This window comes from Bos indicus x Bos taurus, chromosome X (assembly GCF_003369695.1).
Source record: "Bos indicus x Bos taurus breed Angus x Brahman F1 hybrid chromosome X, Bos_hybrid_MaternalHap_v2.0, whole genome shotgun sequence".
Lineage (NCBI taxonomy): Eukaryota > Metazoa > Chordata > Mammalia > Artiodactyla > Bovidae > Bos > Bos indicus x Bos taurus.
Window position 1 is genome coordinate 121991860 of NC_040105.1, and position 72089 is coordinate 122063948.

General features: G+C 41.5%; 1 pseudogene; it reads left to right on the plus strand.

The window, feature by feature from the left end:
- The first annotated feature begins 22534 nt into the window (after positions 1–22534).
- Positions 22535–23587, plus strand: LOC113886892 (annotated as a pseudogene).
- Positions 23588–72089: the final 48502 nt, after the last annotated feature.

Sequence of the window (72089 nt, forward strand, 5' to 3'; positions counted from 1 at the left end):
GTTCTGGAATAAACCCCATGTTTTAAGAAATCATAATTAAATTTCAATCCTAAAGGAAATCAGTCCTGAATATTCATTGGAAGGACTGATGTTGAAGCTGAAACTCCAATACTCTGGCCACCTGATGCAAAGAACTGACTCACTGGAAAAGACCCTGATGCTGGGAAAGATTGAAGGCGGGAGAAGAAGGGGACAACAGAGGATGGGATGGTTGGATGGCATCACCGATTCAATGGACATGAGTTTGAGCAAGCTCAGGGAGTTGGTAATGGACAGGGAGGCCTGGTGTGCTGCAGTCCATGGGGTCGCAAAGAGTTGGACATGACTGAGCGACTGAACTGAACTGAATTAAATTTCTGTAAGTCCAAGTAACATGACTTTCACCAACATTAGATGTAACTGCATCAACAAACCACCAGTATCTACTAATGAATCCATGGTTAAGTATAAAACTCTGACGAGGCCACTTTGAAATGAATCTCATGTTGGAAACCAAAGCTCCAAGCCAGCCATTGAGGAAGGTTTCCACCAGTTCTCAAAGGATATTTACCTGTAGCCAGTGGCATTTCTGTCTTCCTAGTTAAGATACAACAAAGAGAAGTGTTCCATTCCAGGTGAGTGGGGAAGTGGGTAAGAAATAAGGAGATAATAGTTGTTTGGATCAGGTGGAAATGTATCAAGCAAACGGTTCACACTGCTACACACTCATTAACTGGCCATAAGGCAACTATTTTTGTTGTTGTTTTTATTCGTAAATCGACAATTTTTTTGTGTCATTCAGTTGCTCAGTTGTGTCTGACTCTCTGCAGCCCCATGGACTACAGCACACCAGGCTCCCCTGTCCCTCACTATCCCCTGGAGTTTGCTCAGATTCATGAGAGTGCAACTATTATCACCCATTAAAATCCAAGTCCTCTTTCACTTGGATTTATAGACAGAAAATTCTGACTGCCAAAGTGCCATAACTTTCTCTTTTCAAAGCATAAGGGGGCTCAGTGAGGTTTTATATTTAATGTTTACATACACTTCAGTTCAACAGTGCATCCTGGCTGTGTCCTCACTTCTGTATTTATAGGAATCTGTAAGGGAGGTGTTAAAACAGCTATGAGACTCACGTCCTCCTGCTCATTGTGGAAAATCACACAAGCAGTAGATTTGCAGCTGCAGCCACACGGCAGAAGGTAAATGAGAAAGTCAAACATGATCTTGTAAGAAAAATATCCTAGAATTATAAGCTGATCCCCCTTTAAGCTATTGCTGCACTTCTGGGAAAAATAAAAAACGGTCAGATTTTTGTCAATCAAATCATTTCAAAATCATGTAATGGAACTCACTTTTTAAAGTGAATCTCCCCAAAGCTAGCTGCCTAGATCTGCTGTCTGGATAAATCTAAATAAAACTGTGTATTTAAAAAAAAATTTTAACCTCTTGACATCCTCCCCATTTTTTCAATGGGGGAGGTAGAAGAAGAAGGTGAGTAAATACTAATAAAGTTGTCCAAACAGCTTATCTGAATAGGCTCTATTTTTTCCGCATGTCTCTCCTTAAAGCTCCAAAGTGTGTTTTTTGACGCAATTGTGGGGAATCTTAACATGTCATTACCTGTGGTCACTCATTTACCAAACATTGGGCTGTGAAGTATCAACTTCCTTATCTGCTCTTGGCACAATTATCCCTACTTCGTTTGTCTAGTTCCCTTGAGACAAGATGCCACAGTATATTTAGCTTGGAAATTTTCTCACAACACATACCCACAAGAGAAGCAGTACATGTATGCTCAGGAAAGAACAGGATTTGGAGCCTCAAACCTAGATTTCAGTCCTGGCTTTGTGCCTAACCAGCTCTGTAACCACAGACATGCTACTTAATCTCTCTTAAATGCAATGGCCTTCCCTGTAAAATGGATGGTTCTAATCCAATGAGAAAATGCATGTGGAAGTGATTTGTAAATATAAGGGAGTGTAAAAATAGTATTGATTGTTCTCATTCTAGAACTCGAAATGGGATTTCCACCTTGTGCTCACTAAGGGTGGGAAGGGGCAAACATGGCCTTTGAAGAGCCTTCTGGTGGTCTGTAGAAGGCCATGGTCTGGAATGTTAAGTGTCATTCTGGCTTTAAGACTGAAGGACTGACCCTGCAACCCTTATTTACATGAATCCTTCAATGACTTTTCATGAGTCTAAACTAGAAAGTCAGCTCCTTTTTGCACAGAGCTCCTTCCTGAGGATTCTGAACCTTTCCCTCTTCTGACAAAAGATGTGTCTTTCCCAAGAGGGGACGAGAAACACAGGAGGAGGTTTAATTTCATGTAGCCTGCATCTTCTGAACCACCAGAACCCACTGGTCAGACATTGGAGGCCATTGATGATTCATGCCAATTTCAAGAACATGTTGTTATAACTGTTTGCATCTTCCTCACTGAGTGAAGGTTTTAAATAGCTGGAAATCACCACCACACCTAGGAAATGAGATTTTTCCCAGTTTGAATAACAGTTATAGGCAAAGTATACAATATTACTTGTGAGGTACAATGACATATTAGCTAATGTTAAAAAATGAAAGACACACATTATGAGAATGCAGTGGATATTTTTAAGGATTATTAGATTCATTCTGAATGTAATTCAGATGTGGAAATCTTATTATTTTTAAAAGCACAATTACTAAAAGGACTAATGCATGTATCACTCCCTGTTCCCCCCTAGTAGCATTAATAGAACACAAAGAGCTAACTCCTGTTGCAGTCTCAAGAACTTGAGTAAGCATAACGTTTATAAGTTTCTTCTCCTATTTAGAAACTTGTAGGTACCTGAAATAAAACTGAAAGAAGTTCCAGCTGACCACGGGAGAGGTTCAGTCAGAATTTTTTTGAGGTGGTGTTGGTGGTAATCCAATTGATGTTGACATGTTTCTATCTAGAATCAAGACAAGGCATTCAACACTATGATACATATGTTATATAATAATTGCCATGATTATACCTGTGAACAAATTGCAGATATTACATTTATATTTGATTTGGTTTCTTGACTTTCATCCCCAAAAGAAGAGTAAGAAACTTGAAGGTGTGGAGAAAAGGGAACCCTTATACACTGTTGGTGGGAATGTAAATTGGCGTAGCCACTATAGAAAATAGTATGGAGGTTCCTTCAAAAATAAAAATAGAGCTACCATGTGATCCAGCAATCCCACTCCTGGATATATATCTGGAAAAGATGAAAACTCTAATTTGAAAAGATACATGCACCCTAAAATTCATTGCAGCACTATTTACAATAGCCAAGACATGGAAGCAACCTAAGTGTCCATCGACAGATGAATGAATAAAGAAGATGTGGTACATATACACAATGGAATATTTGTTGCTATTGTTCAGTCGCTGTCGGACATGTAGCATACCAGGCTCTTTTGTTCTCCACTATCTCCCAGAGTTTGCTCAAATTCATGTCCACTGTGTCGGTGATGCTATCTAACCATCTCATCCTCTGCCACTCCCTTTTCCTTTTGCCTTCAATCTTTCCCAGCATCAGGGTCTTTTCCAATGAGTTGGCTCTTCGAATCAGGTGGCCAAAGTATTGCAGCTTCAGTTTCAGCCATCAGTCCTTCCAATGAATATTCAGGGTTGATTTCCTTCAGAATTGACTGGTTTGATCTCCTTGCTCTCGAAGGGACTCTCAAGAGTCTTCTCCAACACCACAGTTCAAAAGCATCAATTTTTCAGTGCTCAACCTTCCTTATGGTCCAACTCTACCACCTGTACATGACTACTGGAAAAACCATAGCTGTGACTATATGGACCTTTGTCAGCAAAGTAATGTCTCTGCTTTTTAATATGTTGTCTAGGTATGTCATAGCTTTCCTTCCAAAGGGTAAGCATCTTTTAATTTCATGGTTGCTATCACTGTCTAGTGATTTTGGAGCCCAAGAAAAGAAAATCTGTCACTGCTTCCACTTTTTCCCCTTCTATTTGCTATGAAGTGATGGGGCCAGATGCCATGATCTTTGTTTTTTGAATGTTGAGTTTTAAGCCAGCTTTTTCACTCCCCTCAGTCATATTACAATGGAATATTACTCAGCCATAAAAAACAATGAAACAATGCCATTTGCAGAAACATGGGTAGACCTATAGAGCAGCATATTAAGTGAAGTAAGCCAAAGACAAATATCATATGATATCACTTATATGTGGAATCTAAAGTATGATACAAGTGAATTTATATACAAAATAGAAATAGACTCACAGATACAGAAAACAAACTTATGGTTACCAAAGGGGAAAGGGTTGGGCATGAGATAAATTAGGATTTGGGATCAACAGATATATACTATTATATAAGATAGATGAACAGCAAAGACCTGCTGTATAGCACAGGGAAATAAATTCAATATCTTGTAATAACCTATAATGGAAAAGAATATATATACATATATATATATATGTATATATATATTTATATATATATATATATCTGAATCATTTTGCTGTATACCTGGAACACTGTTAAAGTAACCATACTTCAATTTAAAAGAGAAAAATTTTAAAAAAACTTTAATACATGTATTTTAATGTGCTTCTTAGTATTTGTAACCCCTTTCTTAATTGAGTATCTGTTAGATTGTCTTGCTTGGCTCCCCTCTGTCTTCCTTTCCTGGGTCCTGCCCCTCCCTCCTCAGTCCACATGCTTATAGGGGTGGCTACTGGCAGCTGTGTACAGTTTGTACAACGTGACTCTCACTTCCTTGACCACAGGTGACTAGTCCAGGGGTGAGCAACCGTCCATGAATTTGGAATTGAGACTAAGAGAAGATTGGTCTCACTCTGGTTAGCTGAGCCTATAATACAAATGCAGCTGGGAGGAATAGTCATCTACTATCTGCAGACCAGGGAGCAGAGAAAGAAAGATTCATGCTGACATGAAAAGAGAGGCAGAGACAAGAAGGAGTGAAAGAAAATTCCTGACTGCTAACCCAGTGCCTGGTCCCAGGTCATTCCTGAAGTCTGGCTACATTCTTATCCCTGGGTTCCTTGACAACCTCAGGGTCTGTAGAATAAATTCCTCCTTTTTGCCTAAACCAGCTAAAGTAGGTCTCTAGTCCTTACAAGCAAGAGTCCAAATGACTGCACTTTCAAATTTTAATTTTGGCATTCTTCACTTTTGAAAGAAATATACTTACTGTAAAGCAAAAAGAATTTGCACTCAAAGGTCCATCTAGGCAGGAATGATCCTGGCACACCACAGCATCTGGCATATACTTTGTAGTAGGTCCTCATAAAATGTGTGCTAAATGAATGGATAGAGGCATTTGTTCCAAATTACCATGCATGAACTCTAGCTGAGATTCAGATAAGGCTCAGTACCCAAGAATTTATGACTTTCCATTTTCTAAATCTTACTGCTAAAAAATAAAAATATTAAAACAGCTACACTTAACCATTATCCCACTACTTTCAAAGCTAGATGAAAGACAGAATTGCATGGTGCATGCATGCTAAGTTATGTCCAAGTCTTTGCAACCCCATGGACTGCAGCCCGCCAGGCTCCTCTGTCCATAGGGATTTTCCAGGCAAGAATATTAAAGTGGATTGCCATTTCCTTCTCCAAGGAATGTTCCTGACCCACAAATTGAACCTGTGTCTCCTGCATCTCCTGCATTGGCAGGCAGATTCTTTACCACCAAGCCATCTGGGAAGCCCAGAACTGCATGGTAGTTACAAACTATGGCACTGGAATCAGACTGATTATATTTGACACACAGCCCTGCCCTCAGGCCTCTCTAGGTCTCAGTTTCCTCATCTATAAAATGGGAATAAGAGAAGTATATATCAGACATTTGCAGGATTACAGAAGGTTGTCCATGAACTGTGGTATACAGTAAGTGTTCAATAAATGTGAATGACTTACGATGATCTGGGGCCAACTTTTAAAAAATAAGAGCAATCTGTAGGAATTTCACTTAGTATACTCATTTTGATGAGCTGCTGTTCTTATCACTGATCCAACTCTTCTTTATGACTTTCTGCAGGACAGCTTGGTGGTAGGCTTCTTCAGGCATACCCACCTGGGTACCAGCATCTTTGCCTCATCTATTGACAATCCTCTGAGGAATCCCAAACATGCTGTTCTCTTCAGGCCCCTCTAATCAATTTTTCAGGTTTTAAAAGTCTGTGATGTAAAAAATGTGATATTTTCTCCCATCACAGGATTTTCTGCCATTCTCCAAATCTATTTAAAATGTTCTTGAAATCATGTTCCTTATGTGTGTTTTTTAGTCTTTACCTACTAAAGTATGTAGGGATAAAATGAGGTATTGTGGGTTTGCTTTAAAATAATAGTGAAGGAGAGTGAGTTAGGATAGGGATGAACAGGCATAGTCATGAAAACTAGGTGATTGGTACCTGAAGATATTAACCTGCTTTTCACATGTTGGAAATTTTCCAAGATAAAAATGATGCCTAAAAACGTTCTTAATCCTTCCCTCCGACACTTCTTCAGCCTGAGCTGTGTATAACTTTATTCATACAAAATGTAGGGTTTTTTCTCATGTATGTTGCTGCCAGAAATGCCTTGAAATCACAAACTGCCTTCAAAAGAGCAGACACACACAGTGTTTAAGCACAATTTAGATGCAAGTTTCGAAAAGATTTAAACTGGTTTCATTCCCATTTTGATACTAATGAAGGAAATAGGTTAAAAAATGAAAGAGGAACTGCCTCTTTATTGGGGACTTTGGCAGATCATTTTCTGTTTACAAACAAAATGCTAAAATAAAGTATGTGCTGCTCTTAACACGGGTGCAATGGGTTAGTGAAAGTGAAAGTCTCTCAGTCATGTCCAATTCTTTGCAACCCCATGGACTATACAGTCCATGGAATTTTCCAGGCCAGAATACTGGAGTGGGTAGCCCTTCCCTTCTCCAGGGGATCTTCCCAACCCAGGGATCAAACCCAGGTCTTGCAGGCGGATTCTTTACCAGCTGAGCCAGAAAGGAAGCCCAAGAATACTGGAGTGGGTAGCCTATCCCTTCTCCAGGGAATCTTCCTGACCCAGGAATTGAACCAGGGTCTCCTGCATTGCAGGTGGATTCTTTACCAACTGAGCTATCAGGGAAGCCCAATGGGTTAGTGAATACCCATTAAAAGACACACATGCAACATAAGTCAATCAAAAGCCATAGGAAAGACTGTCTCTACCTTCGATCAGGAGGATTTTTCATTTATGCCTTATTGTCATTGCCGGGAGAAGGGAATGGCAACCCACTCCAGTATTCTTGCCTGGAGAATTCCATGGACAGGGGAGCCAAGTAGGCTACAGTCCATGGGGTCACAAAGAGTCTGACACGACTGAGAAACTAACACTACAGTCAATGAGCCAAAGTTATCATAGCAACAGTAATGGGATGTTACTAACAAGAGCCTTCTCCCAATGTTTAACCTTGGTTGCAAGCTTTGCAGAAGGTTCCTGCCATGGCATTGCTGACAATAGCAGGCATCAGTTATGTGGCCTTAAATGACTAAGGACCAAGTTAGAGCATCAGGAAGTGGCTGCCACTCTCTAATGAGGGCATTCAGGAAGAGTGGATAAATTAGAAAGAAAATAATTATAAACTGGACTGTGATCAGCACCTTTATATAGCCATCAGTGCTAATCATCTGTCTTCAGGGCCCAGTGGAATTGGGGACTGGTTTTCATGGGCAGTGCTTTTCATCCAAAGACACAGGCTTTCAGCTATGTTGCTGGTAGTGAGGTTCCACAGCCACCCTCTCCTTCTCACCCACCCCCCAGTCCCTTGGAGCAAACACATGTGGAAAACCAGCTGGTAGGGTTGAAAAAGCAGGGTAGGGCCAAAGAAGGGGGCAAAGCTAACTGCTCCCCATGGGATCCAGCCCTGACCTTGACCTCATTAGCTCCAGGTTCCGACTGAACTAAATCAGCCCAGATGGCTTTAGAAATAAGGTAAAGATCGACTTCAGGAAAAAAATGGAGAAATAAATTAACAGCTTGCTAGCCTTAAAAGGATCAGGAGGTATGGTAAGGAAGACATTCTAGTGGATTTTCATAGTGAAAACTTGCCAGAACATTTCAAGTTCCATATGTTTTACTGTGATTACTATTATTTTCAACTAAAGATGTGAAATTTAACTTATTTTCTCCAAAGAGAAGTACTAAAATTCTAATTTTAGAATTTTAGATTTTTTAAAAAATAAGACCACTGAAGCCTTTCCTTTGAATAAAATGCATTTGTCCTGATACACTTTTCAAGGGAAGAAATAGAACTAATATTCACTGAGTATCAGTTCCCACTATCACCTTTCATTCTCACACTAATGTCTCAACCAGCAAGGTGTTATTATTGTCGACCTTGAAACCTGAGGTCAAGAGAGGTTAACTAATTTGCCCAAGGTCATACATATATATATATTAATAGTTCAGTTCAGTCATTCAGTCGTGTCCGACTCTTTGTGACCCCATAAATCACAGCACGCCAGGCCTCCCTGTCCATCAACAACTCCTGGAGTTCACCCAAACTCATGTCCATTGAGTCCGTGATGCCATCCAGCCATCTCATCCTCCGTCGTCCCCCTCTCCTCCCGCCCCCAATACCACCCAGCATCAGGGTCTTTTCCAATGAGTCAACTCTTCGCTTGAGGTGGCCTAAGTACTGGAGTTTCAGCTTTAGCATCAGTTCTTCCAATGAACACCCAGGACTGATCTCCTTTAGGATGGACTGGTTGGACCTCCTTGCACGCCAAGGGACTCTCAAGAGCCTTCTCCAACACCACAGTTCAAAAGCATCAATTCTTCAGCACTCAGCTTTCTTCACAGTCCAACTCTCACATCAACACATGACCACTGGAAAAACCATAGCCTTGACTAGACGGACTTTTGTTGGCAAAGTAATGTCTCTGCTTTTCAATATGCTATCTAGGTTGGTCATAACTTTCCTTCCAAGGAGGAAGTGTCTTTTAATTTCATGGCTGCAGTCACCATCTGCAGTGATTTTGGAGCCCCCAAAAATAAAGTCAGCCACTGTTTCCACTGTTTCCCCATCTATTTCCCATGAAGTGATGGGACCAGATGCCATGATCTTAGTTTTTTGAGTGCTGAGCTTTAAGCCAACTTTTTCACTCTCCTCTTTCACTTTCATCAAGAGGCTTTTTAGTTCTTCTTCACTTTCTGCCATAAGGGTGGTGTCATTTGCATATCTGAGGTTATTGACATTTCTCCCAGCAGTCTTGATTCCAGCTTGTGCTTCTTCCAACCCAGCGTTTCTCATGATGTACTCTGCATATAAGTTAAATAAGCAGGGTGACATTATACAGCCTTGACGTACTCCTTTTCCTATTTGGAACCAGTGTGTTGTTCCATGTCCAGTTCTAACTGTTGCTTCCTGATCTGCATATAGGTTTCTCAAGAGGCAGGTCAGGTGGTCTGGTATTCCCATCTCTTTCAGAATTGTCCACAGTTTATTGTGATCCACACAGTCAAAGGCTTTGGCATAGTCAATAAAGCAGAAATAGATGTTTTTCTGGAACTCTCTTGCTTTTTCGATGATCCAGCAGATGTTGGCAATTTGATCTCTGGTTCCTCTGCCTTTTCTAAAACCAGCTTGAACATCTGGAAGTTCATGGTTCATGTATTGCTGAAGAGGAATTTGAAATTACTTCTGTCTCCCCTGGAGAAGGCAATGGCACTCCACTCCAGTACTCTTGCCTGGAAAATCCCATGGATGGAGGAGCCTGGTAGGCTGCAGTCAATGGGTTTGCTAAGAGTTGGACACAACTGAGCGACTTCCCTTTCACTTTTCACTTTCATGCATTGGAGAAGGAAATGGCAACCCACTCCAGTGTTCTTGCCTGGAGAATCCCAGGGACGGGGGAGCCTGGTGGGCTGCCGTCTATGGGGTCGCACAGAGTCGGACACGACTGAAGTGACTTAGCAGCTTAGCAGCTGTCTCCCCTTGAAGCCCCCCCAGCTGTCTGCACTACCAAATCATTTACCATTGAGAGTACATAAAATAATTATAGGGAGTGTTTGCTAAGAATGTCTGTGTGGTTCAAAAGTAAGTCAATAGTCCTTATCAAATTATTAACTTATACCAGAAAAGATCGTCTGGAGCACTTGTATGGCAACAACTGGTTTGTGTCTTCCCGCAGCTCCCAAAGTTATATCAGTGAAAATATTGAGCTAAATGGCTCCCAAATTTATTAGAAAAAAACGTGAAACATAGTTTTGATGTTGGAGGAAGGAAAATACATTGTACATGGATAGTTGGAGCATTATGGTACAATGTTTTCTGTGACCCTATGCAAGTGCAGTTCAGTGACCTAATTAATGGCTAGAATATGGCTTGGATGCTGGAGGGCAGGGCAGCATAGTTGTTCCCAGGCTGGGTTTGGCAAAAAGATAGATCAACACCTGGGGCTTCTCTAGTGGCACAGTATCCAGGTGGTAAAGTATCTGCCTGCCAATGCAGAGGACACAGGAGAAGCAAGTTTGATCCCTGAGTCGGATGATCCCCTGAAGAAGAAAATGGCAACCCACTCCAGTATTCTTGCCTGGAGAATTCCATGGACAGGGGAGCCTGGCAAGCTACAGTCCATGGGATCTCAAAGAGTTGGACACAACTGAGCACACATGCATACACACATAGATTAAGACCTGTGTAAGACAACACATGTTTAGCAGCACCCGGATCAGAATACCAGCTTAGTATAGAGTTAGAAGAGGGTGTTTGCTATGACCAGTGCGTTCTCTCAGCAAAACTCTATTAGCCTTTGCCCTGTTTCATTCTGTACTCCAAGGCCAAATGTGCTTGTTACTCCAGGTGTTTCTTGACTTCCTACTTTTGCATTCCAGTCCACTATAATGAAAAGAACATCTTTTTTGGGTGTTAGTTCTAGAAGGTCTTGTAGGTCTTCAGAGAACCATTCAACTTGAGCTTCTTCAGCATTACTGGTCGGGGCATAGACTTGAATTACCATGATATTGAATGGTTTGCCTTGGAAATGAACAGAGATCATTCTATCGTTTTTGAGATTGCATCCAAGTACTGCATTTTGGACTCTTTTGTTGACTATGATGGCTACTCCATTTATTCTAAGGGATTCTTCCCACAGTAGTAGATATAATGGTCATCTGAGTTAAATTCACCCATTCCAGTCCATTTCAGTTCGCTGATTCCTAGAATGTCGACATTCACTCTTGCCATCTCTTATTTGACCACTTCCAATTTGCCTTGATTCATGGACCTAACATTCCAGGTTCCTATGCAATAGTGCTCTTTACAGCATCGAACCTTGCTTCTATCACCAGTCCCATCTACAACTGGGTGTTGTTTTTGCTTTGGCTCCATCCCTTAAATCTTTCTGGAGTTATTTCTCCACTGATCTCCAGTCGCATATTGGGTACCTACTGACACCATCATCTTTCAGTGTCCTATCTTTTTGCCTTTTCATACTGTTCATGGGGTTCTCAAGGCAAGAATGCTGAAGTGGTTTGCCATTCCCTTCTCCAGTGGACCACACTTCATCAGAACTCTCCACCACGACCCGTCCATCTTGGGTGGCCTTACAGGGCATGGCTCATAGTTTCATTGTGTTAGACAAGGCTGTGGTCCATGTGATTAGATTGGTTAATTTTCTGTGATTATGGTTTTCAGTCTGATGGTGATCCCTCTGACAGAGAAGAATAAGAGGCTTATGGAAGCTTCCTGATGGGAGAGACTGACTGAGGGGAAACTGGGTCTTGTTCTAATAGGCAGGGCCATACTCAGTAAATCTTTAATCCAATTTTCTGTTGATGGGTGGAGCTGTGTTCCCTCCCTGATGTTAACCTGGGGCCAAACTATGGTGGAGGTAATGAAGATAATGGTGATCTCCTTCAAAAGATCCCATGCATGTACTACTTCACTCAATGCCCCCAACCCTGCAGCAGCCCACAACCTACCCATGCCTCTGCTGGAGACTCCTGGACACTCACAGGCAAGTCTGGGCAAGTCCCTTGTTGGGTCCCTGCTCCTGTCTCCTGGGTCCCGGTGCACAAGGTTCTGTTTGTGCCCTCCAAGAGTCTATTTCCCAGTCCTGTGTAAATTCTGGCAGCTATATGGTGGGTTTAATGGCCACCTCCTCCAAGAGGGCTTATGCCAAACCCAAGTCTGCTGCACCCAGAGCCCCTGCCCCTGCGGCAGTCCACTGCTGAACCGTACCTCCACAGGAGATGCTCAAACACAGTTCTTTCTCAGTCTTTGTGAGGTCCCTGGGTCCTGGTGTGCACAAGGTTTGTTTGAGCCTTCTGAGTATCTCTGGCAGGAATGGGGTTTGATTCTAAAGGTGAATTCACTCTCCAACCGTCTTGCTGGGGCTTCTCCTTTGCCCTTGAACTGATCATAGCAAACACCCTCTTCCAACAACACAAGAGAAGACTCTACACATGGATATCACCAGATGGTCAACATCAAAATCAGACTGATTATATTCTTTGCAGCCAAAAATGGAGAAGCTCTATACAGTCAGCAAAAACAAGACTGGGAGCTGACTGTGACTCAGACCATGAAATCTTTATTGCAAAATTCAGACTTAAATTGAAAAAAGTAGGGAAAGCCACTAGACAATTAAGGTATGATTTAAATCAAATCCCTTACAATTATACAGTGAAAGTGACAAATATATTTAAGGGACTAGATCTGACAGACAGAGTGCCTGATGAACTATGGATGGAGGTTCAGGAGATTGTACAGGAGACAGGGATAAAGACCACCCCCAAGAAAAAGAAATGCAAAAAAGCAAAATGGTGATCTGAGGAGGCCTTACAAATAGCTGTGAAAAGAAGAAAAGCAAAAAGCAGAGGAGAATAGGAAAGATATACCCATTTGAATTCAGAGTTCCAAAGAATAGCAAGGAGAGATAAGAAAGCCTTCCTCAGCGATCAGTGCAAAGAAATAGAGGAAAACAATAGAATGGGAAAGACTAGAGATCTCTTCAAGAAAATTAGAAATGCCAAGGCAACATATAATGCAAAGATGGGCTCAATAAAGGACAGAAATGGTACAGACCTAACAGAAGCAGAAGACATTAAGGAGAAGTGGCAAGAATACACAGAAGAACTGTACAAAAAAAGATTTTCATGATCGAGATAATCACGATGGTGTGATCACTCACCTAGAGCCAGACATCCTGGAATGTAAAATCAAGTGGACCTTAGGAAGCATGACTACGAACAAAGCTAGTGGAAGTGATGGAATTCCAGTTGAGCTATTTCAAATCCTGAAAGATGATGCTGTGAAAGTGCTGCACTCAATATGCCAGCAAATTTGGAAAATGCAGCAGTGGCCACAGGACTGGAAAAGGTCAGTTTTCATTCCAATACCAAAAAAGGCAATGCCAAAGAATGCTCAAACTACTGCACAATTGCACTCATCTCACACACTAGTAAAGTAATGCTCAAAATTCTCCAAGCCAGGCTTCAGCAATACATGAACCGTGAACTTCCAGATGTTCAAGCTGGTTTTAGAGAAGGCAGAGGAACCAGAGATCAAATTGCCAACATCCGCTGGATCATTGAAAAAGCAAGAGAGTTCCAGAAAAACATCTATTTCTGCTTTATTGACTATCCCAAAGCCTTTGACTGTGTGGATCACAGCAAACTGTGGACAATTCTGAAAGAGATGGGAATACCAGACCACCTGACCTGCCTCTTGAGAAACCTATATGCAGATCAGGAAGCAATGGTTAGAACTGGACATGGAACAACACACTGGTTCCAAATAGGAAAAGGAGTACGTCAAGGCTGTATATTGTCAGCCTGCTTATTTAACTTATATGCAGAGTAGATCATGAGAAACACTGGGCTGGATGAAGCACAAGCTGGAATCAAGATTGCTGGGAGAAATATCAATAACCTCAGATATGCAGATGACATCACCCTCATGGCAGAAAGTGAAGAAGAACTAAAGAGTCTCTTGATGAAAGTGAAAGAGGAGAGTAAAAAAGTTGGCTTAAAGCTCAACATTCAGAAAACTGAGATCATGGCATCTGGTCCCATCACTTCATGGGAAATAGATGGGGAAACAGTGGAAATAGTGGCTGACTTTATTTTTCTGGGCTCCAAAATCACTGCAGATGGTGATTGCAGCCATGAAACTAAAAGATGCTTACTCCTTGGAAGGAAAGTTATGACCAACCTAGACAGCATATTGAAAAGCAGAGACATTACTTTGTCAACAAAGGTCCGTCTAGTCAAGGTTGTGGTTTTTCCAGTGGTCATGTATGGATGTGAGAGTTGGACTGTGAAGAAAGCTGAGTGCCGAAGAATTGATGCTTTTGAACTGTGGTGTTGGAGAAGACTCTTGAGAGTCCCTTGGACTGCAAGGAGATCCAGCCAGTCCATCCTAATGAGATCAGTCCTGGGTGTTCATTGGTAAGATTGATGTTGAAGCTGAAACTCCAATACTTTCATCACCTGATGCGAAGAGCTGACTCATTTGAAAAAACCCTGATGCTGGGAAAGATTGAGGGCAGGAGGAGAAGGGAACGACAGAGGATGAGATGGTTGGATGGCATCACTGACTCAATGGACATGGGTTTGGGTGAACTCCGGGAGTTTTGATGGACTGGGAGGCCTGGTTTGCTGTGGTTCATGGGGTCACAAAGAGTCGGACATGACTGAGTGACTGAACTAAACTGAACTGATGTATGGATGTGAGAGTTGGACCGTAAAGAAAGCTGAGCTCCGAAGAATTAATGCTTTTGAACCGTGGTTTTGGAGAAGACTCTTGAGAGTCCCTTGGACTGCGAGGAGATCGAACAAGTCAATCCTAAAGGAAATCAGTCCTGAATATTCATTGGAAGGACTGATGTTGAAGCCGAAGCTCCAATATTTTGCCCACCTGATGCAAAAAGCAGACTCATTGGAAATGACCCTGAGGCTGGGAAAATTGAAGGCAGGAAGAAAAGGGGACGACAGAGGATGAGATGATTGGATGGCATCACTGACTCGATGGACATGAGTTTGAGCGAGCTCCAGGAGTTGGTGATGGATAGGGAAGTCTGGCATGCTGCAGTCCATGGGTTCACAAAGAATTTCAGACATGACTGAGCGTCTAAAATGAGAACTGAGTGGATATAAGAAAATCTCTCATTGTGGTTTAGATTTGCATTTCCCCTACGACTAATAATGTTGAAAATCTTTTCATATGCTTCTTGGGTATTTGCATATCTTCCTTGGAGAAGTCATGGTTTCATTTTGATTCTCCAAGAGGTGTGGGAAGCATTGTGTGGCAGGTAGGGCCATCTGGAATAGAAATAGTAACGCTGATAATCCATATTAAATATCCACTAAGCCCTTTGACCACATTACAGAATTAAAGAGCTTAATTTATAGGAAAAAGAAAATCCATTTTTCTAATGGCAACAAAAATTGTTCTATTCATGTGGCCTTAGCTGAGAATGAAGAAGAACTGTTTAATGGGGGAAGCTTGTTTAGCAGGAAGAACAACTTACTCATCCCTAAGCCTCAAAATTCCAGAACATCTTATTGGAACCCAGATTCTGCCAGGATCATTCGTGTGCACCCTTGTGTATGTTGGAATAACAGCAAAAGTCTATCATAAATGTGCACCTTATTTCTTTATTTCTCAACTTAATTGGGTGCATTCCACTGTGCTTTAGTTGACCCTAGAGAAACTTTTTCCTCTATGTTTGGGAAAAAACTCACGTATTCCTCTTCACTGAAAATGAACTCTTATCAGAGAATAGTTTGAATATACATTTCTTCTATACTAGATTATTGCATCAGGATTCCCTTAGGAGGATTTGCAGTATTGCTATCAGAGGCCTAAGGTTGAGATGACTACCCATCCCTGGAAGGGCTCTGGATAACCTGATAAATTCAGACATTTGGAAATACTTGGTCAGCAGTCTGTGACAAACAGGGAAGGCAAAGGAAAACAGAACTCCAAAAGTCATCAATCTAAATTAATTAACCCAGTGACATTGTCATAGAATTTTAGCTCCACTGCAGAAACCAAGTGAATTCAGGTAGGTAAGCTTTTTTTGTTGTGGGATGTTTATTTACAATGAACTGCAGAAGAGGGTTAATCTAATGGGATGCAGGACTGCATTGGAGGTGAAATGCTTTGTGACCAACATCCATTTGAGGTATCAATTAACTTTTAATTCTCAGAAGGAAACAAAAGCAGCCCTGCACAAAGACTAAATTGGGGGTGGTATAAGGGGCACAGAGCTCATGGAAACTCGGGCCTGCTACCTTTTTTGTAGCAGGGAAAGGCCTCCTTATCTAACACAAAGGGGCTGAAGAGTAGGGAGGGAGAAGGGTGAATTGGTGTGTGGCCTGTTAACTCAATGATGTTTCTAAAGCCTGAATGGAAGAGTCAAAGCCACCCAAGTCAAAACAGCACTAAGTCAATAGCTTGGCTGAGACATCATGACCTGAATGGAAATGCAAATGGTTCAGTCCAGTAACGGCTTTGGGTGTCACTTGGTCCACCAGCTCTTCCTTCCGTATAACCTTTTCTGCTGCCCACAGAAGAGCAAATCACCTTTTTAGATACTGGATCCCAACTCCAGGGAAAACCCAGTATGTGCCAAACCAAATTAAGAGAGCACAAAAATTATAGGGTGGTAATTCTCAATTAAAAACAGAATATTTACAGCACTCAAGGTTTCCCTAGAGTCCTTTTAAACCACGAGCCATGTGATTTTGAAAAAGTGGCAGCTGTGGCCCTACAGAGGCATCTCACGTCCAACAGGGAAGAAAATTCTCTCCATAAAGTACTGTTGTGGACATATTCGGCTTCCGACCACCAGACAACACAGGAGTATATAATTAGTTTGTTTTCCAAAGAGGGAACCACCTCATGCTTTTCTTCAAATTCAATCAAAACATACACGTTCTAAATAGAAACACGTTCATTCGAAACCCCTTTGCCTGAGCAGCTGTCTGGGCCAGGCCTGGTCGAAGAGCCTCATTGTATTCATCTCTGCACTCCAGCCAGTAAATGCTCGGCTTTGTTCCCCCCACCAGCGGAGGCAGTCAGGCTGTGTCAATGGGCTCAGCGGCCCTAATGATGGGAGGCAGGTGTCCTCAGAGCCTGCCCAGGTGAGGGGGTCAGCCTGGGTAGCATGACTCGCTCACTTGTCCTCAGTTTACAAAGCTATCTTCCCCACCCGCCCCCAGTCAATTAATTACTGCCATCAGCGTGCTCACCCCTCACAAGTGAAAGGAGTATACTCAGGCCTGCTTGGGACTTTTGCAACTATTCAAGAGCTCTGAAGACAACCGAGAGCCACTCTTTTCCAAAGGAGGTGGGGTGGTGAAGCTCTCTGCAACAACTCTATAACATGAAATCATAACAATATGAAAGAAATAAGCAGCTGCTCAAGCCTTATGAAGTAGTTGCTGACAGCACCAAGGTGGCCTCTGGGCAAATGCCCATCAGGACAAACAGACTCATATTCTCAAGTTCCCCCCAAAAAAGTGAAGGCCGTGTTCTTGTCCTTAGTTAATTTAAAAATGTCCATGCAGGAGATGAGCCAAGTAGACAGAGTAAGAATCACCTCTTACGCTTGTGCATTCTCAAGGCCCCAATCTGCACCTCCTCTCATTTTGTCTTCCACAGTCCAGGGAGGTAGGCAAGGTGAGAAACCACAGCCTCACATAACAGATGAGAAAACCAAGTTCAGAGAGGTTAAGGGATGCGCCCGTAGTCACACAGCTAATCAGCACAAGAACTAGGGCCAGAACCCAGGCATAAAAGCAAATAGAGCTGAAGCCGAAGCTACAGTTGGAGTTGCAGAGGTGGTCTTGCAAGGTCCAGGGGAGTGCAGCTTGGTTAGTCAGGGCAAGCTCTGCTGGGAAGGAAACTGGCTTCTGATGGCCTGGAAGGGAGACTGAGTTCTTCTGTACAAAGAGCTCACCACTGGCATTGGAACCCAATTTGTGATGCTCTGTTTATTCTGCCTACATGGGATTTTAGTGTTTCTAAAAAAGACCTCGCAGGATCCCAGAGGTTCTCCTGTATGCAGAGATTCTGCCTAATAACAGTTTCTGAACTCCTGCACAGGGAGCCCTCTCTTCAAGAGTCACCAAATATCACCTGTCTGCTGGCTTCAGGGTCCATTTGAGTAGGCATTATATTATTATAACCTGCCTTAATTCTAGGAGGCTGAATTAGTGTCCAGGCAATCTTGCCTAATGTGGGATCATTTTATTTTAGGTTCTCTCTCTCTCTTTTTTTTTGTCTGTGCCTGGGCATGCAGGATCTTAGTTCCCTGACCAGGGATCGAACCAGCACTCCCTGCAGAGGCAACACAGAGTCTTAACCACTAGACTACAAGAGAAGTCCCAGGTGAGATAATTTTTCACCAAAGTGGCATCTGTCCAAGGCACTGAGAGGAAACAGCTGTCTCTCTGCAGCCTAATGACTAAGAGTCAGTCAGTTTCTGGGTTCAAATCCCAGCTTGGCCATTCGCTATCTCTGTGACCTGGGGCCAATGATTTAAATCTCTCTGAGGCTCAGTTGACTGATCTGTATAAGGGTGAAAGTGTTAGTCACTCAGTTGTGTCCAACTCTTTGTGACCCCATGGAATATAGCCTGCCAGGCTCCTCTGTCATGGAATTCCCCAGGCAAGAATACTGGAGTGGGTATCTCTTCCCTCCTCCAGGGGATCTTCCCAACCCAAGGATCGAACCCAGCTCTCTCACATTGCCAGCAGATTCTTTACCATCTGAGCCACCAGGGAAGTATGAAAGTGAGTCGTTCGGTCGTGTCCAACTCTTTGCGACCCCATGGACTATACAGTCCATGATATTCTCCAAGCCAGAATACTGGAGTGAGTAGCCTTTCCCTTCTCCAGGGGATCTTCCCAACGCAGGGATCAAACCCAGGTCTCCCACATTGCAGGCAGATTCTTTACCAGCTGAGCCACAAGGGAAGCCGCTGTTGGGGTTAATAATGAAGATTAAGTTAGATCATGCACAAAAATCAGTCTAGTGCCTGGTGTACAAGGTATACTTATTATATTTCAGCTGTTAAAATTATTATTTTTCTTGCTTTGACATTTAAATGTGCTGCTGCTGCTAAGTCACTTCAGTCGTGTCCAACTCTGTGTGACCCCATAGACAGCAGCCCACCAGTCTCCCCCGTCCCTGGGATTCTCCAGGCAAGAACACTGGAGTGGGTTGCCATTTCCTCCTCCAATGCATGAAAGTGAAAAGTGAAAGTGAAGTCGCTCAGCCGTGTCCGACCCTCAGTGACCCCATGGACCGCAGCCTACCAGGCTCCTCTGTCCATGGGATTTTCCAGCCAGGAGTACTGGAGTGGGGTGCCATCGCCTTCTATCAACTGTTAAATGGTGAACACAGTATCTGACACAAGGTAAGTGCTATGCTATTGTTACCTTCCATAATCATAATGTAATATTATTATATATAATACATTATATTATGTAGTAATAGCATTATTAGTGTCTCACTCTGCTCCCCTCCTCATGTCTTATCCTGCAATCAAACTCATCTCCCACTTCTGTGCCTTTGCATGTGCTTTGCCCTTTAATTGGACAGAACTCCCATTTTTGGTTTTGTCTAATAACTTGGTTTCTCTTTCAAGACTCAAATCAGGAGGCATGTCTTCCAGGAAGTTTCTGAAAACTCCCAAGGATGAGATTGCTGCCCCATGACACCCTGTGTGCTTCCCCCACAACAGCACCCACCACACTCTCATAACCCCTGGTCTACACTAGACTGTGTGCTTTTTGGGGACAAGCACTCTTTTGTATCTCCTGCATCCCTCTCTGCCTAACACCTAGCAGAGGGTAGACCTACATACATTTGTTGAAGAAATGATTCATGACGGCAATGACAATCATGATTATAATTACCAATAACAATGCAGCCTATGAAGAATCTGTGAAAACAAATATTTAACAGCAGCAGTACCATGTCTACAAATACCATCTTATGCTGGATGAAGGTGCTGTTGTGGTGCTGTGGAGGGTGTGCACAAAGAGCTCTACCTGTTCTGTAACTCCCCCTTTCCTGTGGCCCATAGCTCCTCTCAAGCTACCTGAACAAAATCTGAACACCACCAAGGATGACTGACTGAGGCAAGACCCAAGGGACCACCCTCCAGTGTGTCCCTTTTCCCCCATGGCATTTCCACACGGAACATCCTTTCTGTTACAGGAATATTCCTGAATCACATATTCCACAGGTAGCTATGGTCCTATGGAAGACCACTGCATTTGGAGCCAGAAGCCCTGGACTCAAAGCACTGCTCTGCCTCTTACCTGGGGGCACTTACTAACATATGGCAGGGGGCATCTTCCTCTACAGGTGCTGTGGTCAGAATGATTTAACTGGTGAACTAGTTTGTAAAAAATAAATAAGTAACAATGTGGCCCACCATTTAGTCTGGGGAAAAATACTCAAGGACCCCAAGATAAAGGCTATACAGTGACAAACTTTATTTTCTTGGGCTCCAAAATCACAGTAAATGGTAACTGCAGCCACAAAAGAAGCTTGCCCCTTGGAAGAAAAGCCATGATGAAGCTAAATAGTGTATTAAAAAGCAGAGACATCATTTTGCCGACAAGAGTCTATATGCTCAAAGCTATGGTTTCTCCAATAGTCATGTACAGATGTGAGAATTGGACCATAAAGAAGGCTGAGTACTGAAGAATTGATGCTTTCAAACTGTGGTGTTGGAAAAGACTCTTGAGAGTCCCTTGGACTGCAAGGAGATCAAACCAGTCCATCCTAAAAGGAAATCAACCCTGAATATTCATTGGAAGGAAGCTGAAGCTTCAATACTTTGGCTACCTGATGAGAAGAGCTGACTCATCGGAAAAGACCCTGATGCTCGGAAAGATTGAAGGCAGGAGGAGAAGGGGATGACAGAGGATGAAATGGCTGGATGGCACCACCGACTCAATGGACATGAGTTTGAGCAAATTTTGGGAGATAATGAATGACAAGGAAGCCTGGCACACTGCAGTCCATGGGATCACAAAGAGTCAGACATGAATAACAACAACAAAGTCCAGCTCTGGAAGGAAAAGGGGTGCACATGTTTACTTCCTGACTCCTTAGCATGTGCTCCACCGTCTCCTCCCCTGGCAGCAGCATTGGTAAAACCTAACCTGTTACCCTGGATTAAGGGGCAGGTGAACCAAATCAAAGAGGTCTCCAGAACAACAGAGCCACATGATCTTAAGTTAGCTGAACTTGGGTAGCCCAGTTGATCAGAGTCAGGCAGTCACCACTCTGAGATTCAAGAATTAAGAATGGCTTCAGCACTCCTGGAAGTCAGCTCAAGTCGTGCCTCATGAGTCTGGAGCTCTTCCCTCTGCCCCTGGAAAATTACCTCAGCAAACATTTCTTTTTTCAACCATGCCTTAGAGCATGTGGGATCTTACTTCCCCGACCAGGGATTGAACCTGTGCCTCCTGCATTGGGAATATGGAACCTTAATCAATGGACCACCAGGGAAGGCCCCCAGCAAGCACTTCTTGAGGCCTGCTAATCTGAACCTCAGCAGCAATCATTTGCCAAGTGCCAAGGACTCTACACAGCTCTCATCCTTACAACTCATTCTTACTCTTCATCTTATGTATGAGGTCACTAAGACTTAAGTAACTTGCCCAAGGTCACGGAGCCAGTCAAAATCAAGGAGAGATTTCCAATCTGAAGCTACTGAAGCTGGGAGTCAGCTTTACTGATGCTAAAGCCCCCATTTGTAGCTGTGCAACCATACTATCAGCTAAGTCCCTAAGTATCAAAGACTGGAAAGGCTACACATATGAGTGAGGCTGTGGCTTTTTTTTCTCCAAGAGCTCCTGGTCTAAAAGAACATATAGACACATTCAAAGATAACAGTGATCAGTGCTAGGATAGAGTTCATAAAACAGGATCTGATCCCAGAGAATGGAATAATGAAGTGCAGCTGGCAGGAATTTAGAAAGAGTCTCAAAAGCTGGCCTTCTCCCTTAGTTGTAAATCCAACTGATTTCATTCTTATTCAACCTCTTTCCCCACTTGATTTCTCTCCCTTCCTTTAGTATCTGTCCTTCCTGAAGCTGAATGAAGTGGGCATAAAATCCTTAAGCCACATGTCCCCTCACCGTTGTCCCTGGCACCTTCCCTGCTACATTCCACTCATTGTTGGTGAGCAGATTTAAAAAAGATGACTTTTAAGATTCCTTCTGATCCTTAGAGTTGAAGATTCTCTGAGCAATGTGCTCCAAAGCAGAGAGATTCTCAAGAGCCAACTGCAGAAATTAGCAAAGATCTACTCAACACAACCATGAATTCACCTTGAAAAATTCTGAATTGCTTCCCTATTTTATATACTGTGGGATCCCCAGCTAGAGTTGCCAACAGCTTTCTCTTGGTTTTTAAACTGGATTCAACCACTTTCACAATTTAAAATCTGGGAGAACCCTCCAGGGGCTGCAAACTAAACCACCTCACGAACAGCAGACAGCAGCCCTGACCGGAAAGGAGGGAGGGACAAACATGGCGGCAGCCAAGCCTGACGACCTCTGCTTGGTGGTGCATGGACCCAGAGACCTGCACTTGGAGTACTATCCTATCCCTGAACCAGGCCCAAATGAGGTGCTACTGAAGATACATCCTGTCGGAATTTGTAGTTCAGATGTCCATGGCCGGCAGCATGGTCGAATCAGAAATTTTGTTGTGAAAAAGCCAATGGTGCTAGGGCATAAAGCTTTGAGAACAGTCATAAAAGTGGAATCATCGGTCAAGCACTTATAACCAGGTGATCATGTTGACATTGAGCTTGGAGCTCCTTGAGAAACTTGATGAACTCTGCAAGACTGGCCGATACAATCTGTCACCAACCATCTTCTTCTGTGTCATGCCGCCCGATGATGGGAACCTCTGCCAGTTCTACAAGCACAAGGCTAATTTCTGCTACAAGTTTCCTGACAATGTCACCTTTGAGGAAGGGGCCCTGGTTGAGCCACTGTCTGTGGGGATTCATGCCTGCCGGCAAACTGGAAACAAGGTCCTTGTGTGTGGAGCTGGGCCAGATGGACTGGTCAGTTCCTCACAGCCAAGGCGATGGGTGCAGCTCAAATGGTGGTGACTGATCTGTCAGCCTCTCGGTTGTCTAAAGCCAAGGAAGTTGGGGCTGATTTCATCCTCTGGACTCCAATGAGAGCCCTCAGGAAATAGCCAAGAAAGCAGAAGGTCTTCTGGGCAGCAAGCTGGAAGTCACCATCAAGTGCACAGGAGCAGAGACCTCCATCCAGGCAGATATCTACCAGACTCATCCTGGTGGGCTGGTGCTGGTGGTGCTGGGCTCTGAGATGACCAGTGGGCCCTTCGTGCATGCAGCCACCTGGAAGGTGGATATCAAGGGCATTTCGCTACTGCAAAATGTGGCCAATGGTTATTTCAACACTTGCATCCAAGTTTGTGAATGTAAAGCCCTTGGTCACCCATCGGTTTCCTATGGTGAAAGCTCTGGGGGCTTTTGAAACCTCCAAAAAGGGTTTGGGGTTGAAAGTCATGATCAAGTATGACCCCAATGACCAGAATCCATGATGCGAATTGGGCTCTGTCCTTGTGCCCACTCTCAGCATCTTGGGGCTAAGTGTTTGGCTGGGCAGTGTGAAAGTTTCTTTTGAACAGTAAGAATAATTAATAATTGTGTGTGTGCTCAGTCATATCTGACTCTTGCCAACCCCACGAACTGTAGCCCACCAAGCTCCTCTGTCCATAGGATTTTCCAGGCAAGAATACTGGAGTGGGTTGCCATTTCCTTCTCCAATAATAGTTAAATAATTAATAAAATTATCAAATAATAAAAATAAATAATTGATTCATTGTAAATAGAGAGCTTTACACAGGGGAGCTTGTGTGCCTTAAACATACAAGTAAGGAGAATTTGGGGGAACTTGTAGCCAGAACGACCTGTTTATGCTGATCAGAGTTCAGCAAGTAGAGCAGAGCTTGGCAAGCAGGTGCAGGGAACTCTCCTTCCTCCTACAGTGCCTGGAAGTTGAGTGAGGAAAGAAATCTGCCCCTTGGGTTCCTGCTTCTATTGTGACTGTGGCCAGATGGAGGATGGGAGCTCAGGTATGAAGAGACCTTTTACAACTTTATCAAGACTTAACTGAGCTTCCCTAGTGGCTCAGATGGTAAAGAGCCACCTGATAAAGAATCTGCCTGCAATACAGGAGACCTGGGTTCAATCCCCGGGTTGGGAAGATTCCCTGGAGGAGGATATGACAACCCACTCCAGTATTCTTGCCTGGAGCATTCTATGGACAAAGAAGCCTGGTGGGCTACAGTCCATGGGTTTGCAAAAAGTCGGACACAACTGAGTAACTAAGCACACTCAGCACAACTGGCCCAGAACCTGATTTTCACAAAAGTCTGCAGCTCAGGGTTGGGGGTGAAAGGTTGTGAACAGTTTGCCTTTAAAGCACGGTGCTTCTAGACAAAAGTACTATTTGATTGGATGATAAAATGAGAATACAGGACTTACCCTCCTGGGTCTAGGATAATTTAAAAACCAAACACAACTGAAATCCCATGTGAAATTAAAAAAAAAAAATGTGGGTTAGAATCTTACAAATGGAAAGCCCTCTTTATTTTCAAATGCAAATCTGATTCAAATCAAGGCCAAAAGTTTAAACAGTGATTTAGAAATCAACCCTTGAGTTCAAAGCTGATTTTAAGTGTAGCAAAATGTCTTTGCTCTTGTCCAGCCCTCAGGTTTCTACTGTAGTCCTGCAATCAGCACTGGAAATGGAGACCCAGAGGTGACAACCTTTTCACTCTCTTCCAGAACCTCCCTATCTCTCTACCATGTTAGCAACAGAATTGTCAACAACTAGATAATGATTATCTAATTCTAAGTGTTATCTAACTCCAGTAATAGGATTAAAGATAATTCAGTCTGTCCAGCTTTAGGATTCCAGCCACATGTTAACCCCTAGCAAACTCCATTGGCCAGTGGCCATTTCCATGAGCTGTTCTCTCATTTAAAATAGCACTATCCCCAGAGCAACAGAAGAAAAAACGAGATCCATTGGATCTTGTCAAATTTTAAAATCTTTTGTGCTTCTAAGAATACCATCAAGAAACTGAAAAGACAAACCACAGAATGGGAAAATCTATTTACAAATCATATGTCTAATAAGGGGCTTCCCTGGTGGCTCAGATGGTAAACAATCTGCCTGCAATGAGGGAGATCCAGGTTTGATTCCTGGGTTGGGAAGATCCCCTGGGGAAGGGATCTAGTATACAGATCTGTCTAGTATACAGACCTGTCTAATAAGGATCTAGTATATGGAATGTATAAAGAATTCTTAGAACTTAATAACAAAACAGACAGCCCAATTGAAAATGGGCAAAAAAATCTGATTAGACATTTTTCCAAAGAAGATAAATGGCCATTAAACACATGGAGAAGTCCAACATCATTAGTCATTAGGAAAATATGAATCAAAACCACAATGATATACTATTTCACATATATTGGGAAGATTATCATAAAAAAGACAGATAATTATTTGTATTGGTGAGGATGTGGAAACATAAGAACCATCACATATTTCTGGTGAGATTGTAAAATGGTACTGCCACTTTAAAAAAGTTTGGCAGTGCCTTGAAGAGTTAAACATAGAGTTATCATATAACCCAGCAATTCCACTACTAAATATCTATACAAGAGAAATGGCAACACAGTGTCCACACAAAAACTTGTACATGAATGCTCATGATAACCAAAATTTGGAAAGAACCCAAAGGCTCACCAAGTGATGAACAGACAAAATGTGGTAAATCCATACAATGGAATAGTATTCTGCCCCCCAAAAGAGTGAAGTATTGATACATGCCACCACATAAATGAGCCTTGAGAACATTATGCAAAGCCAAAGAAGTCAGACAGAAAGGCTCTATATTGTATGATTCTGTTTATATTAAATATATAGGATATTTTTTCAGGTAAATCTAAAGAAACAAAGTAGATGAGTGGTCACCTGGGGTGGGAGGCAGGGAAGTGGAGAGTTACTGCTAACGAATGCAGGGTTTATTTCTGGATTAGTGAAAATGTTCTGGAAACAGATTATGCTGAAGGTGGCACAACTTTGTAAGTATACTGAAAACCACTGAATTGCATGCTTTTGATTAATGGGTTTTATGATATGTGAATTATATGTCCATTTTTTAAATGTAGAAAAATAGCAACATACCTAAGAGTCAGAGATCTATAAGGCAAACTAGACCAGGGCTGCCGACAATCTTCGCCACACACCCACCTCTGCCCTCCATGACAGACAGACTCACATTCACACGTGGTCAGCAGGAATGTATCAGGTACTTCCTATCACAGATTGGTACAAATCATAGACAGCAGCAATACAGTTAGTCCCTGATAAGTTCTAATTACCAGGGGCTGAGTTAGGTCCCTCAGTCATCTGGCTGGATCCTTCCAAGCTACCCAGTTCCACATCCCAAGTCCTCTACATATTCCCTGGCCTTCAGACACTCTGCACTGGTTTTCTTCTGGGAAAACTCCATCCATTTCCTCCCCCTTGCCTCTGTTCATACTATGCACTCCTCTCAAACTAATAAGACCCAGCTTATCTTTTAAACATCACCAGCAGCAAATTCTCTCTGTTCTATGAAGTAGCATTTTGGTACCAAAACAGGACTTATTGAGTATTTGTTGACTGACTGAACAGTGAATGAATGGCCTTAGATATGCATCCCTCTTAGTGGATTTGAAGAAATAAAACCACCATAGTTAGTGTAAGCCCTTCCTTAACTTCTCCAGAATAGCTGAAACAGTGTGGTGGATGAGTAAACAGGCCAGTGGAGAGGTTATGTTCCAGAAGAGGACTTCAATTCCTATCTGAATTTCTCACAGAAACAATGGAAAAGCATGGGCAGTCTCAACTTTGTTAATGTATCCACTGGAAAACATGATAGAAGATGCTCACACACAGGGCTGACTACCAGAGGCTTAATCAAGGTAATATAAGTGCCCACCATGGGTTCTTTCCCAATCAGGCAAGCATTTTCGAATGCAAGGGAAGGACAGCAACATTTTCATAAGGATAATTTTGAACCGGGTCTAATCTACTCAAAACAGGCAATCACTGACAAACTTCAGACCCTTTCTTATTAGTAGGAACAAATTGCATGCGTGCGTGCTAAGTCACTTCAGTTGTGTCCGACTCTTTGCGACCCTATGAACTGTCAGGCTCCTCTGTCCATGGGATTCTCCAGGCAAGAATACCGGAGGGTTGCCATGCCCTCCTCCAGGGGATCTTCCCAACCCAGGGAAGAAACTGCGTTGTTTACATCTCCTGCATTGGCAGCCAGGTTCTTTACCACTAGCGCCACCTGGGAAGCTCAGTGAGAACAAATTATTTGCAATCCAACTCCCAACCGATGGTGACACACCCAGGTGTAGCCACATTGCAGATGAGGACCTCTGGTGTATCAGGAAGTCACATTTCTGGAGAAAAGCCAGAACAGCATACTTGTTCTGGAAACAACCACAGACCACAAATGAGATCTTGGCACAAGGAAATGCTTTCTAAAGTGCATATATAACCAAAGTTTAACAGATCACACAGAAGCCAACCCCATAAAACTGTGTCTAATCTGGTGTCAAATATGTATGTCACAGAGCTTTCTCTCGGCCTGCCTTACCACATCTCCTCATGTTTGCTGCAACAAACCTGGAGGTCCAAAAGGGCTTCTTTGGGGAAATGTGTCCAGAATACTTGGGATGATTTTGTAGAAAGACAATGAATTGATATTTTTAAAAATCTGATCCAAGGCTAATTGTTTTGCTGTTTTTTTCCCTCTAAATGTTATCTTTCCTGCTGGCAGAAACAAGCATTAACCACACATGCTATTTGTCTTTTTTGCTGCCTTCACAACCAAGGTTCTGCTTTCTTGAGCTGTCATCTCACCAGCATTAGCAGCTTCAGTCTGCGCAACAGTGTTCTACAAGTCAGCCTCCCACCCTTAAAAATGCATGAACCGACCCCTGTCTGCACAGAACTTGTTATCCTTTGATTCTGTGACACTTGTCATTTCACAAGATCTAAAAGCCTCAAAACTCTGGCTTGCTGATAGCAGAAGTTAAAGGTACACCAGCCCATGTCTGAGCTCAGAACCACAACATGAAAACTGTCTACATTGGCCTTGTAATGGGAGATTGCAACCAGCATTAAAGCCCTGCTTTTTTTTTCCCTTTTATCATCAGTTAAAAATTGAATATTCAATGGTAATGAAATAGTAGGACTAATGCTGATAAAAACAAACATAGCAGACCTCACTCCTCCAAACACTGATACCATTATATCTGAAATCCAACTGAAGTACTACTAGCCCTATCTCTGATGATCTATCTTTGACTAATACCACATGCAAAACACTAAAGTATGAGTTTAAAAACCTATGTATCCTAGTTGACTTATATTTATGGAATGCAAAATAATGTTTTCTATATACTTATGGAATGCAAAATAAAGTTTGCTGTACATCTTATATTACATAATGTGTGTGTGTTAGTTGCTCAGTCATGTCTGGCTCTTTGTGACGCCATAGACTGTGGCCCACCAGGCTCCTCTGTCCATGGGATTTCCCAGGCAAGAATACTGGAGTGGGTTGTCATTTTCTTCTCCAGGGGATCTTCCCAAACTAGGGATCAAACCCAGGTCTCCCACATTGCAGGCAGATTCTTTACCGACTGAGCCACCAGGGAAGCCCTGTGTTATGTAATATATAAGGTTAAATACATAAGACTTAAAATGCTTTCATATTACTCCAAATCAAATTTCTCCCTTGAGAGTACTGTGGCATCTGATTACACTGTCTTCTTTCTATCTTACTATGCTTGCTGGTTAGCTACTGAAGCGTGTCCACATAACCATGCTCTCTTATAAGTCAGAGGGAAGGTAGCTCTGAATTTCTTACATTTTCCTGCTCTTCTCTATGTTGCTTCCTTTCCCTTGAATTTGGCCCAACACACTTTCAAAGCCTTTTTCAATTATTTCCCCTCAAGTATTGCCCTTTACAAAGGGTAACATTGCTGTGAATCTAAACAAAAGTTCCTAATGTTAGTTTCCTCAGTTGGTTTTAGAGAACAGATGCTAGTGAGTATTCATCTCTCGTTTTTTACTATAAGCAGGCCTTAGTACCGAGTCTAAAGGTTTTTAAATTGTTTGCATATTTTGAGGTATTAACTGTGCAGAAGACAATGTTTCTGCCTCTTTTTCCTTCAAATGATGGAAAAAGGGCAAAAGAAGGATTAGAACAGCTATATTTGCTTAAGAAATCAGGCAAGCACATCGTGCCAGGATGACATAAATCAACTAGGTCTGGATTTGTGAAGTATCTCAAATTACTATCTAAAGAGGTCAACTTTGAAAAACCAAAGAATATATTTTGTTAGGAATCTTTCCCTTGGTTTCCTAGACCTTAACATGATTCTGATTTATCTCTGGCCCTTTAACAATCCAGTATGTAGTAAGTGAGGGCTTCCTACATGTGAATCACTGTGGGAGACACAGATAACAAAAATGTGAGTCCTGCCCCTAGAAAGCTTGGTGTAAACAACAGGTACAGACAGGGTTAAATAAGTTTATATTGCACTGGTTCCTTGCACTTACTAGGGGTTGGATACATGTTGCTATGTGTTTTTTTTTTTTTTTAAAGAATAAATAAAGATAAAAACAACTCTAATACAAAGCAAACTTTGCTAAGCAGAGACACACGTTGTCCACAGAGAATTGGAAAAGAACTCATTCTGGCTAGCTCTTTCTGGCAAGGCACTGTGAAGGTTTTAGCATTTAAGTGGAGCTTTAGGGTGTATGTAGGACTTCCTTTGAAACCCATGTTGGAAGCAGGACTCAATGGTGATGACACAACATGACTGAGAGGGTGAAGCTGAGCCTGAAATGCTGGAACTTTGCTCTCCCACACCTCTGACCCAACCATGGCAACTCCAGGAGCCCTACTTCAGCTATTGTAGTTACTGAGATTCCATCCAAGTTCTCCTTTGCATCAAAGGTTCTGCTGTTAGACTCACAAACATAAGAGATCAGACTTATGGTTGCCAAGGGGGAGAGCGGGAGGGAGAGGGATAGACTAGGAGTTTAGGGTTGGTGGACACAAACTATTATATGTAAAATGGATGACCAACAAGGTCTGTATAGCACAAGAAACTGTATCTAATCTCCAGGGATAAACCATAAGGGAAAAGAAAGTTTTAAAAAAGAATATATATGTGTATAACTGAGTCACTTTGCTGTATAGCAGAGATTTGCACAACATTGTAAATCAACTATACTTCAATTTTAAAAAAGATTAAAAAACAATGTTCTGCATTAAAATGAAAAAAAAATGAAGTTTGAAACCCACTGGATAAGATTATCTTAAAGGGCCCTTCCAGCACTAAACTTCAATAGCTCACAGAAGAGATGAGACTTGCCTATAAAAAGAAAGACTTTGCTTGACCAAATTTATCAGCAGAATGGGAGAGCATAGGAAACTAACATGTACTGAGCATTTACTACGTACTCATGGTATGGCACATATTACTATTGAATGCAAAAAGCAAATCTGTATTATTGTCATTTTATAAGCAAGAAAACTAAGATTAGAGCAGTCAAATAACTTTCCCAAAGGTATGCAACTAATAAAGTGGCACAGAAAAGATTCAAACCCAGTGAGTATAATGCCAAAGGGCAAATTCCTATTAACCATTCTATGCCCCACCAAGGCACATCAGAGTTCACACGTTCAGAGAAAGGCTGAAAACAAACACATCTGTGCCAAATCAGGTTGTGAACAGCAATTTTGGGAACACTTATTTTAGAACCTGGCTTCCCAGGTGGCACTAGTGATTAAGAACTCACCTGCCAATGCGGGAGACATAGGAGATGTGGGTTTGATCCCTGGGTTGGGAAGATCCCTTGGAGGAGGGCATGGCAACCCACTCCAGTATTCTTGCCTGGATCTTCCCAACCCAGGGATTGAACTCGAGTCTCCTGTGGCTCCTGCATTGCAGACAGATTCTTTACCATTGTGCCCCCTTAGCTGTCAGAGGTTGGTGATTTTTGAAAACAGATAAAAGTTGACCAGGAGTCAGGTCTTGTGAAAAAGTACATGATCAAACTTGGCAATGCCAAGCTGATCAATGGTATGGTGTGAATAAGGAAGGAGGCACTATATGAGTCAGCTTCGAAGTAGGGTCCCAAAGACAACAAAAGCCACACTGTTGGAAAGCACATCTGGGCACCAAAGGTGATTATTTTGAAAGATGAAACTCTTGCTGTGTAAATTCTACTGTGTGCTTCTATTTTGTTTTGTTTTGTTTTTAAGTTTTCAATAGCATTCCATGAAGGAACAAACATACCAAGAGACGTGTTTTCACTTCTCCGCTCAGCTCCTCAGCCACTGAATAGCCATGGTCAAGTCCCTTTAGATTACCAAACATCAATTTTCTATAAAACAGAAACAGTAAAACCCAATGTAAAAGGCTGTTTTCGGGACAAGAAAAAAAAAAGTATAAAGCAGTTAGTACTATTCCTGAACCCAAATGGGCACCCCACAAAGGGCAGCTATTATTGTTTTTAATCATGGCTTAAATATTCTCTGCAGATTGGGGAGTTTGAACGGCTTAGTTCAAAACAGATGTATTTTCGAGTTTTTTCCAAAATGCCTGAGCTGAGTAGTATATTCGAACATGGTGTCACACGTTGAGGCACGGAGAGTTTAAGAAATGAGGACATTTCGAAAACTACTCAGGCTCCTCAAAAACATTTCTTGCAAATACAATCCACCACCACTGTATTTAACTCATTTGAACTGCTAATAACCACTTTTCTAGTAGCTTGGAAAGCATGGTTTAGAGAGAAATTTTCTGACCACAATAACTGCATGTTTTTCCTTGCAATTGTCTCTTAAAAAAATACTACAAAGTTTCTATGTTGCTGAGAAAGCAGGTGAACAGGGAAAGAAATGTAAAGCTTTGTGCCCACAGCTTGTTTTCCATGACATGGGAGGTCTGCTTTTGAAAGCAAGCAAAGTGTTCATTTATTAAGAAAAACCAGCTCTTTGGGCTCCTGCTAAGTGTTTGGGGGCTCAGCAATTATCCAAAAAACTCTGATTACAAATTCAAAGCTCCCTCCCACCCACTCCCCCACCTCTCTGAAAAACAGGAAATCTGCCTGTGCTCGCATGATGCCTTCATCGCCGCAACCTTGCTGCGAGTAGGGCTGAATATTATGGGAAACAAGTCACAAAAGAGAAAAGCTGAAGGCAGGTGCAGGAACAAGACGCCGCGCTCCTTGGAGAGGGCCTTAGGTAAGTAGCTACAAGAGTTGTACGTGCCAATCAAAGACGGGCAAGGGTCAAGCTCCCTTTTGTGCATGAACAAAGACTAATTGCATGTTCATAGCTGTAGAGTCTGCAGGCACTAATTCGAGAGAGGAACTATAAAAACCTTGGACTCCCGCCTCCCAACAGCAGCCAAGGGGAAGCAGAGGGCTCGAGGAGCCCAGTGGCTGTCAACCAGCTGGGCCTCTCCCTGCCTTCTCCACAGCAACCAGGGGCTCCCACGTGGCTGCCATTTCAGAAATGAAAATAAGCCATTTTGTGGAAACTGAAAGGATAGCTGTGTGTACATAACGCCAAGCCAATGAGCAGCAATGGAAAAGGCTCCGAGCCACTTAGCTTCCTTTGAAGCACAATGCCCAATACTGTTGGCCTTGCTTTTTCATTGAATCGACCAAATTAGCGGGCTCTTTTGACATCTCGTAGACATGACTGGTCAGTGCAAGTTGTCCTTTTCTTACGTTCGAAAACAAAGGTCTCTTAAGGTAGTTTGGTCCTGTGAGGAACCATTTTGAATCAGGTTACTACTAAGGCCAAGTGTCTGGAGCAGCTGGTTTTTGAATTTATTATTAAGAGTAGCTTACATTCATAGAACACAGCCACATCTCCCAAATACTTTCATTCATTCAGTCACTGAACATTGATGGGTACTCCTGCTGCAGGCAAGACGCTGTGTTTGGCTTTCCAGAGAACAGAAATGCATGAGCCAAACGGGAGCCCTGCTCATTAAGCAGAGCAGACCTGATTGAACCCATTCCACAACCCAAGAGACTCAGAACTGAAGACTTTCAGTGACAAAGCCAGGAGAGAATAGAGGCCCTTGGGCCCCTGCACAGTGTGAAGCCCACTGCACCCCCCAGCTTTTCCATCGGCAGGTATAAGGAGCAGAGGAGGGCAGTCAGTGTATAGAGTCCAGGGGTCTCCAAGCCTGTACTCAATCTCAATTAAAAACAAAACAAGGGACTTCCCTGGTGGTCCAGTGGCTTAGACTCCACAGTCCCACTGCAGGGGGCACAGGTTCCATCCCAGGAAAGGGAACTAGACTCCAAATGTTACAACTAAGTGTTCACACGCCACTACTAAGAACTGGTGCAGACAAATAAATAAATAGATATTAAAACAAACAAACCCCTCTTTGGCTAAACTCCCATACATAAATCACATGGACGTGGAATGCTCTAGAGGAAGTGGGGACAGGGACACTGGTGTAGTGGAGCCCAGCTCTTCCACGGACAAGCTGTGTGACCTTGACCATCACTTAATCTCTAAGCCTTAGTTTCCCCATTGACACAAGTGGGGAGTTGGGCTCACTAAAATCGGTGAGTCCTAAACCTGGCTAACCATCACAGACCCAGGGGAACTTGTTAGAGATTCGAAGTACTCCCTCATACTTTATGAATGATCATTCCCAGGTGAGAAGGCCTAAGAGTCTGCATTGTAACAAGCTCCCCAGAATATCCTGCTAGACAGCCAAGATCAGAAACCCTGCCTGAGATAATTTCCAGTGTCTGGGCTGGCCTATGAGAGCCCACACACAAGAAAACGCCATGTAAGCTCTGAGACAGAATTAACATGAGAAGGAGCCTGAAGAAGCTGCTTCTTTGTTTAGTCATTCATGTGTTCCACAAACATTCTGAACCATGCTGTCTTTGCTGATTTCTGCATGGAGTACGAGAAACACAAATGCAACTAGTATAGAGCACTTGTCGTTTGAGAATCTCAGTTCATTTGTAGAAACAGGTGTGTCAAGAGATCAACACAGAGTCTCCCTTGGCAATCTGGTGGTTGGGACTTCCCCTTCCAAAGCAAGGGGAATGGGTTTGATCCCTGGTCCGGGAGCTAAGATCCCACATACCTTATGGCCAAAAAATAAAAATAAAACATAAACAATATTGTTGTCCAATCACTAAGTCATGTCCAACTCTTTGAGACCCCATGGACTGCAGCACACCAGCCTTCCCTGTCTTTAACCATCTCCAGAGTTTGCTCAAACTCATGTCCATTGATTTGATGATGCCATCCAACCATCTCATCCTCTGTCATCCTCCTTTGCTCCTGCCCTCAATCCTTCCCAGCATCAGGTCTTTCCCAATGAGTCAGCTGTTCGCATCAGCTGGCCAAAGTATTGGAGCTTCAGCTTCAGCATCAGTCCTTCCAATGAATATTCAGGATTGATTTCCCTTAGGATTGATTGGTTTTATCTCCTTGCCATCCAAAGGACTCTCAGGAGTCTTTTCTAGCACCAAGATTTGAAAGCATCAATTCTTCAGTGCTCCACCTTCTTTATGGTCCAACTCTCACATCCATACATGACTAATGGAAAAACCATAGTTTTGACTATTCATTATTTCTAGCCTTTTTGATAATTGACATTCTAGCAGGTGTGAGGTGGCATCTCATTGTGGTTTTGGTTTGCATTTCCCTGATGATTAGTGATGTTGAGCACTTTCTCATGCACCTGTTAGCTATCTCTATGTCTTCTTTGGAAAAACATCTCTTCAGCTCCTCTGCCCATTTTTAATTGAGTTACTTTTGTTGTTGTTGCTGAGTTGTGTGAGTTCTTTGTGGGGTTTCCCAGGTGGCTTAGTGGTAAAGAATCCACCTGCCAATGCAGGAGACACAGGAGATGTGGGTTTGATCCCTGGGTCGGGAAGATCCCCTGGAGGAGGAAATAGCAACCCACTCCAGTATTCTTAGTGGCTGCTTCAGTCACCATCTGCAGTGATTTTGGAGCCCAAGGAAATAAAATCTTGAGAGTCTTGGATAGTGACAGAACAACCAGTGTTCTTGCTTGGAGAGTACCATGGACAGAGGAGCCTGGTGAGCTACAGCCTATGGGGCTGGACATGATTGAGCACACATACACCATGAGTTCTTTGTACATTTTGGATATTAATCACTTATTGGATGTGATTTGCAAATATTTTCTCCCATTCTGTACATTGTCTTTTCTTTATTTATTGTTTTTGTTTCTGCACAGAAGCTTTTTAGTTTGATGTCTTCCCACTTGATTTTTCCTTTTGTTGCTTACACTTTTAGGTGTCACATCCAAAAGATCATTGCCAAGACCAATGTCAAGGACCTTTTCCTCTAAGAGTTTTTCTTAGAGTTTTTCTTCTAAGAGTTTTATAGTTTCAGGTCATACATTTAAGTCACTAATCCATTTTGAGTTAATTTTACTGAGTGGTATAAGATAGAAGTCCAATTTCATTCTTTTGCACATTATCATCTAGTTTTTCCAGCATTATGTATTGAAGAGACTATCCTTTCCCCATTGAGTATTCTTGGCTCTGTTGAAAATATTAGTTCACTGTTTATGTGGGTTTATTTCTGGCTCTCTATTCTGTTCCGTTGGTCTATGTATCTGGGTATATGCCAGTACCATACTGTTTTAATTACTACAGTTCTGTAATATAGTTTGAAATAGAAACTGTGATGCCCCCAGCTTTGTTTCTTTTTCTCAGGAATGTCTTGGGTATTCAGGGTCTTTCGTGGTGCACATAAATTTTAGGATTTTTTTCTAATTTCTGTGAAAAATGCCATTAGAATTGTCATAGTGATTATATTGAATTTATAGATGTCTTTGGGTAGTATGGAATTTTAACAATATTAATTCTTCCTATCCATGAACACAGGATATCTTTTCACTTATTTGTGTCTTCTTCAACTTCTTTCATTAATGTGTTATAATGTTTAGTGTACAGATCTTTCACTTACTTGGTTAAATTTATTCTTATGTATTTTACTATCATTGATGCTATTGCCTATGGGATTATTTTCTTTATTTCTTTTTCAGATTAGTTTGTTGGTATATTTGCTTCTGGTTCCAATCTACTGCAAAATGTTGTTGTCATTGATAAATATGAAGAAAATTCTGTCTCACACAAATATATGTTTGGAAAAAGGGAGTAGCATTTTACTTGCCTTTTGAGATAATTGTGGATAGACACAATTACCTTCTTTGATATTAAGCCAAAACTCAGAAAGTGGTAGTTTCTTTTTTATTTAAAGTTATATTAATTTCTACTATATGGCAAGCAAGTAATAGTTTCTTAAGGGTTATCTGCAATGTGGAGCTTGAAACAGTATCAGTGAACTTTACATATTCTGTCACACCAAAGTCCATTGGTCTATCTAGTATTTTGCATTGATCTTTAACTCATACATGATGTCAAAATATTGTCAGTTCAGTCAGTAGCTCAGACGTGTCCAACTCTCTGTGACCCCATGGACTGCAGCAAGCCAGGACTCCCTGTCCATCACCAACTCCTAGGGTTTACTCAAATTCACGTCCATTGAGTCAGTGATACCATCCAACCATCTCATCCTCTGTCGTCCCCTTCTCCTCCTGCCTTCAATCTTTCCCAGCATTGTGGTCTTTTCAAATGAGTCAGTTCTTCACATCAGGTGGCCAAAGTATTGGAGTTTCAGCTTCAGCATCAGTCCTTCCAATGAATATCCAGGACTGGTTTCCTTTAGGATGGACTGGTTGGATTTCTTTGCAGTCCAAGGGACTCTCAAGAGTCTTCTCCAACACCACAGTTCAAAAGCATCAATTCTTCAGCGCTCAGCTTTCTTTATAGTCCAACTCTCACATCCATACATGCTGCTGCTGCTAAGTCACTTCAGTCGTGTCCGACTCTGTGCGACCCCATGGACGGCAGCCCACCAGGCTCCTCCGTCCATGGGATTTTCCAGGCAAGAGTACTGGAGTGGGGTGCCATTGCCTTCTCCATCCATACATGACTACTGGAAAAACCATAGCTTTGACTAGCTGGACCTTGGTTGGTAAAGTAATGTCTCTGCTAATATGTTGTCTAGGTTGGTCATAACTTTTCTTCCAAGGAGCAAGCATCTTTTAATTTCATGGTTGCAGTCACCACCTGCAGTGATTTTGGAGCCCTCCCAAAAAATAAAGTCTGTCACTATTTCCCCATCTATTTGCCATGAAGTGATGGGACCAGATGCCATGATCTTAGTTTTCTGAATGTTGAGTTTTAAGCCAACTTTTTCACTCTCCTCTTTGACTTTCATCAAGAGGCTCTTTAGTTCTTCTTCACTTTCTGCCATAAGGGTGGTGTCATCTGCCTATCTGAGGTTATTGATATTTCTCCTGGCCATCTTGATTCCAGCTTGTGCTTCATCCAGTTCAGCATTTCTCATGATGTACTCTGCATATAATTAAATAAGCAGGGTGATAATATATAGCCTTGATGTACTCCTTTCCTGATTTGGAATCAGTCTGTTGTTCCATGTCCAGTTCTAATGGTTGCTTCCTGACCTGCATACAGATTTATCAGGAGGCAGGTCAGGTTGTCTGTTACTCCCATCTCTTTAAGAATTTTCCCTAGTTTGTTGTGATCCACACAGTCAAAGGCTTTGGTGTAGTCAATAGAGCAGATGTTTTTCTGGAACTTTCTCGCTTTTTCGATGATCCAACAGATATTGGCAATTTAATGTCTGGTTCCTCTGCCTTTTCTAAATCCAGCTTGAACATCTGGTAGTTCATGGTTCATGTACTATTGAAGCCTGGGTTGGAGAATTTTGAGCATCACTTTGCTAGGGTGTGAGATGAATGCAATTGTGCAGTAGTTTGAGCATTCTTTGGGATTGCCTTTCTTTGATTGATCATTAAAAAAATACTGGTTTCTGACTTGTGAAGATCTTCCACCTATTTATACTTTCACTCATGTGTCTGTTAGTTGCTCAGTCATGTCCAACTCTCTTCGATCCCATGGGGTGTTGCCCACCAGGCTCCTCCATCCATGTGATTTTCCCGGCGAGAATACTGGAGCGGGTTGCCATTTCCTTCTCCAACTTTTAATCATACAATATTGAAAAAATCACATTTGCTAATATGATCACTGGTAGCATCAGAAAACTCTAACTACTGGAAAATGTCAAGTTCACAGCAGTGGACACAAGTTTTCCAAAATTCTAATTTTGCTTGAAAGTTCAAATTCCACTATCAGTGACAAATAGTGTCAGCTCTTTTCCTTGTAGTGACAGGCTTACTTGTTTATTTTTGAGAAAATATCTGTCAAATACCCAAGTCCGAATAACCATAATTTTTCCATCAGTTGTCTTTTTAAGTAAAAAAGGTCTTCTATTTTTAAAAGTATGGCTAGTGTAGCATGCAATTTAGATAATCACACAACTGCTTTTCCTCAAGGCAACCACTGGACTTAAAGTGTGCAAGAGAAGTGATTTATGTATACAAGTACTTAAGAGTCAAGATATAATAAGATTAATATTTTTTAACTGCTTCTTCAAGGACACTGTTAAGTAAAACTTTTTTTTTTTTTTGAGTGCCTGGTAGTGAAGAGTATAGGGACTGCTAGTACAGCTTGGTGCTATGATTTGTGCTAACATGCCAGAAATTTTATTCACTACTGCTTTTGCACCTTCAGTGCAAATGCCAACACAGTGAAAAAGGCGTGTAATTCAGGGGCTAAACCTAAAACACAACCCCTCCTACAAACTTGTAAGGTGGGGTCCACTTAGGTGATCACAAGGGTGGTATTTCCCACCTTAGCCTTCTTTGTCCAGATGTAATACAGCCTCATGCCATTTGGCACTCACTCAGATATCATGCTACTACCTAGGTACACTGCAGAAGCTTAGCAAGTCAGCTTGCAAGGACTAACACCACTAGAGCCACCTACAATATTACAGACTTAATGACTTCTAAGAAGGTGAGTGGAGTAAGCCACAACACTAATATTCCACTCTGCATTGCTTGATGTGATAAAATAAGTCTATATATATTTTGTGTGTGTGTGTGTGTGTGTGTGTGCATGCGTGCTAAGTTGCTTTAGTTGTGTCCAACTCTTTGCACCCTACGGACTATAGCCTGCCAGGCTCCTCTGTCCATGGGATTCTCCAGGCGAGAATACAGGAATGGGTTGCCCTGTCCTCCAGAGGATTTTCTCAACCAAGGGATCAGACCCGCATCTCTTATGTCTCCTGCATTGGCAGGCGGATTCTTTAACCCTAGCACCACCTGGGAAGCTCACGTGTGTGTGTGTGTACACACTATATACAGGTTTACAAGACATATATATACATATATATATGGTATATGGACTTCCCAGGTGGCACTGTGGTAAAGAACCCACCTGCCAATGCAGGAGATGCTGGAGACACAGGTTTGATCCTTGGGTCAGGAAGATCCCCTGGAGGAGGGCATGGCAGCCCACTCCAGTATTCTTGCCTGGAGAATCCCCATGGACAAAGGAGCCTGGTGGGCTACAGTCCATGGGGTCACAAAGAGTTGGACACAACTGAGTGACTTAGCACGAACGCATATATGGTATATATACTTGTATATACTTTATATATACCATATAGCCATCCATATATACTATTAAATCATCAAAAAGGGAATATTTTTATAGCAATTACAGATGTCAGTCACCACACAGTATTAACATTTTTCTTTGAAACTAGTACATAGTAAGTACTATATGTGTTGTGAAATAAATATGTTTCAAGCACTAATCTAAGGACAAAGCTCAGTTTAGTCTCAGTTTTCTGAGGCAGATTTAGCATAAAAAAGCCCATTCACTGCAATTAAGAATGAATCAGAACATAAACAGCTGCAGCTGGATTTTTCAATTAGTGTGGTACAGGGCTTAAAATCAGAGTAGAAGTTGAAGCCAGTCTTCACTCTAAGAAATACACCTCCAAATTCCAGAGTCTTCAAAAGTCTTGAGGAGAGGCCTTCTATGCTTACTTCCATTCTAAACATTTTATTTAATTAGATTTTCCCTTCCATCCTCCTTGACTTCCTCTCCATCTGATGTAGCTTCACAAAGTCCATCCAACTAGTTACTATTACATTTAGAGTAAATTATATTACTTTCAACAAAGCGTTAGATTTTTTTTTTTGTATTAGTGTAGATATAAAGGGCATCTTTGTTGTTGTTTAGTCGCTGAAGTCACATCCGACTTTTTTGCGACCGCATGGACTATAGCCCACCAGGCTCCTCTGTCCATGGGATTTCCCAGGCAAGAATACTGGAGTGGGTAAAGTGCATCTCACACACTGTTAATACTCTCATTATTGATACCTAATGTTTCATTAAAATAAGGGGGAAACATTTAAGTACAAATCTAGGACATTCTATGTTCTGGGGCAATGTGCCAGGGTCCATTTGTTCCGGAGTGGGATAAATGCTAAAAGTTGCAAGGTACCATCAAAAGTTTATTTACATGCATTGTCTGCTTGTTTCCCACACAAATATATTCTGTGTTTAAAATGTATAAAGCTGAGCCAGGCCTTCTCACGCTGTTTGCAGTAAAATATGGCTTACCACGTCTCTCCGAGGAACCCCTGACAAATAGGCTCTTGTTGTCCAACTTTCACTCTACTGAGGGTAATGATTCAGTGGTTCAGAAGGTTAATTCCTGGAGATAGCGTTGTCTTTGGCTTGAACAGATGTTGGTAGTGCTTTAATGTGGTTATCAAACTAGGCTGCCCTTCATTCTTTGCTCTCGGGAGCCCAGGGCTTTGTTCCACAAGGCATTCCAGCCCCCCTCTATGGAGATCCAGCAAAGCTGAACATACCACAGCATTACTCCTGCCAGCACAGGCTCCTCTGGGGTCACTGTGGATACTGACAATATACAGCACTGAAACTGATAATGACAGACTTGATCTTTAAAAGATCTGTAAATATTTGTAAGTGCATAAAGATTTGGAATGTCTTTTGATGCCCCGATTCAAAAATCTGTAAAACTCCTTACTCATTAGATGTTCAGATTCCTCAATAGCTCCACAGTCTGGCCTCTAAATGGTTTACTATATACCCTAATATCTTTTTGGCCATATCCATCTCCAAATTGTCTGGAATGATTGCTTGTATAATTAGGATGTATAATTGGGATGTTCATGCCCATCACATGGAATCAACATTGGGAAAGAGTTCAAATACCCAACATGTTCAATTTTGCTGGTGCTCATTTGTAGTGATAAATCCACTGTCACAAGCTGAGTAGAAGAGAAAATCCCCAAGCCTAGGAGAGATCTCTTTCGCCACAGCATGGATTCCTATTTTTCTAGCAAACTGCTATCAGTACAACACCATTGAAATGGTGGCATCCCAGTAGCCCAGTGCATTTCAAAATCAAACTGTGGTAGTTGACAACTTCTTATGTGTCCAAGCACTGCATAGGAAGAAATAAAACAATGTCCTGCTCTTACAGAACTCAGTCATGCCGAGGAGCCCAGAGTCACATCCGGAAAGCACTCAGAAGTAATCAGTACTAGGAGGATGATGACTTAGTGCCATAATTAATGGTATAGTTCTGGACAGCAAATGCCTCAGGATGCCAGGAAGGAGAGAAGATGACAACAGTGACTTATATTGATGTTCGACACAACTTAATTGAGGTCTTCCTCTGACCCAGACCCAAGTTAAGCATGGTGGTGGTGGTGGTGGTTTAGTCGATAAGTTATGTCTGACTCTAGTGACCCCAAAGCCTGCCAGGGTCCTCTGTCCATGGAATTCTCCAGGCAAGAATACTCGAGTGGGTAGCCATTCCATTCTCCAGGGGATCTTCCTGACCCAGGGATCAAACCTGGGTCTCTTGCATTGCAGGTGGATTCTTCACCATCTGAGCCACCAGGGAAGCCCCAAGTTAGGTGCTGGGGATATAAAGATAAGTAAAAGACATAGTTGTTCTCAAGGAGCTGGCAATGCTTTGGTGGAGACAGACCTGGAAACCGCTCATTTCAACAGACAAATAAGGGTTAAACAGAGGGCTGTACAAAATACAGGAGGACCTGAGGAGGAAGTCAGAAGAATTCTCACAGAGAAGTGTGCATCATGCAGGGCTCTGAAATGCAATTAAGAGTTCTTCAGGGTAATAACGGGAGGCAGTAACTAGAAGAGGAGCTCAGCAGTGTGAAGCCTACTTAGGCTTCTTAGTAAAGTGAGAGACTTTGAGTTACTGAAAGTAAATGATGTTCAAAGAGATTAACTCTTAAGGTCCCACCACTGGGAAATGATAAAAAGAGGCCTCAGGTTCACATCCACCTGACTCTGCTGTGATGAGCCCTGCCTTCACAAAGATTTGGAAACAAATACAGGTCAACTCAGGACATTCATATCATCTTTGAGCAGTATAAATTGGTAATAAATTCACTTCCATGTAAGATATAAACAACCTGCAAAATCCCAGAGAGAGGGAATCTACTTAAGATTTTGCATATTTAGTTGCAAGAATGCTAACTTTCAACGTTGAGGGTTTTTTTGGCCACACCACGTGGCATGTGGGATCTTAGTTTCCCAACCAGGTACTGAACCACTACCCCCTCCAGTGGAAGCATGCAGTCTTAACCACTGGACCACCAGAGAAGTCCCACTTTCAACATTTGTAAGATTACTTTAGATACCTTTGGATATGGCTAAAGGAAAAGATATATATATATATATATATATAAAAGTGTTAGTCACTTAGCCATGTCCAACTCTTTGTGACCCCATGGACTGTAGCCCCCCAGGCTCCTCTGTTCATGGACTTCTCCAGGCAAGAATACTGGAGTGGGTTGCCATTTCCTTCTCCTGGGGGTCTTCCTGACCCAGGGATTGAACCTGGGTCTCCTGCATTGCTATTATACACCCACTATTCCCTGGCGGCTCAGATGGTAAAGCATCTGCCTACAATGAGGGGGACCGGGGTTCAATCCTTGAATCAGGAAGATCGTCTGGAGAAGGAAATGGCAACCCACTCCAGTACTCTTGCCTGGAAAATCCCATGGACAGAGGAGCATGATAGGCTACAGTCCATGGGGTCGCAAAGAGTCAGACATGACTGAGCGACTTCACTTTCACTTTCATATCTGTATCTATATCTATATGTGACTCACTTTGCTGTACAGCAGAAACTTACACAAAATTGTAAATAAACTATACTCCAATGAACTTTTTTTTAAGTGGAGGGACTGGTCAAGATTCTCCCTGGGTTCCACTACATTCTGGCTCTCTAGTCTTCTACAGCTTTAAATAGATTTGGTTCTCATGGGGACTGTGGCCCCCCAGGGGGAATTTACCAAAAAAAAATTGAAGAGTTGTTACAGGGACTGGGTGAGTCACTATTGGCATTTAGCAATTGGAGACCAAGAAGGTAGACATAACCTCATATGACAAAGAGCTGTCCTGCATCATATATGACATTTTTCACCCCAGGATTTACTGAGGTATAATTCACAAATAAAGCTTCATATATTTAAAGTGTATAGTGTAGTGATTTGATATACATATATACTGTGAAATGATTAACGCAATCAAGTTAATTGATATATCCATCAGTTCACAGAGTTACTTTCTTTTTCTTTCTTTTTTTGGAAGATGGGAGTAAGAACACTTAAGATCTACTCTCTTAGCAAATTTCAATATACAATTCAATATTGTTAACTACAGTTTGCACATTGTCCATCAGATCCCCAGAACTTCATCTTATAACTGGAAGTTTGTACCCTTTAATCAAACTCTCCCCATTTCCCCCATCCCCAGCTTATAGTAACCACCACCCTAATCTCTGTTTCTAGGAACTCATATATTTTAGATTTCACATATAAGTGAGATCATACAGTATTTGTTTTTCTCTGTCTGTCTTCTTTCATTTAGCAAAATGTCCTCCAGGGTCATCCATGTTCTCACAAATGATAGGATGTTCTTTTTAATGGCTGAATAATATTCCATTATTTATACAGATATGAGAGATATAGAAAATCAATCATCTTCTTTATCCATTTATCCACTGACAAACACTGAGGTCCAGAGAGTTTAATGTCACTTGTGCAGCTCAGAACTGGCCACGCAGAGACTGAAAGCAGATCATTCTGTTTCCAGAGAACATGTTCCTGGCTGCCACACTCAACCCACACAGCCTGGAACTTAGGGCAGAAAGAGAAGCTAGAACCCGATTTTGAAACAAAACTTCTATTTCCAAAACCCAACCTGTTTCTCCTTTGCTGACTCTCGAAAGGGGCTGGATGACAATTTTGCAATGTGTCTATCTGAACAACCTCTTAAGGGGTTAAAAGAAAAGTAGTTCCATGATATGTTTTCTATAAAATCAAACACCTGAAGTAATTTGGGGTTCTTTTTTTTATTCCCATAGAATTAGCTGATGGGCTGTTGGCACCATTTAAACTGACCCATGACTCTTGTGATTCCATGCCCATGATTCAAAATCAAAAGGAACATAAAAGAGAAGCAATTTTGAGAAAAGGTATTTCTGAGTTCAGTTAAATTAGCCATCTCTGAGTTTTGAGAAAGGACAAGAAGTAGAGTGGAAGTGAGCCATCCACTGCAGAACTCCAAGGGGCACCAGAAGTGTTGTATTGTGCTCTAGGGGTGCCAGTCATGTACAGTACATGGAAATGATGCCCACTGGAGTTAGCTGTGACATGTGACAGCCTTACATAAGCTTTAAAAATCCTGGCTCCAATGATGACCCTATTTGTGAGACAGCAAAAGAGACACAGATGTAAAGAACAGACTGTTGGACTCTGTGGGAGAAGGCGAGGGTGGGATGATTTGAGAGAATAGTATTGAAACATGTATATTACCATATGTGAAATAGATCGCCAGTCCAGTGTCGATGCATGAGACAGGGTGCTCAGGGCTGGTGCACTGGGATGACCCCGAGGGATGGGATGGGGATGGAGGTGGACGGGGGTTTCAGGATAGGGAACACAAGTACACCCATGGCTGATTCATGTCAATGTATGGCAAAAACCACCACAATATTGTAAAGTAATTAGCCTCCAATTAAAACCCCCCAAAATTTTTTAATTAAAAAAAAAGAAAAGGCAGAGGAACCAGAGATAAGTTAAAAAAAAAAAAAAAAAAAAAGCCTGGCTCCTGGGCAGGATTGAATCCATGTATTGTGAAGCCTAGGGCCTAATCAATTGAGGGTGGCCTTCTTATAAGGGATGAATATTTATAAATAAAAAACAAGGTACAGGCATGCATTCACCAAAAGATGTACTACAACATTCCTAGTATATATTTCTGATAGCCTCAAGCTAGTATCTCCTCAAATTGATCAAGGATAGTATAGTCTCAAATTGGAATACTATACAGCAGTGAAAAAATGACAAGTTACTGATATATGTAACAATAAGGATGAACCTCGCGACTGGCGCATTAAGCGCAGGCGGCTGCGACTGGCGCACTAAGCACGGCCGAAAGGAGATACCCCACGTCCGAGGTCAGGGGCAGAAGCCAGGAGGACCCCATGCCCGAAGGGCGGCAGCCAAGAGGAGTTACCACACGTTCGAGGTCAGGGGCAGCAGCCGAGAGTGCCAGGCTGCGACGGTGCAGGAACGGCTGAGGAGAGCTACCCTGCGTCCGAGGTCAGGGGCGACGACGAGAGGAGTTACCCCGCATCCGAGGCCAGGGGTGGCGGCCTGGAGGAGCAACTTCACTCACGAGGCCAGGGGCCGCGGCCAGGAGGACCAACCGCATGCACAAGGAGTCCTGGCTGTGCGGGCATAGGAGGGCCTGGAGGAGCTATCCCACAGAAGGGCGGCAGTGAGGAGATACCCCTCGTCCAAGGTAAGGAGCAGCGGCTGTGCTTTGGTGCAGCAGCCGTGAAGAGATACCCCACGCCCAAGGTAAGAGAAACCCAAGTAAGACGGTAGGTGTTGCAAGAGGGCATCAGAGGGCAGACACACTGAAACCATACTGACAGAAAACTAGTCAACCTAATCACACTAGGACCACAGCCTTGTCTAACTCAGTGAAACTAAGCCATGCCCGTCGGGCAACTCAGGATGGGCAGGTCATAGTGGAGAGATCTGACAGAATGTGGTCCACTGGAGAAGGGAACGGCAAACCACTTCAGTATTCTTGCCTTGGGAACCTCATGAACAGTATGAAAAGGCAAAATGATAGGATACTGAAAGAGGAACTCCCCAGGTCAGTAGGTGCCCAATATGCTACTGGAGATCAGTGGAGAAATAACTCCAGAAAGAATGAAGGGATGGAGCCAAAGCAAAAACAACACCCAGTTGTAGATGGGACTGGTGATAGAAGCAAGGTTCGATGCTGTAAAGAGCAATATGGCATAGGAACGTGGAATGTTAGGTCCATGAATCAAGGCAAATTGGAAGTGGTCAAACAAGAGATGGCAAGAGTGAATGTCGACATGCTAGGAATCAGTGAACTCAAATGGACTGAAATGGGTGAATTTAACTCAGATGACTGTTATGTCTACTACTGCGGACAGGAATCCCTCATAAGAAATGGAGTAGCCATCATGGTCAACAAAAGAGTCCGAAATGCAGTACTTGGATGCAGTCTCAAAAATGACAGAGTGAGCTCTGTTCATTTCCAAGGCAAACCATTCAATATCACAGTAATCCAAGTCTATGCCCCAACCAGTAACTCTGAAGAAGCTGAAGTTGAATGGTTCTATGAAGACCTACAAGACCTTTTAGAACAAACACCCAAAAAAGATGTCATTTTCATTATAGGGGACTGGAATGCAAAAGTAGGAAGTCAAGAAACACCTGGAGTAACAGGCAAATTTGGCCTTGGAACACAGAATGAAGCAGGGCAAAGACTAATAGAGTTTTGCCAAGAAAATGCACTGGTCATAGCAAACACCCTCCTCCAACAACACAAGAGAAGACTCTACACATGGACATCACCAGATGGTCAACGCCAAAATCAGATTGATTATATTCTTTGCAGCCAAAGATGGAGAAGCTCTATACAGTCAACAAAAACAAGACTGGGAGCTGACTGTGGCTCAGATCATGAACTCCTTATTGCCAAATCCAGACTTAAATTGAAGAAAGTAGGGAGAACCACTAGACCATTCAGGTATGACCTAAATCAAATCCCTTATGATTATACAGTGGAAGTGAGAAATAGATTTAAGGGCCTAGATCTGATAGAGTGCCTGATGAACTATGGAATGAGGTTCATGACATTGTACAGGAGACAGGGATCAAGACCATCCCCATGGAAAAGAAATGCAAAAAAGCAAAATGGCTGTCTGGGGAGGCCTTACAAATAGCTGTGAAAAGAAGAGAAGCAAAAAGCAAAGGAGAAAAGGAAAGACATAAGCATCTGAATGCAGAGTTCCAAAGAATAGCAAGAAGAGATAAGAAAGCCTTCTTCAACGATCAATGCAAAGAAATAGAGGAAAACAACAGAATGGGAAAGACTAGAGATCTCTTCAAGAAAATTAGAGATATCAAGGGAACATTTCATGCAAAGATGGGCTCGATAAAGGACAGAAATGGTATGGACCTAATAGAAACAGAAGATATTAAGAAGAGATGGCAAGAATACACAGAACTGTACAAAAAAGATCTTCACGACCCAGATAATCACGATGGTGTGATCACTGACCTAGAGCCAGACATCCTAGAATGTGAAGTCAAGTGGGCCTTAGAAAGCATCACTACGAACAAAGCTAGTGGAGGTGATGGAATTCCAGTTGAGCTATTCCAAATCCTGAAAGATGATGCTGTGAAAGTGCTGCACTCAATATGCCAGCAAATTTGGAAAACTCAGCAGTGGCCACAGGACTGGAAAAGGTCAGTTTTCATTCCAATCCCAAAGAAAGGCAATGCCAAAGAATGCTCAAACTACTGCACAATGGCTCTCATCTCACACACTAGTAAAGTAATGCTCAAAATTCTCCAAGCCAGGCTTCAGGAATATGTGAACTGTGAACTTCCTGATGTTCAAGCTGGTTTTAGAAAAGGCAGAGGAACCAGAGATCAAATTGCCAACACCCACGGGATCATGGAAAAAGCAAGAGAGTTTCAGAAAAACATCTATTTCTGCTTTATTGACTATGCCAAAGCCTTTGACTGTGTGGATCACAATAAACTGGGGAAAATTCTGAAAGAGATGGGAATACCAAACCACCTGACCTGCCTCTTGAGAAATTTGTATGCAGGTCAGGAAGCAACATTTAGAACTGGACATGGAACAACAGACTGGTTCCAAATAGGAAAAGGAGTATGTCAAGGCTGTATATTGTCACCCTGCTTATTGAACTTATATGCAGAGTACATCATGAGAATCCCTGGACTGGAAGAAGCACAATCTGGAATCAAGATTGCCGGGAGAAATCTCAATAACCTCAGATATGCAGATGACACCACCCTTAGGGCAGAAAGTGAAGAGGAAGTAAAAAGACTCTTGATGAAGGTGAAAGAGGAGAGTGAAAAAGTTGGCTTAAAGCTCAACATTCAGAAAACGAAGATCATGGCATCCGGTCCCATCACTTCATGGGAAATAGATGGGGGAAACAGTGGAAACAGTGGAAACAGTGTCAGACTTCATTTTTTGGGGCTCCAAAATCACTGCAGATGGTGACTGTAGCCATGAAATTAAAAGACGCTTACTGCTTGGAAGGAAAGTTATGACCAACCTAGACAGCATATTGAAAAGCAGAGACATTACTTTTCCAACAAAAGTCCATCTAGTCAAGGCTATGGTTTTTCTGTGGTCATGTATGGATGTGAGAGTTGGACTGTGAAGAAGGCTGAGCGCAGAATTGATGCCTTTGAACTGTGGTGTTGGAGAAGACTCTTGAAAGTCCCTTGGACTACAAGGAGATCCAACCAGTCCATTCTGAAGGAGATCAGCCCTGGGATTTCTTTGGTAGGAATGATGCTAAAGCTGAAACTCCAGTACTTTGGCCACCCCATGCGAAGAGTTGACTCGTTGGAAAAGACTCTGATGCTGGGAGGGATTGGGGGCAGGAGGAGAAGGGGACGACAAAGGATGAGATGGCTTAATGGCATCACTGACTCAATGGACATGAGTCTGGGTGAACTCCAGGAGTTGGTGATGGACAGGGAGGCCTGGCGTGCTGCTATTCATGGGGTCTCAAAGAGTCTGACATGACTGAGTGACTGAACTGACTGAAGGATGAACCTCACACATTTGAGTAAAAGAAGCCAGAGATGAAAGAGGACAAATTGGATGATTTCATCTGAAAACATGGGAAAACCGTCTGTGCTGTTAGAAACCAGGCTAGTGGCTATCACTGGTGCACAGTGATGGGATCAGAGCCACTGCAGGATTTCTGGGTGCTGGTTTATGATTTTTAATCTAATGCTGATTAGCCAGATAATGTTGTTGTTGTTGTTTAGTCACTCAATCATGTCCAACTCTGTGACCCCATAGACTGCACCACACCAGGCTTTCCTGCCCTCCACTATCTCCTGGAATTTGCTCAAACTCATATCCATTGAGTCCGTGATATCATCCAAGCATCTCATTCTCTGTCGCCCCGTTCTCCTGCCTTCACTCTTTCCAAGCTTCGGGGTCTTTTCTAATAAGTCAGCTCTTATCCAGACATATTAGTTTATAAAAATACTTTGAGTTTATGACATGTGTACTTTTCTTCAATTTTTTCAATCTTTTTTTTTTTTTTTTTTAAAGATAGAAGACCTTGGTTGAGGCCTATGTTCCAATTCACCACAGTCCCGGGACTATGAGTAAGATGGGGACACATCTCTTTCAGTGCCCACCATCTATATCAATCCCAGGAACAGACTCTGCTAGGTGCACACAGGCTGACCTTTGGACAAGGGCTCTGGTGAACCCTACCTGTGTCTTAGGCTCCCTGTTTCCCAAGGCTTCTAGCTGAAGCATCTCTCTTAGGCCTGCCCCTACCCAGAAAGTCCCCTTCATTCTGAGTTTTCTGAGCCTTGTCTTCATACCATCCCCCACTTGCTGAAATCAATGTTCATGTGTTCCATGGTCCCTCCCCTCAGACCTCTCCTTTCTGTCCTCGGGGATCTCTGAAGATAAAGCCAGAAGTAACAGGTAGAGCCAGTGGTGGGGACTGAGGATGCCTGGCTGACCGGGAGGAGTTTTCAATGCAAACACCAAGACCAACAAGAGCTGGCACTAACAGCTACCTATATGTCACACATTGTAATAAGTGTTTTATAAGCATTAACTCAACACTCACAATAACCCTCTGAGGCAGTTGTTATTATTATCACCATTTTCCAAATGAGGAAACTGAGTCTCAGATAAATAAAATGGTTTACTCAAGTTGACACCGTTATTGAGTACACCGGATGAATGAATACATCTGTGTGGATCTGTTTGCATCTGCGTATTTGCAGATGTTTGGAATTGGCATGTAAGTCTCTCTGTATGTGCTTGCATGTGTGTATATATCTGTGTCAGCCCAGTTAGTCAATGTGGCAGGGTTGACATTGGAATAATCATAGCCAGTATTTACTGAGTGTTTTTAATGTGCCTAGCACTATGCTAAGCACCTTGCACACAGTGCCTCATTCAATCCTACCCGTGAAGCAGATGGAGTTTCCTGTTTAAGAATACTCTCTGGAACCAGGCTGCCTGCATTAGAATCCCAGCTCTTCTGCTTACTAGCTGTGTGATGCTGGGCAAGCCACTTACCCTCTCTGAAACTTACTTTTCTCTGTAAAATGAGTGTAGCCATACCTCCTACTTCAGAAGGCTACTGGGAGGATGAAATGAGAAAGTACATAGAAAACATTTATTAACAAAACAGTGCCTGGCACACAGTAAACACCATATGAATGTTTGCTAATACTCCCAATTTAAAGATTAGTACACTGAAACTCTGAAAGGTTGAGTCTGACTTTGTAACAATAATAAAAACATAACAGCTTCCATTTATGAAGTGTTTAGTGTGTGCTAAGTAGGCCCTTTTCATACATTATAATATAGACATGCATATACATACATATTTTACATATGCTTGTACATATGTTATATAAACATACATTTTAAAATTACAAAATTAAAAGGTTAAAGGACTTGAAAAAAAGGGAATTATAACTATGAGGGGGAGGGGTGATGGACATGTTAAGTAGCTTGATCGTGCTGAATAGTTCACAATGCATACATGTGTTCACAAGTTGTACACCTTGAGTATATACAACTTTCAATTCTTAGCTCTACCTCCATAAATCTAACCTGCCCAGGGCTACACAGCTCTAAGTGGGCAATGCAGGCCTGGTCTGCGTGAGGCCTGAGCTGGTACACTCAACCACCTTGCACTAATATGGGGCTGTGTTATGTCAGCACATGCTTGTGCCTGTCTTTGTCTGTGATCTACATGCAAGGAACTATAAATGCGCATAGCTCTCAGCTTCTGTAGTGTAGGTGTCTGTATGTCCCTGTGAAACATTATTCTGGTCCTTTCCTCACATGTTCTTCTCCAGTACAACCAGCAGAGGGGGCTCAGAAATTTTTTTCTCATGTTGAAGAAGTTAAGAGTATATACAATATTAAAAACAGATTCCTTTGAAAAATGCCAGTTCTTGAAGGGGATACCTATGGTCTATGACCAGCTCTTCATACTCTGAAGACAGAACATAGGCAGACACTCAGACGTGGCATCTTTCATGGTCAGGGCCATTTCTGTCTAAGAAGCAGTCACCTAGCTCCCAGAGAAGGCTAAACCACTGAGCTGCTGAGCATCACTTCTGTCTGTCTTGTGACACTCTCTGTGGCCACTCACTGCCTTCTGGCTACCAAGACCTACCACAGCTACTTCATGACCCACCAGGAACCCCAAGTTCTCCTTCCTTCCTCCCCACGCTCCTGTCTTCCTTTGGCTGGCTGTTCAGATGTAATGAGACTGACAGTGACAACACCCACAAGGCCAGGTTTCATCTCATTTAGACCTCCCAGCCCACCTAGGAGGCCAGAAGCATTATTTTACCCTCCTCATTTAGAAAAAGAGAAATTGAGACTCAGAGTGGAGAATGCTTTGCCTAATGTCACACTGTCAAAAGGAGCAGAAAAAGAAATCAATTTGAAATCAGTAAGAAATCAGTTTCCTGTGAATCCAAAACCTACTCTCCCTTCCACTATGCCAATCATTGGGGCTACAATTGGAACTCACATTATAACAGGCTCCTTATCTTGACTAACTCCTACACCTGAAATTCTCCAATATGAATATGCATCAAAATTACCTGAGCATATTATTTCAGAAAAAAAAAACAAACAAAACCCACAAAAGTCACAGGGCCATCTGTTTCTATAGCAGGCCCAGGAACTTGTCTGTGTAATAAAGACTTCATGTAACTTCTTACACAGGTGGTCCCCTGGCCACACTAAAAGAAAACCAGTCCTCTTAACAAGGCCCACCACAAGTTCTTGACCAGCCAACTCAACAAAGCTTCAGAATGGTTACAAAACCGTAGTGACCATTGATGGAGTACCTGCCACATGCCAGGCACATTAGGTCTGCGATCTATTCTGAGTTCATTTTTGTGAAAGTTATAAGGTCTGTGTCCAGGTTCTTTTTTTTTTTTTAATGGATATCCAGTTATCCCAGCACCATTTGTTGAAAAGACTGCCCTTTCTCCATTGAATTGCCTTTGCTCCTTTGTCAAAGAATAGTTGACTGTCTTCAGGTGGATCTATTTCTGAGCTCTGTATTCTGTTCCATTGATCTATTTGTCTATTCTTTCATCAGTACTATACTGTCTTCATTACTGCAGCTTTATAGTAAGTCTTGAAGTCATTAATAGAAGCCTAAGTCCAACTTTGTTCTTCCTCAGTATTTAGTTGGCTATTTTAGGCCTTTTGCCTTTTCATATAAACTCTGGAATGAGTTTGTCGATATCTACAAATAACTTGCTGGAATTTTCACTGGGACTGCACTGAATCTATAGATCAAGTTGAGGAGAATTGACATCTTAATAATACTGAGTCTTTCAATCCATGAACATCAAATATCCTTCCGTTTATTTAGATCTTTTTTTTTTATCAGAGTTTTGCAGTTTTCTACATATAGATCCTGCAAGCATTTTGTTGGATTTATATTGAAGTATCTGAATTTTTGTGCTACTGTACAATAAGTGGTATTGAATTTGAATTTTTAATTCCAATTGTTCATTACTAATATACAGGAAAGACATGACTTTTATGTATTAATGTTGCATCCTGTGACTACCTTTTAGTTTCAGAGGGTTTTTTTTTTTTTTTTGGCTGTGTTGAGTCTTTGTTGCTACACAGGGTTTTCTCTAGTTGCAGCCAGCAGGGGCTATTCTCTACTTGCAGTGTGTGCGCCTCTCATTATGGTGGCTTCTCTTGTTGCAGAACATGGGCTCTAGGGCACATGGGCTTCAGTAATCGTAGCACATGGGCTCAGTAGCTGCAATTCCTGGGCTCTAGAGCGCAGGCTCAGTAGTTAGGGCACATGGGCTTGGTTGCCCTGCAGCATATGGGATCGTCCCAGATCAGGGATTGAACCTGTGTCTCCTGCACTGGCAGGAAGCCACGAGGGAAGCCCTTCGAGAGCTTTTTTTTTGTCAATCCTTTGGGATATTCTACACAGATGATTACTCATCTACAAAGACCCAGGCACTTTCAGTTCAGTTCAGTCCCTCAGTTGTGTCCGACTCTTTGCAACCCCATGAATCGCAGCACACCAGGCCTCCCTGTCCATCACCAACTCCCAGAGTTCACTCAGACTCACGTCCATCGAGTCAGTGATGCCATCCAGCCATCTCATCCTCTGTCCTCCCCTTCTCCTCCTGACCCCAATCCCTCCCAGCATCAGAGTCTTTTCCAATGAGTCAACTCTTCGCATGAGGTGGCCAAAGAGTTTCAGCTTCAGCATCATTCCCTCCAAAGAAATCCCAGGGCTGATCTCCTTCAGAATGGACTGGTTGGACCTCCTTGCAGTCCAAGGGACTCTCAAGAGTCTTCTCCAACACCACAGTTCAGAAGCATCAATTCTTTGGCGCTCAGCTTTCTTCACATTCCAACTCTCACATCCATACATGACTACTGGAAAAACCATAGCCTTGACTAGACGGACCTTTGTTGGCAAAGTAATGTCTCTGCTTTTCAATATGCTATCTAGGTTGGTCATAACTTTCCTTCCAAGGAGTAAGCGTCTTTTAATTACTCCATAAACTTGTGCAAATTAAACATCATATTTCTAAATAATCAACAGGTCAAAGAAGAAATTCAAGGGAAACTAGAAAATACGAGATGAATGAAAATGAAAATACAACATATCAAAACTTATGGGATGCAACAAAAGCAGGGAGATTAATCTTCCAAATGCCTACAGTACACACAAAAAAGAAAGATCTCAAATCATTAACCTAACCTGCCACACCTTAGAAAAGTAAGCTTAAAGCAAAAGAACAAAGAAAATAAAGAGAAATTTAAAAGAAAATAAACAAAATTTTAAAATAGAAAACAATAGGTAGAGAAAAATCAACAAAACCAAAAGTCGTTTTTTAAAAAGATTAACAAAATTGACAAAACTTCAGCTAGACTGATCATGACAAAAAGAGAAAAAACTCAAATTACAAAAATCAGGAATGAAAGTGAGGATGTTGCTACTGCTCTTACAGAAATAAAAAATAATAATAAAATACTATGAACAATTGTATGTGAACAATTAGATAACCTAGATGAAATGGAAAATCCCTAGAAACACAGAAACTATCAAAACCGACTAAAGGGCCACTCTCACCTTCTGAGATGACCCACACTCAGTCTGTGGGGAGTGTTTCTCTGTAAATAACCCACCTCTTAACTTACAAAAATAAAATGACTCACTTAAGAAGACATAGAAAATCTGAATACACTTCAAGATAAGCAATCTCTCAAAAAATGTAAGTGTGCTCAGTTGTGTCTGACTCTTTTAACTCCGTGAACTGTAGCCTCCTCTGTCCATGGAATTTTCCAGGCAAGAATACAGGAGTGGGTTGCCATTTCCTCCCCCAGGGGATCATCCTAATAACACAAGTAACAGATTCAGTCAGTAGTCAAAAACTTCCAATAAGGAAAAGCCTAGACTAGATAAATTCACTGGTAAAATCCATTAAACATTTAAAGAATAATTAACACTAATCTTTCTTAATTTCCTTCTAAAATAGAAGAGTAGGAACACTAACATGAAAATAATATCACCCTGGTACAGCACTAAGCAAAGAAGTCACAGGAAAACTACAGATGCAAAGTCTTCAACAAAATACTTGAACATCAAACCCAGAAGCATATAAAAAAGATTATACACCACATGATGTTGACCAATGTTGGGTCAACATATGAAAATCAATCAATGTAATACATCATATTAAAACACATATGATAAAACACATATGATAATCTCAATAGATACAAGAAAAAAAAACTTGATAAAAATCTAAAACCCTTTCATGATAAAAAACTGTTAACTGTCAACAAACTAGGAATAAGAAGAAAACTTCCTCAAATTGATAAGGAGCATCTATGAAAAACCCAGAGCTAACATCATACTTAAGGGTGAATGATTGAATGTTTTCCCCCTAAGATTGGGAACAAGACAAGAATCTTTGCTCTTGTCAAACTGCACTGAAATTCAGGGCACTTAAACAAGAAAAAGGAAGGAATAAAACTATCTCTACTCACACATGACATGATGTTATATATAGTATACCCTGAAGAATCCATACCAAAGACAAAACAACTTCTGAATGCTGGCAGAAGGCATCAGGCACCCAGAAAGGCAGCCCATTGTCTTCAAAAGGAGATGGAGAAGTCTTGAGGCTACTGTAAGAATAAGACTGAAAACCAGAGGCAGGAGGCTTAAGTGCAAATCCTGAGAACACCATAGAACTCCTGACTCCAGGAAACTTTAATCAATAGGTGCTCATCAAACGCCTCCATACCTACACTGAAACCAAGCACCACCCAAGGGCCCACAAGTTCCAGAGAAAGACATACCACACAAATTCTTCAGCAACACAGAAACATAGCCTTGAGCTTAAATATACAGGCTGCCCAAAGTCACACCAAATCCATAGACATCTCACAACTCATTACTGGCCACTTCAGTGCACTCCAGAGAGAAGAAATCCAGCTCCACACACCAGAAAACCAACACAAGCTTCCCTAACCAAGAAACCTTGACAAGCCACATGTCCAACCCCACCCACAAGGAGGAAACACCACAATAAACAGGAACCACAAACTGCCAGAATACAGAAAGGCCACCCCAAACACAGCAATCTAAACAAGATGAAAAGGCAGAGAAATACCCAGCAGGTAAAGGAACAGGATAAATGCCCAGCAAATCAAACAAAAGAGGAAGAAATAGGGAATCTACCTGATAAAGAATTCCAAATAATGAGAGTGAAAATGATCCAAAATCTTGAAAACAAAATGGAGTAACAGATAAATAGCCTGGAGACAAAGAACGAGAAGATGCAAGAAATGTTTAACAAGGACCTAGAAGAAATAAAAAAGAGTCAATATATAATGAATAATGAAATAGTTGATATCAAAAGCACTCTGGAGGGAACCAACAGTAGAATAACGGAGGAAGAAGACAGGATTAGTGAGGTAGAAGATAGAATGGTAGAAATAAATGAATCAGAGAGGATAAAAGAAAAACGAATTAAAAGAAAGGAGGACAACCTCAGAGACTTCTGGGACAATGTTAAACGCCCCAACATTCGAATCATAGGAGTCCCAGAAGAAGAAGACAAAAAGAAAGGCCATGAGAAAATACTTGAGGAGATAATAGTTGAAAACTTCCCTAAAATGGGGGAGGAAATAGTCACCCAAGTCCAAGAAACCCAGAGAGTCCCAAACAAGATAAACTGAAGGCAAAACACCCCAAGACACATATTAATCAAATTAACAAAGATCAAAAACAAAGAACAAATACTAAAAGCAGCAAGGGAAAAACAACAAATAACACACAAGGGGATTCCCATAAGGATAACAGCTGATCTTTCAATAGAAACTCTTCATGCCAGAAGGGAATAGCAGGACATACTTAAAGTGATAAAAGAAAATAAGCTACAGCCCAGATTACTGTACCCAGCAAGGATCTCATTCAAATATGAAGGAGAAATCAAAAGCTTTACAGACAAGCAAAAGCTGAGAAAATTTAGCACCACCAACCAGCTCTCCAAAAAATGCTAAAGGATCTTCTCTAGACAGGAAACACAGAAAGGGTGTATAAACTCTAACCCAAAACAATAAAGTAAATGGCAATGGGATCATACTTATCAATAATTACCTTAAATGTGAAGATATTTTTTTTGTACAGTTCTGTGTATTCTTGCCACCTCTTCTTAATATCTTCTGCTTCTGTTAGGTCCATATCATTTCTGTCCTTTATCGAGCCCATCTTTGCATGAAATGTTCCCTTGATATCTCTAATTTTCCTGAAGAGATCTCTAGTCTTTCCCATTCTGTTGTTTTCCTCTATTTCTTTGCATTAATTGCTGAGGAAGGCTTTCTTATCTCTTCTTGCTATTCTTTGGAACTCTGCATTCAGATGCTTATGTCTTTCCTTTTCTCCTTTGCTTTTTGCTTCTCCTCTTTTCACAGCTATTTGTAAGGCCTCCCCAGACAGCCATTTTGCTTTTTTGCATTTCTTTTCCATGGGGATGGTCTTGATCCCTGTCTCCTGTACAATGTCATGAACCTCATTCCATAGTTCATCAGGCACTCTATCAGATCTAGGCCCTTAAATCTATTTCTCACTTTCACTGTATAATCATAAGGGATTTGATTCAGGTCATCCTGGAATGTGAAGTCAAGTGGGCCTTAGAAAGCATCACTACAAACAAAGCTAGTGGAGGTGATGAAATTCCAGTTGAGCTATTTCAAATCCTGAAAGATGATGCTGTGAAAGTGCTGCACTCAATATGCCAGCAAATTTGGAAAACTCAGAAGTGGCCATAGGACTAGAAATGGTCATTTTTCATTCCAATCCCAAAGAAAGGCAATGCCAAAGAATGTTCAAACTACTGCACAATTGCACTCATCTCACATCCTAGTAAAGTAATGCTCAAAATTCTCCAAGCCAGGCTTCAGCAATACGTGAACCATGAACTTCCTGCTGTTCAAGCTGGTTTTAGAAAAGGCAGAGGAACCAGAGATCAAATTGCCAACATCCACTGGATCATGGAAAAAGCAAGAGAGTTCCAGAAAAACATCTATTTCTGCTTTATTGACTATGCCAAAGCCTTTGACTGTGTGGATTACAATAAACTGTGGAAAATTCTGAAAGAGATGGGAATACCAGACCACCTGACCTGCCTCTTGAGAAATCCGTATGCAGGTCAGGAAGCAACATTTAGAACTGGACATGGAACAACAGACTGGTTCCAAATAGGAAAAGAAGTACGTCAAGGCTGTATATTATCATCCTGCCTATTTAACTTATATGCAGAGTACATCATGAGAAACGCTGGGCTGGAAGAAGCACAAGCTGGAATCAAGATTGCCGGGAGAAATCTCAATAACCTCAGATATGCAGATGACACCACCCTTATGGCAGAAAGTGAAGAGGAACTCAAAAGCCTCTTGATGAAAGTGAAAGTGGAGAGTGAAAAAGTTGGCTTAAAGCTCAACATTCAGAAAACGAAGATCATGGTATCTGGTCCCACCCTTCATGGGAAATAGATGGGGAAACAGTGGAAACAGTGTCAGACTTTATTTTTCTGGGCTCCAAAATCACTACAGATGGTGACTGAAGCCATAAAATTAAAAGACACTTACTCCTTGGAAGGAAAGTTATGACCAACCTAGATAGCATATTCAAAAGCAGAGACATTATTTTGCCAACAAACGTTCATCTAGTCAAAGCTATGGTTTTCCCTGTGGTCATGTATGGATGTGAGAGTTGGACTGTGAAGAAGGCTGAGAGCCGAAGAATTGATGCTTTTGAACTGTGGTGTTGGAAAAGACTCTTGAGAGTCCCTTGGACTGCAAGGAGATCCAACCAGTCCATTCTGAAGGAGATCCGCCCTGGGATTTCTTTGGAAGGAATGATGGTAAAGCTGAAACTCCAGTACTTTGGCCAACTCATGTGAAGAGTTGACTCATTGGAAAAGACTCTGATGCTGGGAGGGATTGGGGGCAGGAGGAGAAGGAGACGACAGAGGATGAGATGGCTGGATGGCATCACTGACTCGATGGATGTGAGTCTCAGTGAACTCTGGGAGTTGGTGATGGACAGGGAGGCCTGGCGTGCTGCGATTCACAGGGTCGCAAAGAGTCGGACACGACTGAGCGACTGAACTGAACTGAACTGAACCTTAAATGGAAATGGGTTGAATGCCCCGACCAAAAGACAAAGACTGGCTGAATGAATACAAAAACAAGACCCTTATATATGTTGTCTACAAGAGACCCACCTCGAAACAAGGGACACATACAGACTGAAAGTGAAGGGCTAGAAAAGGATATTCCACGCAAATGGAGACCAAAAGAAAGCAGCAATAGCAATATTCATTTCAGATAAAATAGACTTTAAAACAAAGGCTGTGAAAAGAAACAAAGAAGGACACTACATAATGATCAAAGGATCAATCCAAGAAGAGGAAATAACAGTTATAAACATATATGCACCCAACATAGGAGCACCGGAATATGTAAGACAAATGCTAACAAGTATGAAAGAGGAAATTAACAATAACACAATAATAGTGGGAGACTTTAATAGCCCAATCACACCTATGGATAGATCAACTAAACAGAAAATTAACAAGGAAACACAAGCTTTAAATGATACAATAGACCAGTTAGACCTAATTGATATCTATAGGACATTTCACCCCAAAACAATGAATTTCACCTTTTTCTCAAGTGCACGCGGAACCTTCTCCAGGATAGATCATATCCTGGGCCATAAATCTAGTCTTGACATATTAAAAAAAAAAAAAAAAACGGAAATCATTCCAAGCATCTTTTGTGACCACAATGCAGTAAGATTAGATGTCAATTACAGGAGAAAAACTATTAAAAATTCCAACATATGGAGGCTAAACAACATGCGGCTGAATAACCAACAAATCACAGAAGAAATAAAAAATAAAAATATGCATAGAAATGAATGAAAATGAAAACACAACAACTCCAAAACTATGGGACACTGTAAAAGCAGTGCTAAGGGGAAGGTTCACAGTAATACAGGCTTACCTCAAGATACAAGAAAAAAAGTCAAATAAATAACCAACTCTACACCTAAAGCAACTAGAAAAGGAAGAAATGAAGAACCCCAGGGTTAGTAGAAGGAAAGAAATCTTAAAAATTAGGGCAGAAATAAATGCAAAAGAAACAAAAGAGACCATAGCAAAAATCAACAAAGCCAAAAGCTGGTTCTTTGAGAGGATAAATAAAATTGACAAACCATTAGCCAGACTCATCAAGAAACAAAGGGATAAAAATCAAATCAACAAAATTATGAATGAAACTGGAGAGATCACAACAGACAACACAGAAATACAAAGGATCACAAGAGACTATTATCAGCAACTATATGCCAATAAAATGGACAACTTGGAAGAAATGGAAGAGTTCTTAGAAAAGTATAACCATCCAAAACTGAACCAGGAAGAAAGAGAAAATCTTAACAGACCCATCACAAGCATGGAAATCAAAACTGTAATCAGAAATCTTCCAGCAAACAAAAGCCCAGGACCAGACAGCTTAACAGCTGAATTCTACCAAAAATTTAGAGAAGAGCTAACACCTATCCTACTCAAACTCTTCCAGAAAATTGCAGAGGAAGGTCAACTTCCAAACTTATTCTATGAGGCCACTATCACCCTAATACCAAAACCTAACAAAGATGCCACAAAAAAAGTAAACTACAGGCCAATATCACTGATGAACATAGATGCAAAAATCCTTAACAAAATTCTAGCAAACAGAATCCAACAACATATTAAAAAGATATACATCATGTCCAAGTGGGCTTTATCCCAGGGATGCAAGGATTCTTCAATATCTGCAAATCAATCAGTGTAATACACCACTTTAACAAATTGAACAATAAAAACCATATGATTATCTCAATAGATGCAAAGAAAGCCTTTGACCAAATTCAACATCCATTTATGATAAAAAACCTTCCAAAAAGCAGGAATAGAAGGAACATACCTTAACATAATAAAAGCTATATATGACAAACCCACAGCAAACATTATCCTCAATGGTGAAATATTGAAATTATTTCCCCTAAATTCAGGAACAAGGCAAGGGTGCCCGCTCTCAGCACTAGTATTCAACATAGTTTTGGAAGTTTGGGCCACAGCAATCAGAGCAGAAAAAGAAATAAAAGGAATCCAGATTGGAAAAGAAGAAGTAAATCTCTCACTGTTTGCAAATGAAATGATCCTTTACATAGAAAACCCTAAAGACTTCACCAGAAAATTACTAGAGCTAATTAATCTATATAGGAAAGTTGCAGGATATAAAATCAACACACAGAAATCCCTTGCATTCCTATACACTAACAATGAGAAACCAGAAAGAGAAATTAAGGAAACAATTCCATTTACCATTGCAACAAAAAGAATAAAATACTTAGGAATATGTCTACCTAAAGAAACAGAAGACCTATATATAGAAAACTATAAAACACTGGTGAAAGAAATCAAAAAGGACACAAATAGATGGAGTGTTCATGGATTGTAAGAATCAATATAGTGAAAATGAACAATCTATAGATTCAATACAATCCCTATCAAGCTACCAACAGTATTTTCAGAGAACTAGAACAAATAATTTCACAATTTGTATGGAAATACAAAAAACCTCGAATAGCCAAAGTAATCTTGAGAAAGAAGAATGGAACTGGAGGAATCAACCTGCCTGACTTCAGGCTCTACTACAAAGCCACAGTCATCAAGACAGTATGGTACTGGCACAAAGACAGAAATATAGATCAATGGAACAAAATAGAAAGCCCAGAGATAAATCCATGCACCTATCATCACCTTACCTTTGACAAAAGAGGCAAGAATATACAATGGAGAGAAGACAATCTCTCTAACAAGTGGTGCTGGGAAAACTGGCCAACCACTTGTAAAATAATGAAACTAGAACACTTTCTAACACAATACACAAAAATAAACTCAAAATGGATTAAAGATCTAAACGTAAGACCAGACACTATTAAACTCCTAGTGGAAAACATAGGCAAAACACTCTCTGACATAAATCACAGCAGGATCCTCTAGGACCCACCTCCCAGAATATTGGAAATAAAAGCAAAAATAAACAAATGGGACCTAATTAAAATTAAAAGTTTCTGCACAACAAAGGAAACCACAAGCAAGGTGAAAAGACAGCCTTCAGAATGGGAGAAAATAATAGCAAATGAAGCAACTGGCAAAGAATTAATCTCAAAAATATACAAGCAACTCCTACAGCTCAATTCCAGAAAAATAAACGACCCAATCAAAAAATGGGCCAAAGAACTAAATAGACATTTCTCCAAAGAAGACATACAGATGGCTAACAAACACATGAAAAGATGCTCAACATCACTCATTATCAGAGAAATGCAAATCAAAACCACAATGAGGTACCACTTCACACCAGTCAGAATGGCTGTGATCCAAAAGTCTACAAGCAATAAATGCTGGAGAGGGTGTGGAGAAAAGGGAACCCTCTTGCACTGTTGGTGGGAATGCAAACTAGTACAGCCACTATGGAGAACAGTGTGGAGATTCCTTAAAAAACTGGAAATAGAACTGCCATACGACCCAGCAATCCCACTGCTGGGCATATACACCGAGGAAACCAGAATTAAAAGAGACACGTGTACCCCAATGTTCATCACAGCACTCTTTATAATAGCCAGGACAAGGAAGCAACCTAGATGTCCATTAGCAGATGAATAGATAAGAAAGCTGTAGTACATATACACAATGGAGTATTACTCAGCCATTAAAAAGAATACATTTGAATCAGTTCTAATGAGGTGGATGAAACTGGAGCCTATTATACAGAGTGAAGTAAGCCAGAAAGAAAAACACCAATACAGTATACTAATGCATATATATGGAATTCAGAAAGATGGTAACGATAACCCTGTATGCAAGACAGCAAAAGAGACACAGATGTATAGAACAGTCTTTTGGACTCTGTGGGAAAGGGCGAGGGTGGGATGATATGGGAGAATAACATTGAAACATGTATATTATCATATGTGAAACAGATCACCAGTCCAGGTTCAATGCATGAGACAGGGTGCTCAGGGCTGGTGCACTGGGATGACCCAGAGGGATGGGATGGGGAGGGAGGTGGGAGGGGGGTTCAGGATGGAGAACACATGTACACCCGTAGTGGATTCATGTCAATGTATGACAAAACCAATACAATATTGGAAAGTAATTAGCCTCCAAAAAATTAATTAATTAATAATTTAAAAAATACTATATCAAACACACACACACACACACACACACAAGTATCTGTACCAAGAAAAAAAATCTAATAAATGAGTTCAGGAAAGTTACAAATACAAAACCAACATCCAAAAATGATTTGTAGGACTTCCCTGGTAGTCCAGAGGTTGGGAATGCAGGGGACATGGGTTCAGTCCCTGGTCTGGGAAGATCACACATGCTGCAGAGCCACTAGTCCTGTGTGCCACAACTACTGAAGCCCATGTGCTCTAGAGTCCATGTTCTTCAACAAGAGAAGCCACTGCAAGGAGAAGCCTGCACACCACAATGAAGAGTAGCCTCCTTCTTGCTATAACTAGAGAAAGCCCACACAAAGACCAAATTTGGCTGTACTTCTATATACTAGCAATGAATGGTCCAAAAATGAAATTAAGAAAACAATTCCATTTATAATAGCATCAAAAAACATTTAGGAATAAATTTAATGAAAGAAGTGTAAGACTTATACACTGAAAACTACAAAACCTGTTGAAAGAAATTAAAAGAGAACTAAATAAATGAAAACACAGCCCATGTCCATGGATTGGAAGACTTATTATTGTCATGATGGTAATACTCCCTAAAATGATGTATAAAGTCAACAAAATTCCTGTCAAAATCTCAGGTGCCTCTTTTAAAGAAATGAACAGCTATTCATAATATTCTTATGGAAATAAGGAATCCCAAATGGCCAAAACTATACTGAAAAAAAAAAGAACAAAGTTGAAAGACTCACATTTCCTGATCTCCAAATTTATTACAAAGCTACAGTAATAAAGATTGTGTGGTATTGGCATGAGGATAAACATAGAGATTGATGGAATTGACTGGAGAATCTAGAAATAAAGTCATATGTCTATTATCTCTTGTCAATTGATTTTTGACAGTGGTGCCAAGTAAATTCAATGAGGAAAGAATAAATGGCATTTCCAACAAAAGGCACTGGGACAACTGGATATCCACATGCGGAAAAATGAATTTAGACCCCTAATGCACACCATATATAAAAATTAACCCCTTAGTCTTTAAAGATTTAAATTTAAGAATAAAATATATAAAACTCTTAGAAGGAAACATAGGTATAAATCTTCATGACTCTGGCTTAGGTAATAGTTTTTTATATGGTATTGAAAGCACAAGCAACAAAAGAAAAACAAAGAGGACTTTATCAAAACTAAAAACTTTTGTAGGTCAAAGGATAGTATGAAGAGAGTGAAAAGACAACCCCCAGAATGGGATAAAATATCTGCATATCACATGCCTGATTTTTAAACTTGCATATAGACTATATAAACAACACAGCTCAATAATAAAAAAGAGATTAAAAACCTAACTTAAAATGGGCAATGGATTTGAATAGACATTAGTCATTTATGGATGTGAGACTATAAAGAAAGCTGAGCACCGAAGAATTGATGCTTTTGAAATGTGGAGTTGTAGAAGACTCTTGAGAGTCCCTTGGACTGCAAGGAGATCCAACCAGTCCATCCTAAAGGAAATCAGTCCTGAATATTCATTGGAAGGACTGATGCTGAAGCTGAAACTCCAACACTTTGGCCACCCGATGTGAAGAACTGACTCATTTTAAAAGACCCTGATGCTGGGAAAGTTTGAAAGTGGGAGAAGAAGGGGATGACAGTGGATGAGATGGTTGGATGGCATCACCAACTCGATGGACATGAGTCTGAGCGAGCTCTGGGAGTTTGTGAAGGACAGGGAAGCCTGGCATGCTGCAGTCCATGGGGTCGTAAAGAGTCAGACACGACTGAGTGACTTAACTGATCTAACTGAACTTCTCTAAAGAAGATCTACAAAATAGCAAATAAGCATATGAAAAGATGCTCAAGCTCATTAGTCATTAGGGAAGTGCCAATCAAGAGCACAATGAGATTCCATTTCATATCTGCCACAATGGCTATAATTAAAGAAAAAGAAACTGAAAAACAAGTGTTGGCAAGGATATAGAGAAATTAGAACTCTCATACATTGCTAGTGGAATGTAATGTGTTACAGCTGCTTTGGAAAAAAATTTGACAGTTTCTCAAAATGTTACACATAAAGTTATCATACAAGCTAACCATTCTATTCCTACATATGTACCGAATAGAATTGAAAATGTATGTTCACAGAAAAACTTGTATTCAAATGATCACAGCAGCACAATCCATAATAGCCATAAGTAGAAACAACTCAATATCTATCAACTTATGAACAGATAAACAAAATGTGATACATCCATAGATGTCAGTTCCAATTTACCATAATGTAATGAAGTAGTGATATATGTTACCACATGTGTGACCCTTGAAAGCATCATTGCTAAGTGAAAGAAGCCAAATATATAAGGCTGCTGCTGCTGCTGCTAAGTCACTTCAGTCATGTCCGACTTTGTGTGACCCCATAGATGCAGCCTACCAGGCTCCCCCGTCCCTGGGATTCTCCAGGCAAGAACACTGGAGTGGGTTGCCATTTCCTTCTCCAATGCATGAAAGCGAAAAGTGAAAGTGAAGTCGCTCAGTCGTGTCCGACGCTCAGCGACCTCATGGACTGCAGCCTTCCAGGCTCCTCCATCCATAGGATTTTCCAGGCAAGAGTACTGGAGTGGGGTGCCATTGCCTTCTCCGAATATATAAGGCACATATCATGCAATTCCACTTACATGAAATGTCCAGGGTAGCAAATTCACAGGGACAGAAAGTAGGTTAGGAAAGAGAGGAAGAAAAAGATAAAGATAATTTACTTGTCCAAGGTCACCAGGCTACTAAAGCAGCAAAATCAGGATTTGAAATCACATCCTTCTGACTAAGCGGCTCCTAACAACTCTACTGTCTTCATACATTCATCATTCACTCATCATTGATTATGCACCTAATATATGCTAGGCACCAAGAATAAAATCTTGACAAACCTACCTTCCAGGAACTCACAATAGAGAATGGAAGGCTGATATGAAAACAACAGAAGAAGTGGCCACTCAAGACCAAAACAAGGGCAATTGGAGAAGTACCTAAGAGTAGTTAAGTTAAGTTAAGTTAAGTCTTCTGAAAACCTGAGGCCAAGACAGGATTAAAGGAGAAGCATTTTATTAGAGGAAATGCCTATGAGAGAGAAATTAGGAAGGGAGCCAGGAAAACATTGGGAGAGTCATCAGACCGTGATGCCAGTGTGACATGAATGAAATAAAGAGGGAGACAAGGTTGGGTGGTAGCACCCTAGACAGCCATGCAGCCTAAAGGCAGTCTGACAGAGCTGTTGACAGAAACACTGCAAACCAAAGTCAAAATCAAAGAGGATCTGTATCTTTCAGGAACAGGTTTGCCTTAGCAACCCTTTGGTCTTTGGGCATTGACTAGAAGTACCCCATGAGACACATGGCTTTGATGCAAACCTGGAGGTGGATTTCCCACAATCACATAGCTGGGATCCTTGGTCAATTATATTCCCTGTAGTTGGAGCTCCTCAAGGTGCAGTCCTTGTGGTCACCACAAGGGTAAAATGTCAGGAAAGGCTTTCTGGTGACTTTTGACCTGGCTTCTAAGATTATAATCTCCCGATGGATTGGGACAGAATAAGAAAGAAAATCAAACAACATGGAGAAAAGGTGACTGGGTGAGCAATTGTGATACATGAAAGCCTGCTTATGGGTCTTAGTCCTTGGAGCTTTCAACAGAGTTCTTCTTGTTCTAGCTGTGTCCCCAGTGTCTCACACTTACAATCTAGTTCTTATTAAATGTTACAAAACACAATATAATTAGATTATCATTGAACGTCACACTGCTCAGTGTAATTCAGCTTGTCATTTAACACATGGAAAATTTTGCACATTAATATTCAATCACTCCAGAGTACTTCTGAAAGATTTGTGAGTTCATTTACATGTTTATCTGCTCTCTTCTTGAGAGTAGCACTGTTCTTCCGCCTGATGATTAAAATGAATTGGTAATTTTGAACTCATCCATCAGATCTGGAAATGATCTCTTAATTGACAAAGGTGTTTAACAGTTAATTGAACATTTCTACTGTGAACTTCCATTTTTTTAAGTACAGAAATAGCACAGCTGGGCCATGGACAAGTACACAATGTCACAAAAATATCTTTATGTGTCTCTCATGTTCTCTGAAATATCCCTACCTCCTTGCAAACTGCTACGTACACAGGGTACTCAATGAATATTTCATAATTTCACTTTCCATGAATTTCTGAAAATTTAAATATGAGAGTAAGTGTATTTTTGTTAAGTGTAGCTATTGAGAAATTTTAAAAAGGTAGAGGAACCAGAGATCAAATTGCCAACATCCATTGGATCATCAAAAAAGCAAGAGAATTCCAGAAAAACATCTACTTCTGCTTCATTGACTACACTAAAGCCTTTGACTGTGTGGATCACAAAAAGCTGTGGAAAATTCTTCAAGAGATAAGAATACCAGACCACCTTGCCTGCCTCCTGAGAAACCTGCATGCAGGTCAAGAAGCAACAGTTAGAACTGGACATGAACAACAGACTGGTTCAAAATTGGGAAAGGAGTACATCAGGGCTGTATATTGTCACCCCGCTTATTTAACTTCTATGCAGAGTACATCAAGCAAAATGCCAGGCTGAATGAAGCACAAGCTGAAATCAAGATTGCTGGCAGAAATATCAATAACCTCAAATATGTGGATGATACCCTCCACCCTTAAGGCAGAAAGTGAGGAGGAACTGAAAGAGCCTCTTGATGAAAGTGAAAGAGGAGAGTGAAAAAGCTGGCTTAAAACTCAACATTCAGAAAACTAAGATTATAGCCTCTGGTCCCATCACTTCATGGCAAATAGATGGGGAAATAATGGAAACAGTAACAGATTTTATTTTCTTGGGCTCCAAAATCACTGCAGATGGTGACTGCAGCCATGAAATTAAAAGACCCTTGCTCCTTGGAAGAAAAGTTATGACCAACCTAGACAGTGCATTAAAAGCAGAGACATTACTTTGATGACAAATATCCATCTAGCTAAAGCTATGTTTTTTTCCAATAGTGATGTATGGGTGTAAGAGTTGGACCATAAAGAAGGCTGAGCACCAAAGACTTGATGATTTTGAGCTGTGGTGTTGGAAGATTCTTGAGAGTCCCTTGGACTGCAAGGAGATCAAACCAGTCAATCCTAAAGGAAATCAACCCTGAATATTCATTGGAAGGACTAATGCTGAAGCTGAAGTTCCAATACTTTGGCTACCTGATGTGAAGAGCCAACTTACTGGAAAAGACCCTGATGCTGGGAAAGATTGAAGACAGGAGGAGAAGGGGACGACAGAGAATGAGATGGTTGGATGGCATCACCGACACAATGGAAATGAGTTTGAGCAAGTTCTGGAAGACAGTGATACACAAGGGAAGCCCAGCATGCTGCAGTCCATGTGGTCACAGAGACATGACTGAGCGACTAAACAACAATAGAGAAATTTAAGCTGATCTGCAATAAGCTTTGAAAATCTGAATGTTACCAATTCATGTAAATAGAATACTTGGTGTCTGGGTCCTATTCAAGTGCCTCATCAGACATTTACACCTTCCTTCCCTTCCCCATCTTCATCCTAACAAACCCTCACCTTACAGCTGCCTAAAAGTTATAACAATGTATAGAATCCAGTCTTAAAGTCTAAAACACAGTTACTTTCCCTAAGCCAGATTAGAGAAAACAATCTCTTTTTTTGTGTGTGGAATACCTTCAAACATGAAAAAAAGACTTCTTACATCTTTACTTAGAAAGTTATGACCTTTGCTTATTTTATTATGTCCAGAATTGGGGCTAACCAAGAGGCTTCATGTTTCTTCCAATTTTTGCTAACAAGAGGCACTGTATTTCTTCTAATTTTCAAATAAGTGTTTTAAATGAAACTATTTGTCATGACTTGCTAATATGCATACAAAGTGCATCCTAAGTTGCTTCAGTCATGTCTGACTCTGTGACCCTATGGACTGTGGCCTCACCAGGCTCCCCTGTCCATGGGACTCTCCAGGCAAGAATACTGGATTGGGTTGCCATGCCCTCCTCCAGGGGATCTTCTGGACCCAGGTATCAGACCCACATCTTATGTCTCCTGCATTGACAAGTGAGTTCTTTACTACTAGTGCTACCTGGGAAGTCCATACTAAGTTAGTACCCGTCAGTTCAGTTCAGTTCAGTCGCTCAGTCGTGTCTGACTCTTTGCAACCCCATGAATTGCAGCACACCAGGCCTCCCTGTCCATCACCAACTCCCGGAGTTCACTCAGACTCATGTCCATCGAGTCAGTGATGCCATCCAGCCATCTCATCCTCTGTCCTCCCCTTCTCCTACTGCCCACAATCCCTCTCAGCATCAGAGTCTTTTCCAATGAGTCAACTCTTTGCATGAGGTGGCCAAAGTACTGGAGTTTCAGCTTCAGCATCATTTCTTCCAAAGAAATCCCAGGGCTGATCTCTGTCAGAATGGACTGGTTGGATCTCCTTGCAGCCCAAGGGACTCTCAAGAATCTTCTCGAATACCACAGTTCAAAAGCATCAGTTATTCGGCGCTCAGCTTTCTTCACAGTCCAACTCTCACATCCATACATGACCACTGGAAAAACCATAGCCTAGACTAAATGGACCTTTGTTGGCAAAGTAACGTCTCTGCTTTTGAATATGCTATCTAGGTTGGTCATAACTTTCCTTCCAAGCAGTCAGCGTCTTTTAATTTCATGGCTGCAGTCACCATTTGCAGTGATTTTAGAGCCGAAAAAAATAAAGTCTGACACTGTTTTCACTGTTTCACCATCTATTTCCCATGAAGTGATGAGACCAGATGCCATGATCTTCGTTTTCTGAATGTTGAGCTTTAAGCCAACTTTTTCACTCTCCTCTTTCACCTTCATCAAGAGGCTTTTTAGTTCCTCTTCACTTTCTGCCATAAGGGTGGTGTCATCTGCATATCTGAGGTTATTGAGATTTCTCCCGGCAATCTTGATTCCAGCTTGTGCTCCTTCCAGCCCAGCGTATCTCATGATGTACTCTGCATATAAGTTAAATAAGCACGGTGACAATATACAGCCTTGACATACTCCTTTTCTTATTTGGAAACAGTCTGTTGTTCCATGTCCAGTTCTAACTGTTGCTTCCTGACCTGCATACAAATTTCTCAAGAGGCAGGTCAGAGGGTGTGGTACTCCATCTCCTTGAGAATTTTCCACAGTTTATTGTGATCCACATAGTCAAAGGCTTTGGCATAATCAATAAAGCAGAAATAGATGTTTTTCGGGAACTCTCTTGCTTTTTCCATGATCCAGCAGATGTTGGCAATTTGATCTCTGGTTCCTCTGCCTTTTCTAAAACCAGCTTGAACATCTGGAAGTTCATGGTTCCTCTATTTCTGAAGCCTGGCTTGGAGAATTTTGAGCATCACTTTACTAGCGTGTAAGATGAGTGCAATTGTGCGGTAGTTTGAGCATTCTTTGGCATTGTCTTTCTTTGGGATTGCAATGAAAACTGACTTTTTCCAGTCCTGTGGCCACTGCTGAGTTTTCCAAATTGGCTGGCATATTGAGTCCAGCACTTTCACAGCATCATCTTTCAGGATTTGAAATAGCTCAACTGGAATGCCATCACCTCCACTAGCTTTGTTCGTAGTGATGCTTTCTAAGGCCCACTTGACTTCACATCCCAGGATATCTGGCTCTAGGTGAGTGATCACACCATCGTGATTATCTGGGATGTGAAGAACTTTTTTGTACAGTTCTTCTATGTATTATTGCCACCTCTTCTTAATATCCTCTGCTTCTGTTAGGTCCATAACATTTCTGTCCTTTATCGAGCCCATCTTTGCATGAATCTTGGTATCTCTAATTTTCTTGAAGAGATCTCTAGTCTTTCCCATTCTGTTGTTTTCCTCTATTTCTTTGCATTGATCGCTGAGGAAGGCTTTCTTATCTCTCCTTGCTATTCTTTGGAACTCTGCATTCAGATGCTTATATCTTTCCTTTTCTCCTTTGCTTTTTGCTTCTCTTCTTTTCACAGCTATTTGTAAGGCCTCCCCAGACAGCCATTTTGCTTTTTTGCATTTCTTTTCCATGGGGATGGTCTTGATCCCTGTCTCCTGTACAGTGTCATGAACCTCAGTCCATAGTTCATCAGGCACTCTATCTATCAGATCTAGTCCCTTAAATCTATTTCTCACTTCCACTGTATAATCATAAGGGATTTGATTTAGGTCATACCTGAATGGTCTAGTGGTTTTCCCTACTTTCTTCAATTTAAGTCTGAATTTGGCAATAAGGAGTTCATGATCTGAGCCACAGTCAGCTCCTGGTCTTGTTTTCGTTGACTGTATAGAGCTTCTCCATCTTTGGCTGCAAAGAATATAATCAATCTGATTTCGCTGTTGACCATCTGGTGATGTCCATGTGTAGAGTCTTCTCTTGTGTTGTTGGTAGAGGGGGTATTTGCTATGACCAGTGCATTTTCTTGGCAAAACTCTAT